We start from the raw sequence: 72,089 nt of genomic DNA, 5'->3' as shown, positions 1-72,089 counted from the left end.
GCCCAGAAAAAAACCCCACACACTTATGGTCAATTAATCTAAGACAAAGAGGGGAAGAATACACAGTGGGGAAAAGACAGCCTCTTCAATAAATGGTGCTGGGAAAACTGGACAGCTACATGCAAAAGAATAAAACTGGACTACTTTCTCACACTATATACAAAAATAAGCTCAAATGTATTAAAGATTTAAATGTAAGAACTGAAACCATAAAACTTCCAGAAAAAAACATAGGCAGTACATCCTTGGACATTGGTCTTGGCAATATTTTTTGGATATGTCTCCTCAGGCAAGGAAAACAAAAGCAAAAATAAATAGGACTATGTCAAACTAAAAGGCTTTTGCACAGTGAAGGAAACTATCAACAAAACATAAGGCAGCCTACTGAATGGGCAAGGATATTTGCAAATGATATACCTGATAAGGGACTAATATCCAAAATTTACAGAGAACTCACGCAACTCAACATCAAAAAGACAAACAACTCGATTAAAAAGTGGGCAGAGGACCTGAATAGACATTTTTCCAAAGAAGATATACAGATGGCCAACAGGCACATGAAAAGATGTTCAACAACACTAATCATCAGGGAAATTAAAACCACAATGCGGCATCATCTCACACCTGTCAGAACAGCTACTATCAAAAAAGACAACACACATACACACACACATATATATATACATACATACACATACATATTCACATATATATACATGCAATGTATATTACTGATGAAATATTACTCAGCCATTAAAAAATGAGATCTTGTTATTTGTGACAACATGGATGGATCTAGAGGGTATTATGCTAAGTGAAATAAGTCAGATAGAGAAAGACAAATACCGTATGATCTCACTTTGTGTGGATTTTAAAAACAAAACAAACAAAGAAAACAAAATGGAAACAGACTCATAGATAACAGAGAACAAATGAGTGGCTGCCAGAGAGGAGGGAGGTGGGGGGACAGGTGAATAAGGTGAAGGGAATTAAGAGGTACAAACTTCCAGTTATAAAATAAATAAGCCACAGGGGTGTAATATATAGCATAAGGAATATAAATAAAATATTGTAATAATTTTGTATGGGGACGGATGGTTACTAGGTTTATCATGGTGATCATTTCACAATGTATGCAAATATTAAATCACTACCTAGTACGCCTGAAAATAACATAATATTATACATCAACTATATTTCAATTTTTAAATTTTTAAAATTAACCTTGTGCATGCCTATGTGAAATATCACTGTAGAGAATATTTTTATGTTCTAGTTTTTATCTGAGTCAATTGTTTCAGGAACTGCGCAGGGCTGGTTTGGCTCTGGAACACTATACCCCATTCACGTATTTACAAAAGACCCAACTTACACCCTGTTTCATGGTTCGGCTAAAACCACTAAATACCACAAGTAATAGAAAGAAGAATGGAATAGGAGTAAAGGACTGAATCTTATCGCAGTTATGTGATCTCAGGAAACTCATAGAATTTTTTATCTGAACATTGGATTTCTGAAATGTGAAATGGGAGAATTTTCGCGGCATTCCTCTGTCAATCTGTTGTGGAGAACAAACAAAATAATGTGTATGAAAACATTTTCTAAGTGTTAAGAAAATTTTATTGAGGAATAATTTGTACGCAATGAAGTTCATAGAGCTTAAGTATACAGTTCAATGAGTTTTTTTCAACACATGTACACACCTGTGTAACCTACACTTCAATCAAAATGCAGACATCACTACCACCCCAAAAAGTTACCTCTTCCCAGTCAATATTCCTGGGCCCTGCTTCAGATCCAAACACATCTCTCTTTTTCTTCACTGTAGATAATATATATATATTTTTTTAATTTTTATTTTTATTTTTTTGTCTATTCTGGAACTTCAGATTAACAGAATAATACAATATGTATTCTTGTGTGTCTGGCGTTTTTCCCCAGTATAATGTCTGTGAGATTTATCCACATTGTTATACATCAGTAGCTTATAACTATTTATTATTGAATAATATGCCATTATTTATCCATTCTCCATTTTGAGTGCAATTGGATGCGCTTTGGCAAATATATATACCCTGTAACCATCACAACAAGACAGAACACTTCCATTACCTCCAAAAGCTCCCTTGTGCCCCTTTTACCACCAAACCTTTCTCACACCATGACCCCAGGCACTACTGTTCTGCTTTTTATCACTATAATTGTGCCCTTTCTAGAACTTCATATAAATGCACTTACACACTGTGTAGACTTGAGTGTCTGCTTTTACTTACCATGCTGTTTCTGAATTTATCCACATTGTTGCATGTTATCAGTAGTCTTCTAATGAATGAATGTATCACAATTTGTTTATCCCTTAACTAACTGATGGACACTTTGGATGTATCTAGTTTGGGGCTATTATTAATAAAGCTGCTGAGAAAATCCGTGTACAAGTAAATCTTTGTACAGATGTATGTTCTCGTTTCTGTTGGATAATTACGTAAAAGTGGGATTGCTGAGGCATTTAGTAACTTTATAAGAAGCTACCAAACTGTTTTTCCGAAGTGGCTGTATCAGTTTTGCTTTCCCATCAGCAATGTATGAAAGGTCCCATAGCTCAAGGACCTTGTCACCACTTCATATTGCTAGTCTCTTTAATTTTGGCCATTCCAGTGGATGTGTAATGGTATCTCAATGTGGCTTTAATTTGCATTTCTCCAATGACTAAATAGTGTTGAGCATCTATTCATGAGCTTATTTGCCAATCATATATTTTCTCTGGTGAAGTGTCTGTTTAAATCTTTTACACTTAAAAAATAATGAATCATTTTTCTTCTTACAACTTAATTGTAAGGGTTCTTGTTTTGGATAAAAGTCCTTTATCAGATACATGTTTTGCAAATATTTTTACCTAGTCTGTGACTTGCCTTTTTATTTTCTTGAAATTGTCTTTCAAGAGCAAACTTTTAAATTTTGATGAAGTTTAATTCATCAGTACTTTTGGTTTGTTACTTTTTGTGTCCTACCTATGCTACCCAATGTAACAAAATTTTTCTCCTATAGTTTCTTCTAAAGTTTAAAAAATGTTAGCTCTATGTTTAGATTTAGAATATTGTGAGTTATTTTTTAATGTATGGTGGAACATGAGTCAATGTGTATTTTTTCCCACATAGCTATCTAATCGTTCCACTGCTATTTGTTAAAAAGTTTACCTTTTCTCCCATAGAATTGGTGGCTTTAACAAAAATCAATCGATTTTATATGTGTGGGTCTATTTCTGGACTTTCTTGTCTGTCTTTATTCCAATATGATACTGTCTTGATTACTGTCGCTTCTAATATATCTGGAAATTGGGTAACGCAAGCTGGTGCAAATCTTCTCCTGTTTCAAAATCGTCTTGACTACTCTAAGGTCTTTGAGTTTCCATATAAATTTAAGAATCAGCTCGATAATGTGTCTAATTTATAGAATAACTTGAGGACAACTGACATCTTAACAATATTCAGTCTTTTCATTCATAAGCATATAGTTTTGTTTTGTTTTGGTTTTTTGCGGTACGCGGGCCTCTCGCTGCTGTGGCCTCTCCCGCCGCGGAGCACAGGCTCCAGACGCGCAGACCCAGCGGCCACGGCTCATGGGCCCAGCCGCTCCGTGGCATGCGGGATATCCCCGGACCGGGCCACGAACCCGTGTCCCCTGCATCGGCAGGCGGACTCAACCACTGGGCCACCAGGGAAGCCCCAAAGCATATAGTTTTTAGTGTAAAGCTCTTGCATACATCTTGGTAAACTTTAAGTATTTCATGTTTTTTGACACTATTGTAAACAGTATTATCTTTATCCCAATTTCCAATTATTAGTTGCTAGTATATAGAAACACAATTGATATGTTGTGTATTGTCCTTGTATGTGCAATCTTGCTAAACTCTAGTTAGCTCTATTCACTTTTTTGTAGGTTCATTTTTGTAGTTCTGTTCACTTTTCGTAGATTTACTTTTTTGTACATATTAAGAGTATGTCAACTGTAAATATTGTTTTATCTCTTCCTTTCCAATTCACTTCCTCCTTTCCCTTCCTTTTATTCTTTTTCTACTTGACTTCATTTCCAAAGAGCTTTGGTATAACGTTGAGTAGAAGTGAGGAAAGCAAACATCCTTGTCTTCTTTCTAATTTTAGGGAGGGAGCCTATAATTGTTCACTGATAAATATGATGTTAGCTGTTGGCTTCTCCTAGATTCCATTCATTAGTCTATTTCCAGTTTGCTGTGTGTTTTTTATCATGAATGAGTTTTGAATGTTCTCAAATCCTTTTCCTGCATCTATTGAGTCGATCATGTGGTTTTTCTTTTTGTCTACTGATGTGATGAATTATTGATACATTGCTTGATTTTTAAAGATTAAATGAATATTTCATTCCTGGGACAAACTCCACTTTGCCAGGATGTTTATTCTCTCTATATGTTGCTGGATTTAATTTGCTAATATTTTGTTAAGGGTTTTTTGCATTTACGTTCTTGAGGAGTACTGGTCTGTAGCTTTCTAGTACCGGTTTTCTCCACTCTCCGAAAGTAGAGCATTCTACGAAACCTTCTGTAAGCCGAAATGGCATAAAGCAAAGAAGCAATGACCTTAGGATACATCTTGCTAATGGATGCACAAAATAAATCGAGATAAAGCACGGATGCTCACAGACACAGTTCAAAGCGGTGGAGGCTTGAGGCTGAGATGCGGAGACGCTGAGTGTTGCTCCTGGGGAAGGAGCTTGGCCGGGCCACTCTTGCTGCTGCTCTGGGGTGCACACTGCCTCTCTAATGGCTCACTACAAAACAAGTGTTGAAAGCTGTTTGCCTTTTTCCATAACAGCAAAAATCCTCTTCGGATTTCTTTCGGTTAGCAGAAACAGGTACTAATATAGGTCTTTCATAAAAGTCAAGTGGCACAAAGCGAACTTTCAAAAAACAGAGGACACCTGTAATAACTTTGTCTGGTTTGGGTATGAGAATGATGCTGAACTCATAAAACGAGTTAGGGAACACCTTTTCTCTTTTGCTTTATAATAGCATTTTTGTAGGATTGGTATTATTTCTTCCTTAAATATTTGATAGAATTCACCAGGGAAACCATTTGGGTCTGGAGTTTCTGGACAAGTTTTAAGTTACAGATTTAAAATATTAAATAGATATGTGAATTTCCAGTCCATCACTTTCTTCTTGAATGGGCTTTGTTAGTTTGAGTTTTTCAAGGAATTTTTCATTTCATTGAAGTTGTTGAGTATATTGGCATAAAGATGTTCATAATATTCCCTGGTTATTCTTTTAGCGTCTGTAGAATCTGTAGTGACATCCTTTTCTCATTGCTGATACTGGTAATTGGTGTGTTCTCTCCTTTTACTGACCAGGTTGGCTAGAGGTTTATCAGTTTTATTGATTTCTTCAAATGAACCTGGTCTTGGTTTCATTGATTTTCTCTAATTCTTTTTTGTATCATTAGTTTATCCTTTTATTTTTATTATTTCCTTCCTTCTGCTTACTTCAGGCTTAACTTGCTCTTCTTTTTGTAGTTTTGAAGATAGAAGATACGATTATTAATATAAGACCTTTTAAATTCTCGAATGTGATCATTCAACGTGATAAATCTTTCCCTAAGCACTGTTTTAGCTGCATCTCACAAATTTTAGCATGTGTGTTTTCATTTTCATTCAGTTCAAAGTATTTTCTAATTCTCTTTTTAATTTCTTTTTTGACCATGTGTTATTTAGAAGAGTGTTAATTTGCAACTATATGGGGATTTTCCTGATATATTTATGTTATTATTTTTGTTGTGGCCAAAGAACATAATTTCAAATACTTTAAATTTATTGAGACTAATTTTATGGACCAGTATATGGTCTATTTTGGTGAAAGTTTCATGTGGACTTCAAGAAAATGTGTATTGTGCTTTTGCTGGGTGGAATGTTCTATCAATATCAATTAGTTCATACTGCTTGATAGTATACTTTTCATTTCAGACATTATATTTTGCATCTCTAGAAGTTCTATTTGGATTTTTTTTACATATTCCATTTTCTTCTTCAATATGTTAACGTTTCTCTTTACATCTTTTAGCATATATATAATTGTTCAAGGTCCTTATCTGCTAATTCCATCATCGCTCTCCTTTTTTGATCTATTTCTATCAATTTATTTTTTCTCCTGGCTGTGGGTTATATTTTCCTGCCTCTTTGGATCCCTGGTAATTTCTTATTGTATGACAAACATTGTGAATTTTATGATGCTGAGTGCTGGATTTTGTTGTACTCCTTTAAAGGATGTTGGGTTTTGTCCTGGAATATGATTAAGTTTATATGCAGGTATGTTTATTCTTTTAGAGGCTTGCTTTTAAGCTTGCTAAAGTGGGTCCAGAGCAAAGCTCTACTATGAAGGATGACCCCTCTAAGAACTCTGCCCGATGTCCTGCGTATTGTAATTTTTCCCCATTCAGGTCAGTGGAACGGGAATTATCCTCAGCCCTGTATGAGCTCTGGTAATTGCTCAACCGACTTCTTCCTGATGATCATTTCTTCAGGCTTGTCGAGTTTTGCTTCACACAAAGGCAGGTCATCAGCCATAGACTGGAGGGGACCCCTCTGCAGCTGTCTGGGGCTTCTCTGCACCACGAATTCTAGCTGCCTCGGCCTCCCCAACCTCTGAGCTCTGATCCATTTAATGAGACTGCAGGACTTCCTTTGTATCCCCTTGCCCTGCATTGCAGCCTGTAAACTGCCTCCAGACAGTCAGCTGGGGCACCACAGGGCTCCCCTAATTTGTTTCTCTTCTTTCAGAGATCCTAGTCCTACACTCCCTGTTGTTCAATGTCTTCTAATTCTTTTTTTTTTAATAAATTTATTTCTCTATTTATTTTTGGCTGCATTGGGTCTTTGTTGCTGCGCGCGAGCTCTCTCTAGTTGGCGGTGAGTGGGGGCCGCTCTTCTGTTGTGGTGCCCGGGCTTCTCATTGCGGTGGCTTCTCCTGTTGCCGAGCACAGGCTCTAGGCATGTGGGCTTCAGTAACTGTGGCACAGGGGCTCAGTAGTTGTGGCGCACGGGCTCAGTAGTTGTGGCTCGCGGGCTCTAGAACGCAGGCTCAGTAGTTGTGACGCATGGGCTTAGTTGCTCCGCAGCATGTGGGATCCTCCCGGACCAGGGCTTGAACCCGTGTCCTCTGCATTGGCAGACGGATTCTCAGCCACTGTGCCACCAGGGAAGCCCCTGTCTTCTAATTCTTTAGGGCAGGAGGGAAGTTCCCAAAGCAGTGGCTTCTAGTCTAAGTCCCGTTTATGTACATTAATTCTCATTATAGCCCTCTGAAATAGACACTATTATTGTTATGCTCATCTTATAGATGTGGAAACTAGACACAGAGGAATGAAAAATCTCTCCCCAATTCGTGAATCTGGTTAACGTAAGAGGTGAGATTTGAACCCAGGAGGTCTAGCTCATGGTTTTAAGCGCTGTGCTATATTGCTTCTCAAGTAAGTATTAGAAGTATAAAATCCCTAAAACACACTTACATATTTGAAGAAAGAGTAGGATGTCACCCTGGTCTCAAGTTTAAGGAGGGTGCATTTAAAGCATGGGCTTTAGGTAGGCCGCATTTCCATGCCTACAGGATGGCCTGGGGCTTGACTCCATTCATGCGGACCTGGTAGAGCTGGGGGCAGACGTCCCATAAATACTAAGAGACACCAGTGCTGGGGTGGGCAGGAGAAGGAAGCATGCTTCAATACAGAAGAGGGCGCCTTGGGCTGACCCTGGCACCGCCGGCATTTCAAAGAGTGATGTGTTCAATTTGCCCAGCAAGGCTGAGAGTCAGCACTTCGCGGCACGGACATGATGGTCTGGAGAGCAAATCAAGGAGGACACTTTGCAATTAGAGAAGCTGCTATGGAGGCAGGAAAGTCGGGGCTGTGCAGAGAGCAGTAACTGCTGACTGCACAAATAGGCCACCATCGCAAGCAGGGGCAGCAGACCGGACGGATGCCTGACTTCCCCTCCTTCACGTGCAAAGAGCTGTCTTCATTCATCATCCTCAGACTCACACCCTCAGGCAGTGAGTGGGGTCTTTGCAGCTCACCAAGTCTGTGCCCCAGACCCTACAAACGTCAGTCTTACACTCTCCAGAAATGTCAAGATTTCAGGGGGTAAATGCTATTTTGCACAGTACAAGCTTTTCACCATTTTTGAAAGTAATAACTAAAGAGGCTCTCAAAAGAGTGATCTGTCTTTTAATCACTGACGTTTTTACTCAATCATTGAAAGACAGCTATCGTAACGCGGCATTGGGCATTTGCTCAGTTGAAAAGCCCTCAGCATTCTGCATATTTTTCCACAGCAGTCTTTATAACACCCTGTCTTGCTTACCCAATACCTTGGCAGCCAGCAGACTGCATTTTATAGCTCTACTCCAAGAGATGTCTTCACGCAAACCTTCGGTTTTTTAGGTGCAAATGCCTCTCTGAGTCAATCTATCTCCCTTTTGCATGACGATGTTTGGGGCTTCTTTCCATCCTCGGGATGAAAAATCTACCTTCCATCTGTGCCAGTTATTAATTTAATGTCTTTCAGCTCCAAACCCCCCATCTTTCTCCTGCTTTGTAACACTGGAGCTGGACCGTACAGGCTAGGTTTCTTGTTGCCAGCTGGCTGGACGTGAGGTTTGGACAATAGGCGTGTGGGTGGGACAATGCAGGGCTGGGAAAGAAGGGCCTTTTTCTTCCCCTTCCCATTGTCTGTTTCTCAGAGCAGCTGCAAGCGAGCGGGCATCCCAGTGGCTACTCACAGGGGCGGCAGGCTGCCCTTGGCGGTGAGCAGTGGGCGTCTCCATCCTGGTCGCCATCACCCATCACCATGCTGCAAGCGGCGTGTTCCCGTGACACAGGTAACTCTCCTCTGGGGTCTGAGGCCAGCGTGCATGTGGGCCCTTTACTCTGAGTTTCTAAGCTTCTTCCCTGTTCACTTTCCCCTCAGTCTCCAGCCAAGTGGCTGCTTCCTGCAGTTACTGGCTCTCTACCCCTTAGAGTTCTCTTGGACCCCTTTCACAGTTGCCAACCCCTTCTACAGTCAAAAGTCTCTTTATTAAATTTCCCCGTTCAAACTTCCGCTGTGATTTCTGTCTCTTGCCTGGACTCTGAGTACGCTAAGTACACTGCGGTGTTTGGTTTTTATTTTTGAAGAAAGGACTCTTTTATTTTGCACAAAAGACTCTCTTTTATTAGAAAGTGTGTGTGTGTTTGCATGTCTTTGCCATTAACACAGGTTTAAAGTGGCAACTTAGCACCGTGGCTAAGAGCACAGGAAATGAAGCCAAACTGGCTTTGCCACCTCCTAGCTGTGTATCTTTGGGCAAATAGTCTCCTTGTGCCTCAGTGTCCTCATCTGTAAAATGGGGATAAATAGGCTTTTACCATATAAAGTACAATGTGCCCAGTTAAATAGGAATTTCAGATAAACAACAAATAATTCCTTAGTATAAGTGTTAGGGGAACCACTGACTAAAACCCCCTGCCCTGGCCAGGTTTGCATGAGTTATCTTACGACAGGAGGTCCTGGTAAGGAACACAGAACTAACAAGCTACCACTAACCGGAAGAATTCAGGAAAGGTCAAAAGGAGAGAGGAGCCTCCAGTCCATATGTCCTACCAACCTCCCAGAATCCTTCTCGCTGGAATCCATCCTGGCTGAGCAATGTGTGGGCCACCAGGAAGGACCCTGAGTCAGAATGATTGGCCAGAGACAACCTGGAAACTCACCCCATCACCGTAAAACCCGAGACTGCAAACCACGTGGCAGAGCAGCTCTCCCGGGTTCCCCTACCCTCCTGCTCTCCGCCCAGGGGGCGGGGGGTCCTTCCCAATAAAGTCTCTAGCTTTGTCAGCACGTGTGTCTCCTCAGACAACTTATCTCTGAGTATTAGACAAGAGCCCACTCTCGGGCCCTGGAAGCGGTCCCCCTTCTTGCAACATAAGTATGTTCCAAACATTGCAGGGGTGTCCATCCTGTCTTTGTACTTGCTAAATCTGGCAACCCTAACACTACGTCATAAATGGTCAGATGAGTGACTATGTGTGAAGGGCTTGAAACAAACTTGGCCCAAAAGATCACAGGAGTTGTCACTCTTTTGCTTGTTTGTTACAGGGTAGCAGGGCCCTTTTCCAGGGATGCTCTGCTGTGAGTTGCAATGTTCCTGCTGTGTTCATTGTTCCGTTTAGCTGCACTGCCCTTGCAGCCTTCAAAGCTGCGCAGCCAGGCAGTCTTTTTGGCGGGAGTGGCCACTGATGAGATGATTATGCATCGGACCCCGGGAAGCTCAATCGTAGTCTGGGCCCTGATCCATGAGGCAGTCTGCAAGAAGCGTGCTGTCCACTAAAGCAGTAGGAGCAGGTTAAGCCCATCAGGATTGAGGCTGGAGAGGATGGAGGAGATGGACCGGCAAGGACAAAAGGGAAGAAGAGCAGATACACAGAGATGAGAAAATGTGTCATGAGAGAGACACTGAGGCAGAGAGAAGGAGGACAGGTGTCTTAAAACTGCTGGAATCCTGGTACTGTTTCCAGTTCCAGCTCTCACGTCATCCCGCAATGAACCCCCTTTGTCCTCTTGAGCCGGCAGAAACGTCTGCTCCTTGCAAACAACATGCACAGTCCCCCCACCCGCCAACCCTCAGACAACCAATCAAGGAAATGACTACCCTAACCTCATGTAACTAATGCCTGTCTTTCAGGCTCTGGTAGGGAGGCTGGGGAGAAAAGCTGAAAAGTGCTATCTCTTTCCCTGAGGACCCTGGCATCTGGAGGATGGAGAATGCGGGGAGAACACGTGTGGAGACAGTACACTACCCAGTAGATGCGGTGTGTGTGAGGTATGGTCTGTGTACCTGCGGTGTGTGTGAGGTATGGTCTGTGTACCTGCGGTGTGTGTGAGGTATGGTCTGTGTACCTGCGGTGTGTGTGAGGTATGGTCTGTGTACCTGCGGTGTGTGTGAGGTATGGTCAACTAGCTCACTTGGTAGGAATTACAAGTTCATCTCCTGGTAAAGTTAATGTTTCCTGAAAAATATAAAGCATTCTCACGCTAGCAGAATATGAGATGGGACAATTTTTTCCTTTTCTTTCCTTTCGCTTCCAGGCATTGAACTACACCTCACATTTGGTGCAAGGTTGTAACCGAGCAGGAACCTATGGGGCCTTCGGGGTCAGACCCCTCCCTGTATCCTCTGCTGTAGCTCCTCTCTGAAGGACCCAGATAATAGTATCTGATGCACATTTCCTGAGTTGTTTTACAGATGTGAAACCCCCCACCACATGGGAGAAGTTAACTACTTGATGACCGTGAGCACATAGACCCCAGGACTCCTGGAGGCTGAGGACTGATCATGGGAACCCCTGGGACACTACCCTGGCACCTCACCAGCAGCCAGTTGGAGAACTGTACACAAGTTGATCACATACTCTGGGACTCCTCTCCCTCACCTGGCCTTTAAAAATCCTTTCCTGAAACCCACGGGGGAGTTCGGGTGTTTGGAGTACTAGGTGTCCTGGACTCCTTGCTTGGCACCTGCAATAAACCCTGCCCTTTCCTTCCCTACAACCCAGGGTCAGTAGAACGGCTTTACTGCCCGTGAGCAAGGGGACCCAAGTTTGGTCCGGTAGCAAGGTAAGTGTTCTGGAGATTGCAATCTTGGGAAGGTAGAAGGAACACAGAAAGCCAGAAGCCTCAAGCAGTAGGAGAAGCAAGGCATCTTAAGGGAATAGGAGTACAAACACGGTATTTTTCAAGTGCATGTACGTATACTCACTTGTAAATTACATACAAGTGGGTATATGTGCACATGCGCACGTGCATGCAAACACACATGTTAAAGACAGGCTGACAGTGAGACGATCTGCTACAGCGATGATGCTTAGAAGACCACCAGGCAATCTACTCCGAGGGATCACAGAATCGCGTTCACCATGATCTCTAAATACTGTGAAGCGCAGAAGGGCATAGTCCTTAACCAGAGGCTCGGGGTCACAGGAAAGAGGATGAAGAAGGGTGGGAAGGGGAGCTGATAGTGTCAAGGCTCCAGGCGGTAAAAATTCAAGAGAGACCAAGGACAGTCCTTGAGAAACTCAGCTGAGACCCTCTGGAGGGGTAGGCGCGGTTACTGTCTATGAGACGTCAACCCCAGGGCGCCCTCTGGCGGACGGCGGCGGCGGTAGCCAGCGTGGACCCGCGCACGTTCAGAGCAGAGGATCGTCCTTTCTCTGGTTTGAAGAACTCACGAGCCCCTTCCCTCCCCCACCTCCAGCTCCTGGTAAATACGCAGGACTACACCCCGGACTCCCAGACCCAGGAGAGTCAGGATTGTTACGAGAACCACAAAGAGATTTCACTCTCCTCCCGGTCAGTCATTCCCACTAGTCAGTTTTTTCTTTCTAGAGATGTGTCCCTACCTTTCTGATCCAGGGGTAAGGATACCCCTTATCCTTGGGAATTAGGACAGGTGAGCCATGGAAGGCTGCTCTATTCATTCACAGACATGTGTGAGCCCAGGAGGCACTGGGCACCGTGTTAGATGTAAAGTACTTGCTACAGTCCAGGCTGTGCTCTAACACTGAGGGGTACTGACCCATCGAGCTGTCACAGCAGCCCCGGGAGACAGGTGATGCTTTACTGGCAGGGCAGCTGAAGCACAGAGGGGCCACACAGCCTGCGAGTGCTCCTAGCAGGACTTGAACCCAGGGTGCCTGGCTTCAGAGTCTACACTGCTAATCACGGCACTGCGCTGCCCTGGATACGAGTGTATGGCAACAGGCCTCACCCACGGAGAATTACACAGTCTGGCGGGTGTACTCCCAGAGCTCATTACCCTTTCAAAGTAGGGGCCCCAAGTCCCAGCTCCCCCTGCCCTGTCTTCGCTTCAGCACAGAGGATGAAAGTTTTTGGAAATCAAGGTCGGTGCCACTGAAAATAAACCCGTGTTTCCCCTTCAGCCCTCACCTTAGAACGGGCCAGTCCCTGCCCTAAAATGCTAATTAGACCGTCTTCTCCAGTGATGGGCTAACAAACCTTCAAGAGACAATTGCTTCAGGCTGATTCATTCAATCCAAGAAAATTGTGTGCAAATTAAATCATACTTTCCTGGTGAATTACACCATAATGACAAGGAGGGAATTTATAACTTTCTTAAAAAGGAGTCTCAGAAGACCAACATATTTGGTCAAAAAGTAAGAGATTCGCCAGGAGAACTCAATGCACAAGGCCCGCAGGTAACATGCACCGGATTTCAGTATTAGCTATTTCTGATGTGGCAGTTAAATCCATAACAGCCTTGGTCCTCTGTGACCTGAGTCTGATCATCAGTTCCCCGCAGGGGATTAGTGACCCAAAATGAGAACAAATCAACTGAAGGAGAGAAATATAAACCATAAAATTGGGCTGTTGACAGAGATCCTGCTTCCCATGGTTCAGCTGCCAGACTGGAGGTGATGGAAACTGGCCCCGCGGGTGGACGCAATGCTGAGGCCCACGCTGGCCCGGCAGTAACACACACTCAAGTACCAGGGCGCCAAGCATCCCTAAGGTACCTGGTGACCCCCATGCCGGTAGACAGCTGGGGACCTGCCTCCCCTTATAGGCTGAGCAGAGCAGGTTGGGGCCAGCTAGACTCAGGCGGCCGGATACCAGGACTGGTCTCCAGTGTAGGCGGGGATTTAGTCCCTCATACGATGCAACTTATGTCTCCCTCACCCTGGTGAACAGGACTTGCTATCCCATCACAGGAGACTAAGCGAAGAGACTAATGTCTCTTGGGCTTTTCCTCCTTGATAGATATATAGATATAGGTATATGTATAGATACAGGTATAGATATAGGTATAGGTATCCATATACTTAGATAATTTTGTATATTCCTGGGTGAGAGAACTCACTTGGCCTTGTGTTTAAGTGCCGGGCTTTGGAGTCAGACAGATGTGAGCTTACATCCTTGTTAGTTACTGAACCTGGGACGTGTCAGTCTCTCTGAGCTTTTTTGCTTATCAGTAAAGTTGGGATCATGATGCCAGTCCACAGCATTGTGAGGATTCACTGGAATAATGTATATTATTCTGCAGCTATTAACTGTTAGGAAATTCACATTTAGGTGTGACTTGTGAGGTCTGTGTTTGCCAAGAAAGGTGAAAGCGTGTCGTGACAACCCAAGCAAACCCGGACTAGTAAAATTCCTGAGCTGGAAGAGATTTGGGAGCTCACCTGAGCTGGGGACTGGGCTGAAAGGAGGAAGAGGTGAAAACGGTGAGGAACTAGGGAATTCCGAAGACACTTTTCATCTGCACTGATTCATTCCCTCCAAAACCTTTCCTGAGTCTCTCCTATGTACAAGGGGCCACGGCAGATAGTCTCCTTGACCCAAACATTGTTAGAGCCTGGGGCAGCGGGGGAGATGAGGCACGAGCCCACCTCGTGATCAGCCCCGAGAGCAGCTCTAAGGACGAGCGCGTGTCTGCCTGGAGGGTCGTTCATGAAGGGGCGACCTCGCTACGTCACCTTCCCTAGGAGGTTGCCCAGTCCAGCTGCCTGTCTTTCCTGTCCTTAAACATCCTCAAGGCAAGGAATTCCACTGCTGCCCTTGTCACCAATTCTGCGTTTTAAAACCATGACAGGAATAAGGACCTACTGTATAGCACAGGGAACTCTACTCAACACTCTGTAATGACCTATATGGGAACAGAATCTAAAAAAGAGTGGATAGATGTACAGCAGAAACGAATACAACATTGTAAATCAACTATACTCCAATAAAAATTAATTTAAAAATAAAATAAAATAAAACCAAACCACGATAGACAATTCTTTTTGATGTCTCCGGAAACATCTTGTTCTGTAGTTTCAATCTGGCCCCTCTGGTCTGTCCTCAGAGAGGATGGAGGGCATCTGGGCACCATCTTCTGCATCACAACCCTTTAGGGGGTTGGAGACAGTTAAGAAGTTCCTCCAGAGCTCCAGACACAATTGCCCATCATGGACCGACAGAGGTAACAGGACACAGACACGTTCCTTCATTTTCACGCAAACAAGTTTCTGCCAAATTTAGTGACACGGAAGACAGTGCAATTGCCTTTGGCCAAGGACAAGCGGTTGGATGTAGGCAGGGGCAAGGTGGCTAGTGATTTTCTCCCAAAGACAATAAATAGACTAGGATGCACCCTGGGACCACGTCATCGCTATTAAAACCCACAGAAGTTCATTCTGCAACTGCAGTTTTAGGGGGCAAGGGAAGTCTGCTCCCCACCCAGATGGCCACCTCCTTAGGGAGAGGCAAGTGGCAAAATGAGGAATAAAGAGAGAAATCAGTGTTATATTTTAATTTGATCCTAAATAATTTGAGGTGGTACTAGCAGTTTTTTTTTTTTTAATCCATTTACTACCTCCTAAATCCTTCCTTCAGAAAGACCATTTCACAGACACACAATATTCCATCTTATGTATGTACTGAAATATATTTTTCATTCTCCTATTTTGACCAGGTATGTTGTTTCTAATTACAGGCAGACCTCAGAGAAACTGTGGGCCTGGTTCCAGACCATAGCAATAAAGTGAACATCTCAATAAAGTGAGTCACGTGAACTTTCTGTCTTCTCAGTGCATGTGATAGTTGTATTTATCCAACACAGTAGTCTATTAACTGTGCGATAGCATTATGTCTAGAAAAACCCATATATATACTTTAATTAAAAAATACCATATTGCTAAAAAAGGCTAACCATTATGTAAGCCTTCAGTGAGTTGTAGCCTTTTTGCAACAGTAACATCAAAGATCACCATAACAAATATAATAACAATGAAAAAGTCTAAAATATTGTGAGAATTACCAAAATGTGACACAGAGACACGAAGTGAGCCAAATGCGGTTGGAAAAATGCGCCGACAGACTTGCTCGACACAGGGTGGCCGCAAACCTTCAATTTGTAAAAACACATCTGCGAGGTGCGGTAAAATGAGGTGTGCTAGGCCTTTATTTAGGCTCGAACACGATCACCACTATGGATTCTATTCGGCTGGCTTCCCAACAATTTCTAGAAGAAAAGAAAGCCTTGGGACCTTTTGGTTGCTCACAAGGGCAGTATTTCCCAACCGTTCAACCAGCATGGTGCTCAGGTCAGGGAGACATTAGATCCACTGTGCTCCGTGCTGGGCACATTAAATCGGAAACAGTATCTGCTCCAGACGCCACCCTGCCCAAGCCACATGGACAAGCATCTAGAAGAGTTCAGAGAGCAGCTAAGACCCGGAGCAGAAAGACCCCGAGCTCACCTCCTCTCACGAGCACACCAACAATGCGACTATCTACAGAACCACCAGAACCACCATCCATGAAAAAGACCCGAAGGGTTCAGGAAAATCCAATCACTGTCAGATGAGTATCGGCTGAAAGACGTGAGAGACTTAACCCTGAAGAAGAAGACCGAAGCTATGAGATCACAGATTTCAAATATAAGGAAGAGCGTTTGGGGGAAGAAGAATTAGAATTGCTCTGATGCCTGAAAGCTATAGGAGGCAGATTTCAAAAGATGTGGCCCTAGAACAGTTAAAAGTGAGAGAGCGAGCGCGCTGGCGGCCCCTCGTGGATTTGGAGTTTGCCTTCTCCCCGCGGAGGACCATGAGAACAGAAGAGCTGGGTGAAATCAGAAAAGGCCTGAGAGCGAGGCAGCTGGTCCTCCTGTGCCCTTGCACGCTGGCATTCTTCACGATGCCTCCCCACCGCCTGTCACTTCCCACCGCCAGTCACTTCCTACGCTCGCCTTGGGGGAGCTCGTTTGCTTCCGTGGCTCAGACAGCGACTAATCCAAACATGACCTCCAAACCTCTATCCCTGGTCCTGATCTTCCCCTCGAGCCCCATTAGCACCCAGAGAAGAGTCTTTTAAACTGCAATGGATCAAGGTCAGACTTCATTATCTTCCTGTCTGCATCAGTCAGGACTCTCGTTTGCAAGTGTCAGAAACCCAATAGTAACTACCTACGGCAAAGAGGGCAATTTATTGGCTCGTGTTAATCAAACCGGAGGACAGGCAGGGATGAAACTAGTTTCAGGGATGCCTGGCACCAGAGGCTGGAAGGCCACCGGAACTTTCTTCCTTCCGTCTCTCACGTCTACTTCTCTCCATATGTTAGGTTTTTTTTTTTTTCCTCCTACTGAAGATGAGCTTTTCCCAAATATTAGAGACATAACCATTAGCATCTCTAGGTTTGGAACTTGACAGATTCAGCATCAGAAAAAAAAAAAAAAAAAGGCCCTTACCCTTAGTGACAAGTCAAAATTCAGAATTATCACGGAAGGTGTCAGATTAGGTCACATGCCCATAGGTTAGTCAAACACTCTGGACAGTGGAGAAAATAAGACAATATGATTGAACTAGCTTGTATCTGGTATCCACCCTGAGAACAATCATTATAGCCAAGGAGATGCCTTTTGTATTAAAATATTTTTATTATTTTTAAATTAAAAAAGTAGCTCTTGTTAAGGGTCACTTATTCAACTTGGGTCAGGAGAGAACAGGTGCGCCCAGGTGTGTCTGCTGTTCCCAGGAGACGGGAACAGCACCAGGTAAATAAAACGTGAATGTCCACCACGCTCTCCAGCGATGCTCTGTGTTCCGTCTTCTTAATCTCCACTAACGACATCTCTACTTATCCAGTCTTGCCGACTGTGCCTGAACTTCCTAAAACCTTTGGTCAGTTCCCCAGACAAAATCCAAACTTCTTTGTTTAGAACACAAAGCCCATCCCAACCTGGCCCAAGCCATCCCTCTGGCCGTACCTCCGCTGACTCAGCTGCTCCACTCTCTGCTTCCCAAACAAGCACACATGGCTGCCACGCCTGCTCACTATTCCTCGGACACACAGCCCCCCTCCAGCCCCGCATGTTCACCCACGCTCATTTCTGCCTGGATTGGACTATCTTTTTTCACTCTGTCACCTGTATTTTCCTTCAAGATCGAGGTAGAAAGTGGCCTTACCCTTAGGTTAAACCTACCCTGCTCTCCAGGTGCGTCTGACCCCTTTGTATTTCCCAGGACATGTGAATTCATCTCTCTGATCAACACTGATCACAAGGAATTATCATTTATTTGTTGACCTGTGTGTCTCTTTGTGAGGCCAAGAGCTCCTGGAAGGCAAGGACCATCCATTGTTCATCTCTGAAGTCAGTTCTAGCACTGGGCCTGGTACGGGAAAGGCTATCCCCAGGCACACAGTGGACGGTCATCAATGTTCTGTGGTTTTTTTTTTTTTTTTTTTTTAATTTATTTATTTATTTATGGCTGTGTTGGGTCTCCGTTTCTGTGCGCGGGCTTTCTCTAGTTGTAGCGAGCGGGCGTCACTCTTCATCGCGGTGCGCGGGCCTCTCATTGTCGCGGCCTCTCTTGTCGCGGAGCACAGGCTCCAGATGCGCAGGCTCAGTAGTTGTGGCTCACGGGCCCAGTTGCTCCGCGGCATGTGGGATCCTCCCAGACCAGGGCTCGAACCCGTTTCCCCTGCATTGGCAGGCAGACTCTCAACCACTGCGCCACCAGGGAAGCCCCTCTGTGGTTTCTTTAAGAAATGTTTTTATTGAAGTACAGTTGACTTACAATGTTGTGTTAATTACTACTGCACAGCCAAGTGATTCAGTGATATATACATATGCATTCTTTCTTTATATATTCTTTTCCATTATGGTTTATCATAGGATATTGAATATAGTTCTTTGTGCTCTACGGTAGGACGCTGTTGTGATGTTTAACGACTAAAGCGACAATGAACAGTTTCTACTTTCGAGAATTCATTTGGTAGTTTTAATAGCTGAAACTTCACATTACCAAAACTCCTTAGTTCCTTTTTTTTTCTCTAGGAAATGAGAGTGAATTAAAGGCTAACGAGTGGGTGAATCTGGTTTCATTACTTCCATCCAAAATACTTTATTCAAGTTCGCCGAATGCTACTGTAACAACCATGCCCCACATCGCCATACACTTGTGAAGCTTCTTCACTGTCATATTAGTCCGAACGGTAAACAGACTTTCATCTTCCCTGGGCTCCAAAGTGCACCCTGCGCTACTGACAAGTGAATGGACAATGTACCTGTGGAGCTGGCTACATGCTAAACAAGGCAAATGCCTGTTTTTCAGTCCTGAGTCTTTTCCCTAGATTAGCAGGTTTCAGCCGCAAAGATTCCAGACAGTCGTGCTGTGTAAATCGTTATTACAATTAAGAGCATTTAGTTTTGAGTGATCTAAGTTTGCATACGCATTAGAATTTATTCAGAATGACCCCCCATGTCATTCCCCTGCAATTTGCTTTCTCACATAGAAGACGAAGGCATGAAGTCAGCCAGCCAGCTCCTGCGAAGCCATTGTACTCCCTCTGCTCTAGGTGGGGACTTAGCACCCAGAGTTGTGCCAGTTACCTTATGCTTCACAGCCCCAGACATTTGGGGGAATTCCTTGAAATCTAGATTCCCTATGAGGATGCTCCCTGCCTGTGGATGTCATCTAACCTGCATGGCAGCAGGGAACACCCCCGGTTGGTATCATTCCTCTTATTACAATGGACCAGACTCTCAAAGGTCACCTGGCAAGAGCGTCCACTTTCTCTCAAACACCTCTGGCTAGGGACTTCCCTGGTGGTCCAGTGGGTAAGATTTTGCACTCCCAGTGCAGGGGGCCTGGGTTTGATCCCTGGTCAGGGAACTAGATTCTGCATGCCGCAACGAAGATCCCATGTGCCGCGACTAAGACCCGGTTCAGCAAAAATAAATAAAAATAAAATAAAAGAGCTACAAGGACATATTGTACAGCACTGGTAATATAGCCAATATTTAAAAAAACCCAAAAAACAAAAAACCTCTGGCTCCACTGAAATACCCTCAACCTCTGCTACTTCATCCTTTAGTATACTTTGCTTATTATTTAGTGTTCTGTCTACCCTCCTTTTTATGGTCCAAGTCTGATGCTAAACTGGGAGAACTGGGAACATAAATTGCTTTGCAGGAGTGACCTTGTTTTTATTTTTGGCGGCTCTGAGAGACTGAGAGCTGTGGATCACAGAAGACAAGAGCTAGAATGGGCCTTAGACCACCCCCTCATGTTACAGATGTGGAGCTGAGGCCCAGGGGGAGGAAGTGACTTGCCAAGGTTGGGGAAGAGCCAAGATGAGATTCAAGTTAACGCAGGTCACTGTAAAGCCAACGCATATACATGCTCATATGAAGACAATGAGCTAGATTCTGCCAGAAGAAACGAGAAGAGAAATTACAACTGGCCCTGAGGACCTGACAGTCGCTGACGGCGGGTTCCTAACGCAGGCCACGGTAATCTAGGAAGAGCCAAAGCATTAGGCGCTATTGTCACTGTTGATGATGAAAATGTACGAAGACTTCTCAACAGAGAGTCCTCAGGCTGGAAGGAACTCTTATCAACAACCTGCTCCGCCCCCAGCCCACCAGGCTGTCTGGAAGCCGGGGGATGGAATCTCGGTCACAGATGGATTCTTATTCGTGCCGCTTGGCCTGTCCGTGCCTGGTTTTCCTCTCCTGCATCTTGTGCTCTTATGCTCCTTGAGAGACGAAGGCCTGTGCTGAGATCTGACACTAGCTCTCCACTGTCACTTTTCCCAGGCCTCTGGGCCTTCACCCTGGCCTGATAGATGCCCTCCTCTGGGAAGAGCTCAGCCAGGGATAAAACTGTATCTAAGTGTGGAGCAGCCAGTGTGCATCAGACACTGTACCAAGCGCTTTCATAGCCCAGTCTCGGGTGATTCTCACAGCAGCGTTAAAAGACAAGGGACAGCAGCTCAGAGAAGCTGGGCGACTTCTCCCAGCCCACGTGGCTAGAAAGTGGCTAAGCTGCGTCTGTAACAGGCAGTGGTCTGACTCTGAAACTTATGTTTTTCATTACATCACATTGCTTTGCAAACAGAAAACGCTAAACCCAGGACACACATAGTTTTTAAATGTTGATCTTGTAATACATATAGTTTTTAAATGGAGGATATCAGAGCCCAGAGCAGGCAACTATAGCCACATTACAACGAAGTTACAGTAAAAGACGGATCGCTGGCCCCATGATCACCAAGCCTGTGGCTGGGATCTCTGCCAGCTCTGAGACTGACACATGACCTCGGGAGTCAGCGTTTCCTGTCCTCGCAGCAGTGACAAATGACTACCTGACCCCACCTCAGTTTCACAGGAACGGTATGAAATTTTACCTTTAAAAAATCTGCAGTGTACCAAGTTCAATTCCTCGGACTTTGAGAAAGTGTTTCAGAAATGTGTGTTGATATGTCACAGACTCCAATTTTAAGCTACGTTTATGGCCCAACTTCTGGACACACATTTGGTAAAGAGCACAGATATGCAGTGTTCCGAGGTGGTGACTTTACAGTTGTAAGAAGGTGAGTCTCTTATCTGTGCCAAGGAGGGTGGTGAAACCCTGGGGCTCCATAACTTAATGACGACACAGGGCATCCCCGGACGCAGCCTCATGGGGAGATGAGGTAGAGAGTAGGCAAGAGAGAAGTTACAGGATTCGAGATTGTGAGTTTACTTTATTTGATGCCTGAAGAGGGAAGGTTTGAAGGGTATCTTTGTATTTATGGACTCAGAAAGTATCCCCAAATTATTTGCTGGATGACATAAAATTTCACATGAGAAAAGGAAAGAAAATAGGATTCAATGATAGTACGTAAAGAGGTTATCTGGGAAGCGCTTTCCGACAGGCCAGATTCTAAAACATTTGAAGAGGTTACTGTTGGAAAGGGGCCTGCTTTTCCCAGCAATTATTACAAAAGGGATGAATACAGACCCAGATGGACTTGACCAGGGACGGCGCCACCTCGTGGCAGAGGAGACCAGGTACCTTCTGGAGGGGCCTTCCACCCTGTTCTCTGAGGCTTAGTTCCTGACTTTGCGGCTTGGGCTCTGGGGTGAGATGCTGCCCTCTAGTGCCCTGCTGCTCCACCCTCAACAGCATCTCACTGCCCAGATGCCGGTCTAATTAGGAACCCCCAGCATCGTGGTGTCGATCCTCCACCCAGACAGAATCACCCTACATAGCAAAGCCATTCAGAAAACATTAAGTTGTTTGTTGAATTAAAATATCCTTCTGAGAAAACTATGAGAGGAGCCAGTCCAGTGTTGGGATGTGAGGATGTCGAGTTCCCTTACACGTCCTGAGTGTGGACCGCACAGGGGTGCAGCGGGGAACACGCAGGACACCCGGTCTGGGTATCTTTATTGGGCAGACACAGTCCGAGGGGTGCAAGGTACGGGGAGGGGTGGCAGGTCTAAACTTCATGCTGAGTTTCTAGCCCCGCCTCGTGGGTGCAGGGCTTGGACGTTTGGGAGTTCCAGACAGGATGGAGAATTTCTTGGTGGGCAAGTTGAAGAAGGCATTTCAACTAGCAAAATGGAGCGACACAGACAGTCTTTAAATCTCCCTTATGCCTGACTCTGAGTTCCTTGAAGGAAGGCAGGGTTTTCACCACTGTATCCTACCTGACACAGTGCCTGGTACCTAGTCCAGATAGATACTCGGCTAGTGCTTTGTTGACTGAATGAATATATTCACTTACAATTTCCCTGGGAGAAGAAAACTAGTCCAAATAAATAGTTAATTAATAGGTTGAGAGAGAAAAAGAGACCAGCCCCTGACACTTAGAACCTCGCCTGGCAACTGCACTGCCATGTTATTCTCCCGTTGCTCATAAACTCACGGAATGCCAACCTTGGGCAAGGTTACAAGGAGACTATGACCAAAGGAGACACAGCAAGGCCACCTCGTAATTTTGTCTAAGCACAGACAAAAATAAGGTCAGCGTGCCACCCACAGAACACCAAACACCCATCCCTCAGCCACACGAGGGCTGCTGCTGCTTTACAAATTGCAGCTTGTCCACAGGCTTGTCTCTCCCTCCTGCAGATAAGACCTAATCGTAGACCTGCCTGTCTGCTTCCTGGCAGCCTCCCATCTAGGGCAAAGCCCCGTTTCCTTAGATGCCCCCCCAATCCTCAATAAGCTCTTTCTAAGCGCCTCTTCCTGGGACACTCCACCGCTCCTGGTCTGGACTCTCACTCACTACAGCCCTACTTGTTTAGCTCCAGGGCTGCTTCTGCGAGTGTCTGGCCGAAGGGCATTGACCAAGTAAATGTTAAGGAGAAACAAAAGGAACCCCCAGTGCAGCGTGGATCCTGTAAGGATCCCAGGACTGTGAGAGTTGTGTTCGTTACAGAACACTTCCTGAAAGAGGAGGGGTCTTATATATTAACACCCGATAATACTTCCCTAGGCGTTATCGTAAGCACTTCACAGACGTCATTTCATCATGCAAGGTAGCACTATTATTATCCCTATTGACACATGAGGAGGTGAAGCACAGAGAGGTTAAGTAACCTCCCCAGGGTCAGATAGCTGGCAAGTGGTGGCGCTAGGGTTCAACTAGGTCCTCTGACTCCAGAGCCCAAGCCTCAGATAAACAGGACTCTGAAGGCAGAAGGAGGTATGTAGCGTGTGTTCTGGGAGGGCGGGAGGGGGCAGACAGGCAGGCATGAGCAAAGGCCCGGGGGCAGGAAGTAACAACTCTGCCTAACATGCATCTGGACAGTTAGTAAGTTGAGTAAAAATCTTCGCAAGCCCCGCTGCTGTCCCCAGGTAACCCCAGCGCTGGCCGGGCTCCCTGAAGGCCGGCTCCCAGGGCCAGGGCCAGTGCAGGCATTAGGGCAACACTTTCTGGTTCTTTAAGTGGCTTTGATCCTGTCACCTTCACTTTAATGATAAAAAGTGCTCCATGGGCCTCTACCCACACCTCGTCCCTCATCTCCCGGAACCTGGTAGGGTAGCTGGGTGTGGTCAGAATCCAGAATCCACCTAACGCCCACCCCTCTTTTGGGTCTCCACATCCAGATGTCACTCCTTAGGGAAGCCTCCTCTGACGCCCGCGATAGGTTAGATCTCTTTGTCACAGGCTCCCTAGTGGCCTCAGCTTCCCTTTTGGTGGCTCTTGTGACAGTTCAGGATGTGTCCTCCTGCTGGACGGTAAGTCCCGCGAGGGCAGGGCTGTGTTGGGCTCGCTCACTGCCGGGCGCACCCCGGGAACTCAGAGTCGTGAACTCAAGGGGGAACAGACTGAGTGGCGGGAGATTCGGGGAGAACCAGGTCAATCCCTTTCCCTTCCCATCCCAACGCTTGCCTCCTGGGCTTCAGTCAGGTCAGGTGTTGCCTAGAGAAATCCACCCACAGGCTTTTCTTCTAACAAGAGTCCGGTCAGTCCTTCACAAACTTCACCTTCTGAGAAGTGACCTTCCCCCTCTGGTGAGTTATCCAAGGTGACACGGAGCCAAAGAGCAAAGCCAGAAAGAAAACTCAGATCGGCACTCTCAAGATGGGGCTTGATATGTATACGTATAGCTGATTCCCTTTGTTACGCAGCAGAAACTAACACACCATTGTGAAGCCATTATACTGCAGTAAAGAGGTTAAAAAATAAAAGGCGGGGCTTGATTTTTTTTTTTGGCTGCATGGCTTGCAGGAGTTTAGTTCCCAGACCAGGGATCAAACCCGTGCCCCTTGCAGTAGAAGCGTGGAGTCTTAACCACTGGACCGCCAGGGAAGTTCCTTGATCTTTCTCTTAAAGGAATAAAGAGGAGGAACTGGGCCGGAATACTGATTCTCTCAGAATGCCATCGAGTGTGGACTTAGAATGCCTGCAGCTTCCACGTGTGCCCCAAGGAGATACTAAAGTGTAAGGAGCCTCTCAGGACAAGGTATTTCTTAAACAGGAACAGGAAAACACAAGCAGCACCATCTGGATTTATGGCTAAGATTGCAGAGATGATCTGGATTCAATTCTGGACTGTGACTCTCCTGAGCTGGCTTAAATAGTGAGATGAGGGCCGGAATCAGCCTGCTGTGCAGCGTCTCCATAGAAGGTACAGCAAAGCTAAAAGGCTGCAGGGAACACAAGTGTCTTTGGCAAGGCCCTATGCTCCGTTCTCACAAGAAACCAGTGCTAATTTCTTAGATCCACAGCCACACAGGGAGAAAGTTCAAATAAAAGCCAAGTTCATAGCCTGCAGGGCTGAGGAACAAAAGCCAGGAAATTAGAGTTGAGAAAACGCATTACATAATCTTACAGCAGGAGGCCGAGCTGAGTCACAGCAAGGAAGGAGCCGGCAGGTGTCAGGAATAAGCAAGACACCTTCTGACCTGGGATGGATGGAGCCCAGGGCAGCAGAGGAGGGGGGGGGGGCGGGGGAAGAGAGGGACCAAACCAGCTCCCCAGCTAGCTCCCAGCCTGGAGTCTGGGAAAACATGAGAAGAAAACTACTCCTGCGGAATAGTGAAGGTTAATGATGAGCTATGAACACCTTTCCGAGACGTTTGGGCTCACCTCTCCCTTATACATCACTCTCACTGACCAGGCAGCCCCCGAGAACCAGGTACCTCATATTTCTTTAAAACGTTCCTTTCTTCCATCAGCGGTGCCCAAGCATCATGATCCAATTATTCACAGGGAGTGAGGCAGGGCGGCTTGTTTCACCAAACCTCTTCCTGCATTTAGTGCAAAGGGGTAAAATGAAGCAAAATCACTTTGCTAAAGCTTCTGATCAAAAATTATGTTTGACAAGGTTTTTGTTTTTCTTTTCCTTGCTATCTTTTCATTACCTTTCCTTTTTCTCTTTACAAGTACAGAATGTATACTTTCATCTAGAAGTGGACTGTTTTACGCAAAATAAAATGTTTGTTGAACAATAAATAAAACCTCCTTCCCTGGGGCCAGAGGGCAGTCTGGGACAGAAGCACGAGCAGGACTGCTCACTATTAAGACTGTTTTTAGCACTGCTCCTGGTGACCCGGGAGGTGACCTCAAATACCTGGATGGCTTAGGCACAATTCTGTAAAGGTGTCACTTTTCTACATCATCAAAGCTCAGGTGAATTTTCATCATAATGAATCTCAATAATAGTCCGGCATTTAGACAGACTGGGACACGGTTTTAGCGAACGGAAATCTTGACTCTTTCCATGGGTAGATAAGCCTTAGCCATTCTGCTTTCCATTTCTCGCAGCTCTACAATTAAGGTATCTTTGATACCTTCCTTTTTGGCCAACAGAAGCTTAAATGATTAAGTGAAATGTCTAACGTACTTCAAAAGGACATACCGGGAGTGGCTGGAGGTTGGTGGACTCAGGTAGCTTGCTCTTCGGGTGACGGCCGACACCCTCCAGAATGCTCCTCTGTGCCAGAAGCCACTGAGAGCAAAGGCGCCAGGCCTTGGTCTATTTCAGAATTTTCAGTTGCACGGAGTAAATGCTGTTCCCCACGGGTTATATGCTTAGCTAGTGCTCGTGATGATTCAAACTGAGAGCAAGGGTCTTCCCCCACCTGCAAGTTGGTTACATAAGAGTTACAGGAAACCACCACCTCTGGAGTCCATTAAGTTTGAGCTGAAAACTTAAATAACGCAAGGTGGAGATGAGACACAGGAATCATGGCACACACAGACCTCCAGGACCTGCTACGGAAAGCTTTAATCACTCCACGTAGAAACAATACATTCATACATCCAACATGGCTCCCAAGTCTTGACCACCCTCACTGGAACAGTCTGTTGTATTTTGTATTTGGCATTAATACAAAACCTTCCTGTTCGTTACCGCCAAGATTTAGGAGACTGTTTCTTATAAACACAGTTTTTTCTCACCCTGAGGCTGATATTACCAAAGTGGAAAAGAAGAGTTACGATCAGCTGGAGTGTATTTAATGCAGAATTTTAAAAATCATTTATTCATGACTCTGGAATGTTTCTCTCCCCACTCCCACCCCCAACACTATGTGAGGACAAGAGAAAAGATGGCAAACGGCGGTGTCTGGTCTGATTACACTGATGATACGATTCTCAACTCGATCTACTGATGAAAACAAAGAGAACACTAACATTGATGAACTCAACACTATCACGTTTAAAAAGATCACGATCAGCCCTTTCTTATAAAAGGGGAGTTGGAGTAGGGTCTCAGACATGAATAACAGCACAGTTGTTACTCACAGTGTCTATCGCAGGGCACTCTGCCTACCAGAGATGAGCCAGCTAGCGAAGTGCAGAGTTCACACCGGTTGCCTTGCAAGTTTCAACCTTGGGCTCTTAGTCTCCTGTAGATCAGATCGGCACGTGTCCAAAGGAGTAACAACCCCCAAAGCTACAACAGTTATCCCATTCAAGTGATACAAGAGGCAATCATGTTAAGTTGGAAAAAAAAAAAAAAGGTAGCCGTGTTGAAGTGCAGACCATTTTGACATCATTTTGTATGCAAATAACAAGTAAGCAGAAGAAAGAGCTTTTCAGAATCTGACTCCCTGATGTCTCTAAGGTCCTCTTTTGGGAGCGAGTCCGGAGCAGCGGTGTGCCACCTCCCACAAGGCAGCCTGGTGACTTTCCCGCCTTTATTTCCCTGATGACCTCGGCGTGTTTCTAAGATGTGTCCTTTCCAAACACTAACAGCGCTTCATCGAAACCGGCTGTTGGTCTGCACATCAGAATTGGGAAGCGTTGGTTGTCACTTGACTGCAAAGCATTGGACATGCAACTTCCTGAGCACTAGGTACTCCCTGTGCACGACTTACTTTCGGCTGCACGATCACGTGTACTCTGGGCTACGATGAGGATCTGCGGGTATGTGGCAGCTGAAGAATTACACACCTAATCATGCTCCCTACTCCTTATTTGTATTATTTCTAGCTGCCTTCCCAGTTCAAGTGAGGGAACGAGCGTCCCAGGCATAGACATTTACTGGATTTTTCTTGAGAAGTTAAATTACGTTCACTACCTTTCAGCCCAAACGGAGTGAAGATGATGGAGAGGGAATTTCGTATTAAACTGAGTTAGAAAAAGGTTTCTCAGAAAAGATACCAGCGTTCTTTTTTTTTTTTTCAGGTAGAATCATAGAAAATCAAGGTTGGAAAAACACTTAACAGTCGTATGGCCAATTCCCCCACCTGACACCCAAACTCCTGTGTAACATCTCTGCCTCGTTGCTGTCCAGCCTCTGCTAGAATAGCTTGAGGGGTTGTTCCAACATCACTCAGCCCTCCTTAAAACAGAAGAGCCAAACAGATGCAGCAGGTAAGCAAACTTGCACTGGGCGCGATTATGCATTACACCTAACTTTTCAAGAGAGTTAACAGATTGTCAACTGCTGCTCAAGAATAACCCAGCTTTGTTCCAAGCATCCCAGGCTTTCTGCAGACGATTCAAAATGGGGAGACACGATTTAGAAGTGTGGATTTTATAAATCATTGCTGAATAGCTGTGGGGGGGGGGCGGCAGATAAAAAAAATCTCTTAGAAGTAATCATTGTAGGGACCCCACAACAAAGGGAAAGTATGTGTTTTAAATAATAAATAAAAGTTTCATTCTGAAGACGCAATAAAAGCCTTGTGCAGTAAGTCTTGGTACAAGAATTCAGGAGCGCTGGGGGATGACGCGCGGGCTGATTACAGTCAGTTCAGCAGAAGAGGAGGAGAAGGGCTAGGCCGAGTGTGCAGCCTGCCGCCCGAAGGCACCGGGAGCAGGGCGCCCTGTCCTGATCCTCCCCTTCTGGCTTGTCTGGCAGCACTGCCAACGATTCTCTTGTTTCTATTTCCCTCAAGGTACTCAGGCTGCTTCAAGGTTTTGAATTCCACCCCTCTTCGGAAGACTAACAAGGCAACACGTAGATCGGTGCACCATCATCTCAGAATTCGTTTACAAAGGCTCAGTTCCTCTGAAGGGACACCTTTATGCCTATATTTTTATTTTTTGAACATACATATGAATCAGTCTATTTGAGCTGAAAACATTTACCCTGAAGACACGGATGTAAACGTTAAAGATGGAGGGACTCAGCTGATTGCGTTCTGAGCGCTGTCTTTCACCCCAGGTGTTAAAACAGCAATGGTATCGATCTGTAACAAAGATGAGTAATGGACAAAAACAAACAACAAACCAACCCTAAAGTCAGTATGTCTTTTTATAGGGCGGCCCCTTTCTTTCATATCTGTTTCAAAACGATCAAATAATTAACATTGAGCCGCTAGGTGACCGGCAAGCAGATCTCCCTGCGAAAAATAAAACTTCTTCGACCATGGAAGCTTGGAAATGAAATCAATGAAAGTCTATCAAGTACTCGGGGTAGATCTGGTTGGCGTCGAACACCACGAAGACCCTGGGATTCCAGGTGTCATCCACACAGCTGTCATACAAATTCACGTAGCTCCCGTCTTTGGAAGGAGGGCGCACGTATTTGGAGTCTCCGTTTATGTAATCTCCAATCAGCACTCGGGCAAGAAACATAGATTTGTACGTTCTAAACAGATGTTGCTGTTGCAGGGTTACGCCGTGAATCTGGAATGTGTTTCCGTGCTTTACGTCATCTTTGCAGAAGCGGCTGGCATAAGCAGCATCTCGAGCAAAATAGGTTCCTTAAACAAAAAGGAGCCCGAAGAGCCAAGATTACTCCAAGGAGTGTATGAAACACAAGCAAAAAAAACACTGTGATTGTTAGGGGGAGAGACACACAGAATTGTGTAACAGGAATAGACATGGAATTTCCTCGCCGGTAGGTTTTAAAGAAAAGAACAGAAATCCGTCTGTTATGGACAGCTGTGATGCAGGCTGCCACTGGGATAGATCTGTTAGTACAGACCAGAGTCCCCACCACCACCACCATCCCCGTCCCCACCAAAACGTAGCAACCAGACTTGTGTTTTCAGAAAGAGCCTCATAAAGAAATCCAGTACGTAAGATGGATACAAATGGCTTCTGTGATTACAAGTGACAGGACCTGCCTCGTCACTGCTCCGACCTCCCTCCCACTCCTGTTTCCTTCCATCCTTTCCCCATCCACCACCCACCCATCTAAGCAGCCACTGGAGAGCACAGTGAAGCCAAGGGTCTGCAGAGATGATTTCAAACCCCAAGACACCACATTTCTGTGCTACCGGGTAACTGCTCAATAATATTTCTGGAGCTGAGAGAACCCCATATCCAGGAAAAGATTTCTGGAGAGTGTGATCCTATTCACACCTGAACATTCCAAAAGGACAAGCTCACTTGTCCGCTGCCTAAAGAGGAAACCTCCACGAAGAATCCGACTCTTCCAAAGTGGCAGGCCTAGGAGGCTGACATCATGAAGGGACTACTTACCCTAAAACATTTCGGAAATGAACTGCAAAGTCTCCTATTACCCAAATCCGACGGGACTTAATATAACACCTTTCTGATCCTCTTACAGTTAAATAAATGGGATGGCCTTTAAAGTCGTTATTTTAAAAATTAATTTACTCTTAAAAATGTAGCATCTCATGGGCTTCCCTGGTGGCGCAGTGGTTCAGAGTCCGCCTGCCGATGCAGGGGACACGGAATCGTGCCCCGGTCTGGGAGGATCCCACATGCCGCGGAGTGGCTGGGCCCGTGAGCCATGGCCGCTGAGCCTGTGCGTCCGGAGCCTGTGCTCCGCAATGGGAGAGGCCGCAGCAGTGAGAGGCCCGCGTACCACAAAAAAAAAAAAAAAAAGAAAAAAATGTAGCACCTCCTGATCCTGAGTGGTAGCCAGTTCTCTTGCTGGAGGAAAGGTACAAAATAAGGACCAAGCAAAGAAATGTCCACCCCTTACCTTTTCCCCTCCCCTCTCTCCTTAATTTGCTTGAGTAGTGAGCACAAACTGGAGAACTTAGACTTTCACAACATTAGAAAAAAGGCGAGGATTTCCCCCATGCTCATTAATATTCCTACCTATCATTTTTTTAAAAACAAAACAAAAAAAATAGACCTACGTACAATGTACACATTAATTGATTTATTTTATAGTGCTCTGTGTACTTGACATAAAACAGTTCACTGTATGGGTTTATCCATGGAAAGGACTTATGCATGGAAAGTAAACGTCATAATGCAAAAATCAGCTAATCTGGACATGATGCCCCATCTGAATGACTGGGACTTGGAGGGTTATCTAATCTGGTAGAGGTGTAAAAAGTCTTCCTTCCATCTTGCACACGCAGGAAGTGGCTTTTCGGTGTCTCAGAAACTCTGAGGGTGTGCCAGGAACCCAGTACAGTAACTTTTAACTTAGTGACTCTCAAGCCCCTGAGATACAAACAGTCAATCCTCTCTCAGGAGAGGAGATTCTCTTCTAGCGCTCCAACTGGGTTCTGATAGTTACCTTTTCCAAAGAGAGCACCGTGTATACCATTGATTCTCCAATCAAAGTTATGAATGCAAATTGCTTCCACAAATTCACTGCTGGTGCCATGAAACAGCATCTGTTCATTAATCTGGGGCACGCCTCTTTTTTTCTTGAGCTGAGCCTTTTTCCTAAAAACACAATACACAGACACAAAACACACAGATATCTACCATAAGTGGCATTATTAATTTTTCAAGGAGCAAACCTCAACAGAAAGGGTAAAACAGAACACAGTTCTTTAACATACATCATAAGTGGACAAATAGCTCTGGAAAAAAAAAATAATCTCAAATGATCTTGGACACATAAATCATCTCATCAAAAATTATTAGTTAATATTGACACTGAATGTTGAAAATTATACCAAAAACTATAGATATCCCAGACAATGCCCCATCATAGTAAAGTGACTGATCGCCTAAACCAGCCAAGCTTTACAGATGCCTAAAAATGACACTACAAACAGTAAATAATACATAGTTCACAGAGTCTTTAAACAGTGAATTCCTTGAGCACGCACCATGCCTTAATCTTTTTATCCCCACAGTAGGACATGTTGGTTAAACTGAACGGAACTTTGCATCTTAGGGCTGGAAGGGACATGAAGCCATCCAGTTCAAACCTCTTGCCAATGGACAATCCTCTTCCAACACATAAAATGCTATTCAATGTAGGACTTATTGTAATAGTAAAAAAACAAACAAACTGAAAACAGCCTAAAATTCTTTCACAGCAAAATGAATAATTATATATTTATACATGAAAGTTAAAATAATGAACTAGATCTATAAGTATTAACATAGATACCTCTTGAAAAATAATGTTTAATGTAAAAAGAATGACGCAAAAAGAGACTTCTATCTCAAAATAATAATGCATATTGTAGAGGTATACAAACATAGGTATAACAAATATAAAAACATGGATAAGAAGGTATCACAGCAACTTGAGGGCGAAAGAAGGAGGAGAGGATGGGGATGGGGGAAACACTCCACCTTGATCTCTAATGCTGTGTATCTTAAAAAAAAAAAAAAAAACCCAGACACAAAGATGAAGAAAATGTCACAAATATTAAAATGTCAAATCTGATTGGTAGGTACATGGGTGTCTGTAAACTGTTGGCTGCATTTTCATTTAAACATATTTCATTCAAAAGATGTCTTAAAGATGAAAAAGAACCCTCCCCCGTTAGCTCTGCAATGAGAGCTGCCCCGCCCCCGGCGCTCCCCGCCCTGCACAGCGGCCAATCTACTGGCCATCAGCTGTAATCGTGAGAAAGTCACCCCCCGACGGTGAACCAGAACCTGCCTCCCTGGTCCTTCTACTGTCGTCTCAGTTATTCCCTTCTGAACACAGAACAACCAAACACTTAACACAAAACAACTCCAAGTATCCAGGAATAACTCTGGACACTGATAGGTTTCCTTCCCCAGGCAAACAGACGCCACTGTCTCAACTATTCCTCCCATGGCATAGCTTCTAGGCCTTTCTCCACCCTGGACAGCCTTTAGTGGGCAGGAATCTGCTGGACACCTTCTAGTCCGAAAACGCTGGGAAGAAACAGAAACAGGGCCTAGATGTCGTGGGACGGCGCCCAGCTGAGCTCGCTCTGCACCAGGCATCATGCTACCGATGGAAGCTTGCAGTCAGTTAAAACTGCTGGCGCTTTCCCAAAGCAGGCTTCTCTCCGCTCGCCAGATTTGTGCAACTGATTTCTAAATCTCACGCAATAGGTTTATTTCAATTAAGCTTTATCTTGATATAGTAATTTTAAAAGTACAGAATTTATAAAGAGCAGGCAGCTTAGGGACTGTTCGGGGTTGGGGGAAGGACGCTTGCCCTTAAATGATGAGAGAATGGAAATGTCCTTCTCAGAGCCCTCTGGCAGCATGTATCAAAATTCAAATGCATACGCTTTCATCTACTGGAGACAGTCTTCTCAGACCATTAAGCATGACGTTAGGAGGATGTGCATTAAACAAACATTTATTTCAGAAAAAGCCAGCATGTTTTCACAAAGAACAAATTATGCCAACTTTCTTTTTAGACCTTTATGTACTGTCTGCCTTGTTTTTTTTACAATGCACATTTGTTGCTTTTCTAACTAAGAAAAAAATCTTTTTAAGAAAAGATAATCACATTTGTTTAGACTCACTGTTTCAATCTTCCAAGGTCTTTCTGACTCCTGATTAATTCACCCTACAAGTAAGCTTCCCCTTCTAGTTTTGAACCTTCCACAAGCGTGATAAGCAAGTCTCCTACATTTTCATCCACATTCCTGACAGAGATGTGGAAGGGCTCAAGAGGAAAGCATGCATGCCATTCAAGTTACTCTTTGATAAGACTTTTAACCAGATGTTACTTTTTCCCTTTGTATGGTCACCCGGCACCCAGCTCTCCATCTCGCCTCCATCGTAAGGACCTTTCTCAACCACTCGTAGAAATCAAGTTACACTGTCTAAGGGGCTTATCCACCTACCACTATGGCAGTCCTCTTGGTTAGTGGAGCATCAGTGAATTCATTCGGGTTTTTTCTAAGTAAACATGTCTTTAACATACGTCCTTCAAATATTAAGCTTCACGGTCTGTAATGACTAGAATCCACGCTATAATCAGGATATTCACTCAGCACTACTTTTCAGGTGCAGATTAGAATGAACTTTGGTTTGAAAATTCACTCGAGTCTCTCTTAGATAAGATAAATGAAGCGGTGGTTAGTGAAAGAGCCGGAAGTGTGGGCACTGAAACTCTGCTCAGTCACTGGATAGGTACAGCGTCTATGGGATGGGGTGATCACAGCTCTGCACCCCCCATGGTGTGCACGGTTTACTTTAGTGCCCATCGCCAAGGCACCCAGGACATGCGGAGACTCACACTATGACCTTGATCTAGAAAGGCTAACATTGGGTTCTAGGGCCTCTTGGGCTCCAGTTAAACCTTCAGGGAAAGTCACAGATTGAAACCAAACTAGGTTCTCCACCACCCTGCCCACCTTTGCCCAACCCCACACTCATCTCTGAACTTACTGAAAATGCTGTTGCACCCACTTCTCAAAGATGTCTTAAAAGTACCCTCCCCCCCCAGGGACTAGGGCGCCAACCGGGCCAGGCTGGGTGTGCCCCACATTCCAAATGCAGCAGGAAGAGCTTCGCGCTCTGGACTGAAATAGGTTCGTCCAGTTTAGACCAGCGGTTCTCCCTCCTGGCTGAACACCAGAATCACTTGTAGACCTTTTTAAAGATAAAACTGTCAGAACGCAGAGGCTCTGATTCAGTGGCTCTGGGATGGGTGACAGATGCCCATACAGGTTAAAGAGCTTCCCCAGGTGATTTTGACAGGCAGCCAGGATGGAGAACCTCGCACCTAAATCAGCATTCTTAACAAAGCAGCAGCCTTCCCTGCTCTTATTTCCTGCTGCCTTATCCTTCCCAACCCTGGACCAATCCAACCGTCTCCCATCACTGCTTTAGAATTGGGAGGCTGGAATCAATCAAACAACATCGCCATGGTTCCCACCCCATATCCGCACGTTCCCACGTCAGCTCAGCCCTCGACACTGATGGAGACCCCATGGTTCCCAGGTTAGCTCTTTCTCCCCTCCGTGTTCCACAGTGGCTGTTTCCTCTCTCTGCTTTTCCTCTCTCTCCCTCACATCCCCCTCCCTAGCACCTCATTCTCTGCAGGAGACCTCACTGCTTCCTTCTCCAAGGAAACAAAGTATCAGGGAGAACTCCCTGACCTACCTCATCTCTGATCCCCTCCCTATCCTCATCTGTATATCTAACTGGACCACTCTGTCTCTCTCCTTCTGACCCGCGTTCTCTGAATCCCACCCCATTACCCCTCCCTCTCTCTGCTGTCTGGGCCTCTCACTGCTGCGGCCTCTCCCATTGCGGAGCACAGGCTCCGGATGCACAGGCTCAGCGGCCGTGGCTCACGGGCCCAGCTGCTCCGCGGCATGCGGGATCTTCCTGGACCGGGGCATGAACCCACGTCCCCTGCATCGGCAGGCGGACTCCCAACCACTGCGCCACCAGGGAAGCCCTCTGCTGTCTTTTAAACTCTCCCTCTGCATAGGTCCTTTCCTATAATAATGTAAATATCCTCAGGTCTCTCCCATCTTTAAATTCGAAAAACAAAACCAAGCACGCGTCCCACGCCCACATCACCATCTTCTCACGTCTCTCACTCTTCACTGCCGAGCGCCTTGAAACAGTTGTCAACGTTTGCTGTACACACAGTATAGCATCTACCAACGGTGCTCTCGCCTAGGGTACCAAGGACATTTTATTGCAAAATCCAAAGGACATTTTCAACATTCATCTTTCTTGGCATCTCTGCCGTATGTGACCCTGAGGATGACACATACTTGTGTCACCCACGTTCTTCCTTTGGCTCCTGTGACTCCACATTCTATGGGTTTTCTTCCACTTTATGTGGTTACTTCTCAGTCTCCTCCCTGAGCTTTCTCGTCCTCTGTTCATCCCTTTCAGAGTTTGGTCCTTACCCCCTTCTTTTCCTAATCGACATAAAATACCTGGTCATCTTATCAATTCCTTTGGCTTCTATGACCCCACACTTTCCAGTAACTCCAAAACCTTTATCTCTGTCTACACTGCTCTCTTGAGCTCCCAACCCATGTATCAACTGCTAACCCCGCCCCGTCCTCCCCAGACCAAAACCCGTTCCTACCCATTTCCCTCAGTCAATGAGAACAAATAAGTCTGAATCCCTGGAGCTATCTTTCCCATCTCCCCCACCTCCCCTAATGTGCGTGTCCCCATCACGCACATTAAATCGAGTACCAGGCAATATCATTCTACATCTTTAATATCTCAGAACAGTCTTCACTGCAGTGGTACCGAGAGCACCTTGCCTCAGGCCATCCAGTGTGTCACATTTATAACGACTGAAACAATTTCCTAAGTTGGTTGGTCACCCTTCTGTGATCCTTTTAAACCAGTCTCTCAGCCTCAGCGCCGCTGACTGTTTTGGGCTGCGGAGCTCTTTGTTGTGTGGCCTGGCTTGTGCCTCGCAGGATGTGTAGCATCCCTGCCCTCCACCCCGCAGATGCAGTGGTGGCCCCGCCTCCTACCCCACGACAGTCAAAAACAGCTCCAGGCATTGCCAAACGCCCCTGGTGGGCAAAATCACCCGAGAACCACTGCTTTAAACGCCTTCTCCACAGCGCAGCCTGATAAATCATTTCTCTAAAATGCACATCAGCTCCATCACTCTCGTGCTTAAAGTCCTGCAATGGCTTTCCACTACCCCAGGGGAAAAACCCAAACCCCTTAGTTTGTTTACAAGGCCCCGCGTGGCCTGGCCTGTGCCAACCCTCTGACCCAGACGCCAGGTCAGTCCAACTCATAAGGCTGATGGAGAAAATCACACGACCACCCAGTGGGTCTCCCACAAACCCCTGCATGCTCTACCTCCTGAGTCCTTTTCTAGCATCTTCTCTCGCCACCCATCCTATCTTCTGTCCTATTTGAAATCCTCTCAATGTTCTACATTCCCCCTTGTCATCGATCTCTGGCCCGTGCTGCTCCCGATGCCTGGGGTGCCCTCCCCTCTCCTCCCGCATCCAGCCTAGATGACACTGGCTTAGGAAGTGCTCCGTGACACCCCACACACAACCTACTTCTGTCCAAGCTCTGGTCCTGTGCACTCTTACATCCCGAGTGCCTAGAACGGTGCCTGGCACAAAACTGGTTCTGGAACATGTTTCTGGAAGAAGGGAGGAAGGAAGGAAGGCCTGGACAACATGCAAACTGACATCTATCTGCTGGACTCATGTGGGCTTCCCACCTGTACAGTGAGTCACAGGTTACGTGACAATGGGGTGGATGAGTTTATTTTCGTCCTTCAGGCACAGATCAGAATGACAGGCTGTCCTTAAAATGCGACTCAGTATTTTCTGCTGTCATGGCAGGTGGCAGGCTCATTTCCCATCACAGATTTCTATAGGCCGACCTCACATAACATCATGAATGGCATCTACAGAGTAAAAACATCTCCACTGAGATTCTTAGTATATGATGTGTTGGCGATTCGCTGGAAATTTCTACCACTAGGAATTAATTGAGGTCTCAAATTACGAGGAAGACTGACAGGAATTCCACCTCAGAGGCCCGATTAAGAAGAAGGAATTAAGTCTTCATCAGAACATTTTAGGAAAACTTACTTTACTCACTGAGAGAATAAGATCAAAGAAGACGGAGGCTTCCATCCTCCATTATCCCCTGAATAAAACCTAAACTCAGGGCTTCCCTGGTGGCACAGTGGTTGAGAATCTGCCTGCCAATGCAGGGGACATGGGTTCGAGCCCTGGTCTGGGAAGATCCCACATGCCACGGAGCAACTAAGCCCGTGCACCACAGCTACTGAGCCTGCGCGTCTGGAGCCTGTGCTCTGCAACAAGAGAAGGCCGCGACAGTGAGAGAGGCCCGTGCACCGCGATGAAGAGTGGCCCCCGCTCGCCATAACTAGAGAAAGCCCTCGCACAGAAACGAAGACCCAACACAGCCCAAAATAAATTTAAAAAAACCAAGAAACAAAAAAACCTAAACTCAGTTAAACTCAGTATTGTCAGAAATAAAAGTGGGCTGGGCCCAAAGACTCAAAATTACAAAGAATACAAGCTGAAAACCCTTATTTTATAATATAAACTATTATGAGAATAAAACCTGGAGTTTACTCAGGCTGTAGGAACTGACCTACCAGAAGCATCAAAGAATTCCGCATATTATCACCAAACAAAAGTCAGCCTGATTTTCAAGTATATGAGAATGAAATGAGTTAAGGCCTGGGATTTGCTTTAAAATACTTCAGCAACAACAATAACATAGCAAAAGAGGAGATAGATTATGATGGTAAATCGAGATAAATGTTAAATCAGGATGATGGATACACAGGGTTCATGACATTAGACTCTATTATTTGAAATTTCCCTGACTAAAGGTTAAATGCTTGTATTAAAAAATATTAGAAATCAAACCTTGAACACAGATTTAATAAAAGTATTTCAGAAAATCACTTATTTTAAGTAATGCTTATTACTGTTATTACATTATATTATAATGTTATTCAAAAAACTACAGCACGATGTGTTCATGTGGACAATACCTGTTAAGTTTCTTGTAATGGGCTTTATTTTTAGGTTAAGTGCACACCAAGCAACCCAATGGGTCATTTCCAACCTAAATTGAGTAATGAATGGAGATTTCAAATCTAGAACATAAACTCTGGGCTAAGCAGGGAATTTGAAGGTACGTTTTACAATGTCCTTCAAAACTAAAAACAAGCAAATGACTTACAGGCTGGGAAGTCTGAGCCAACAAAGTCATAGTAACAGAACTAAACAGCTCCCCAGACCCCCTGGTAATGCTGATTCAGCCACGATGCCCAGCTCGAAACTCTGAAAGCAGTGCAGAAGAGGCTGTCGGACAGTGTTGCACGGGACGCTGGTGCTGGCTTACAGAGCAGCTCTCCCTGAGGATGAGGAAGAGAGCTGAAAAACCAGGTCAGAACACGCACAGTGCGTCTACACAGCTCACGTGGTGGTGCCACTGCCAATGAATATGATTAAACATTTGTGCTTCACTGTCCCTGAGACTGTAAAAGTCTAGAGGCCAAGGAGGGGGTTCAGAGTAGAAACTGTCTCACCTGCAAAAGAACTCCCACAAGTCTAGGTTTTGAATTCTCTGAATTCTTTTAATTCTGTTGCGATCCACTGTTTTCCCAAAGAGACTAGCAACTTCATTGTATTCATGTGTTTGATTGTGCAAAGGAATGAGCTGGAAAGAGAAGTTTGCACAGTTTTACTGGGGTCCTTTCCAATCTCTCCCACCTGCAGCTGGTCAGCGCTGCTCTCACCTGGTAGGGCAGGTCGGTATTCACATTCTCCCAGTGGAGTGGCATGGGGATGGCCTCATTTTCACAGATATAACTTTAAACAGAAAAGACAAAACAAAATATTAGAAGCTGATTAGAATCACTGTCAATGACTTAGACGTTTTCTCCCGAGCTGAACTGCCACGCTGCGCTATTGTGACAAATGCAATTAAGTGTAGTCCTTGGTTTCTTTATTTTAAAATATTTATTGAATATCCGCTTGTGTGCAGCTTTTTAGGGGCTGAATTAAGAAATCTGATGGGAAACGTCTAATCCTACTTAACATTAAAATTTCAAAAACAGTCGTTTAATTCGGTCTTGTTTTTCTTATTTTTTCAGAATTTCTTTTAAATGGAGGAAGATTTTAGGGGAAGAAAAGGAATTTCCAAGAAGAAAATCAAAAATTCTTGATTAAAAAAACAAACCTCTTTAACAGATGTATACTGCCTATTAAATACCATCCAAAACCCTCGGCCGCGCGCTCAACATCCTTCAAGATCTAACGCAAACCTAAACCTTTCTCTCTTTATTGTCCACTATCCCCCGGCACGGTCCGCATGAACTCACTCGGCGCAGAAGCCAGTAAAGTAATCCACCATGTGTAAGCCACTGGACGTGAACACAGAAAAAGACAATGATCTTGGCGAGCTGGATGGCAAAAGGCTGTGACTGATAATATTGATAGGAATCCTTTCTGGTGACTGCAGGCTATGGAAGACATTCATAAATTTCAAGTCTATCTTTAGCGTATGTTTTAACTCATTTTAACTTTGGGAAGATCACACAATCGTATGATTTAAAGATGAATAGGTATAAAAAAGTGAACGGTGGATGGTTTCCCTCCCACTCCAGTCCTTGGTCTCCTCACCTCTTGCTCTTCTCACTTCTCACCTCTCGCCTCCATTCCAAGTAATCACTGCTTTTAGTCTCTTGGGTATTCTTCCAGAACTTCTCTAGGTTAACACAAGCCTTTTTTTTGGCACACACGAATGGTAGCATAATCATGTGTCTTTTGCAGCTGCTTTTTTTTCCCACTGACTATGTTCTTAGAGATCCTTGCGTATCAGTAGGTGAGAGAGCAGCCTAGCACAGAGCCTGGCACACGGCAGACACTGTTGCGTGGATGCTCTCTTACCCACTGATATGCAAGGATACCACCCCTACTGATTACAAGTCCCCTACTGATGACATTTAGCCTTTTTCAACTCTTTGCTACTGTTAAGGATGCTGCAAAGAACAAGTCTGTCCCTTTGTCACTGTACATGGCCACGAGTCAATTTTCAGGATAACATCTTTGAAATGGCATTTCTGAGTCAAAGCATATATTTATTCCTGATTTTGACAGAAGCTGTCAAGGTGCCCTCCTCGAAGGCTATACTCATTGGCATTTCCCCCAGAAATGGAGAGAACACCTATTTGCCAACAACCTCTCCAAAGGAGTGTGCTGTCAAACATGAGAATTTTTGTCAATCTGATGGTAAGAAATAATCTGGTATAATTTGTATTTCTCTTAGTACGAGTGAGGTTGCATGAACCGTTCAAATTCTTCAAAGAATTCTTCTGTTCTCATCCTTCTAAGGGGTTGCTGGTCTTCTACTTAGAGATTCCAAAAAGTACTTCAAATACTATACAGGTGAACGCTTTGACTGGGATACCGAGTAACAATACGTTTCCCAGGTCTTCTTTGTTTTCTTTGTATTTTTACTTTGCCTGATGTATCTTTTAGCCATGGAAAATATTTTTGTTTGTTTGTTTAATGTTTGTAGCCTTAGTTAATTATAAATTCCTTGTCAATAGGAAATGTACTATTCACCTTGCATGTCAAAAAATGCCCAGCGTATTCCTGTAATAAATAAACATTTGTATATCAACACCTCCTCATCTTCATCACTCTGCTGTATCCTACCTAACTGTTCTTCACTTTTATTATCTTGCTTTTTGTCCTCTGTTGTCGCTAATTCTCTCCCTCTCCTATCTTTGTTCTATGGCTTGTATAGTCTGTGAGAGAACAAAGTGCTTGACCCCATTAAGTGCTTCTCCCCACCAAAGGGTACCAGATATAATAACACACAGTTACAGTAACAATTTTCCATTATTATGTCTCATTTTTCTCCCAGATTCCATACCCTTTGAAGATAAGTAATTCCTTTATTAAAACCCTAACACTTAAGAATGAGGATGTGATGTAGCTGGTAAGGAAGTAAGATTCTCTCCCTTCCCCAGAAGTACTAGAGCATTCATTGTATAAGTACTTGAGTAACTTTTAAATCATGACCCTAAAATGTAAGCCAAAAGTCTCAAGAAGCTAACTGACAGAAACTTTAAAAATTTCTATCTTTAATCCTTTCAAAATATCTCCTTGAAAGGAACAAATGGGCGTCTCCTACAATTCACATGCTAGCATTGTTTGTTTCATTTTAAATTCTTTGAACAACGGGAATTTCAATACTTGATTGAGGAATCGTTCCAGAAAACAGGAGACATGCCCTTCAACTCCATTCATATGAGTAACAAATATTTATTCTCTTCTGGCATTTATACTCTCTTTTCAGGCTACAGACGGCAGGAGACAGAAAAAGGAAAACTCGCCACCCAGATCCAGGGGGCAGGAGGCTGTGCCCTTGTCCCATGCACCCCCATCTTCCCAGGTCCCCTTTAATCACTACAGATTTGAAATTACTTCTAGGAGTTGCCCAATGGGGTTCAGTGCAGGTGAAGACACAGTGGGTAATTACCTAGGATTTATGGCCCAAATAACTGGATGGTCCTGTGAGAGTCTTTCCAAGCTAATTAAAACTTACCTCAGTAGGTTATGTTAAGGATTTATAGCAGAGAGCATAAAGCATTTTGTAACTACCATGCAAAGTGCTCTAAAGAATTGAAAAATACAAATATATAAGGGGAAATGAAAAGGACAACAGGAAAGGAAATGCCAGCAGAAAATAACAACACTGCTCTTGCATCAATGAATGTGAAATTCAGTAGAGAAAAGATCGATATTAAGATTATTAAAAATAACCTACCGAAACATTTTCAGTTTATTTGTTCCTCTGTTAAATATTAAGGAAGACAAGAGAGAGAAAAAGCCCACTCTTGCTTTCCACCCCGTTCTCTCCACAATACCTGAAAGCACTGATAGAAAAAGGGGCTCTTTTTATTAAGCGCTGTTTTCCAGTGGTGAGATTCATCTGCTTCATTTCTGTGCAAAAAGACAAAGATGTTAGATAAGTCACAGAAACACACTGTGCTATAAATTGTCATGAAAATTTCTAGCCACACTACATGATGGTCAGGGAATCAGGGAGCTTTGGGAGTAGCTACTAAGCACAGTAGATGAGGGATACTTGACCAACATCTGTTTATCATGGCATAAAAAGCAGCTTCATTGCTTGACCTAAGCTCACACAGGAGGAAGCTAACCTCATACATGGCTCAGTATGTAAGGTCTATCCCTTTCTGTACCATACTTGGGTTAAACTGACTTGAAAATAGGAGAGTTCTCAACTTAGGAAAATTAAGAGTACTAGAAAGAGAAAGAAATTACAGTACTGAATCTTCTGGTTGGCTTCTTAAGTGAAAAGTGTTACTTTGATTTCTCCAAAAATTTTGGAAATGATAAAAAAGATACATTACCATGATAAAACATGTACAATTCACAGAGTTTCAAAAATTTGTACATTTCTTGCCTTCTCTTTAAATTGTACACCTAAACCAAAAAAACAGAAAACCTAGCTAGACTCAACACAGACTTATATGAAAGATTCTAGTGATGAAAGACTAATGAACTAACTAAAGTATCATTTTCTTCTTACCTCTGTTCCTCAGCTGTGGCAATATTTACTAGGTCCCCCTCTTCATTCCCACAAAGTTAGGTGCTAAGTCTTAGTGTGAGATTCTCGCCAGTCTACCTTGTCTAACTGGCATCATTCCACTCCAAGATAAAGGGGTTCACCCATCCAGGCCAATGCTGTGTGAAGTGCGTTTGTCCTTTCCGTATTCTCCTAGGCTCTGCACACACTGGCGTCTGACCACCGCGCAGGGAAAAAGAAAGGTCATCCCAACACATGCGGTGAAGCCTGTGCTGCGTTCTTCTCATACTACCTCGTTTTGAGTTTGCTTTTCACCATTTTTATAGAGAAGCCGAGCTGGCTTGTGGCAGAACCATGGGGGCTAACTTCACAAGTGGTACACGGGGAATGCTAATACCTGTGCCTCTGAAACTGTGTCATCACACAGAGGCGCGGGAGCTGGCGCTATCATATGTGACTCCAATTCTTTGATAAAGACTTAAATAAACTGCACCGTCTGAGAGAAAACTTCCAAAAAATACAGCTTACTAGAAAATATTCTTTCAGAAAATGCAGCTTGCTGGGCTACCTACCAAAAGCTCTGAACTCCGTGCTCTACGTGAAGCTTGATGTCTGCACATCGCGATGGCTCAGTATGGCTTCAACACTGACAGGTGTACTCAAGACTGAAGTGTCTGCTGACACCTTCCGTCTAAGACAAATGTCGGGCCCCCTTAAAGGCAGCCTATTTGCCTAACGTCATAAAATATGTTATGCTTAGTCAGGAGTAAGAATCTAATGGCTTTAACTCTTGATTTAAAAAAAAAACTCACTCTGGGGGCACAACAGTCATTAGAGACCTGATTCCATCAGTGTCTTAGTGGACAAATCTCCTGCAGAATGACTGGGCCTTGGACCCTCCAAAGGAATCTCCTAGGGTTTCAACACCCCCCCTCACCACAGTATAGCACTGACTCTGTCATAAGGACTCTACTCACAGAAAATAGGGAAGAACACCTAGAGGCCTGAGCTGTGTGGCAGCCCAAAGGCGCTTTTGTTAAGAAAGTCTCCCCCTCCAGGTTCTGTTTGCCTCTAAGCAGTAAACAGCTGAGGCTGGCAGCTTGAAACTGCAGGGTGAGTCCAACAGGTTTCTCATGGGGTCCCTAAAAACATGCCCATGTATCATGGATGAAATATAAAGCGGGGCTGATTTCCAGATTAGCTGGTTAATCTGTGAAAGAGCCAACAAAATCAGAAAGTGGCAGGAGGCAATGTCCATTGAAGAGTAGTTTTCTAGGAAAGACACCAAGAGATGGGTCATTCAGCTGAACTGTGGTCTTAAAACTCAATCCAGCTACCTGTGACTCTGCGTGTAACCTCTCTGATTGATCCTTAAAATCTGACTGATCCTACCTATTTCGAAAAGCTGAGAGGATGATGAATAAAACAATGGCTTAGAGGTGTTTTGTGTTCCTTAGAAGAGAAGCATTACAGGAAAATACATGACAGTCTCCATATATGTTAGTATCTATAAGCATATAAATAACCTTTATAAAAGGCAGTGTCGCTCAAAAAGATTTTAAATGTTGAATTTTTTACAAAAAGGATTTACTCTGTTGTTTGCAAGTATGTCAACTAATCCTGATTTTCAGAACTGCAGATTTCACCATACCAACATACTAAGAACACACAACTATTAGGGAAAAAGACATACCTGCAAAGTCTATCTTGTAGCTGAATTTGGAAGTAGTAAAAGAAATGGAGCCACAAGGGTTTGTTTTGAAGCTTTTTTCGATATCTTCACTGCTAACTGAACACTGAATGTTGGTATCCGGCTTTAAGACAAACCAGAAAGTTCATTTACCAGCTGTTCACAGGAATGGCTTGGCCACAAAGGCAGTAATGGGGGACGGAGACAGAGTGGAGGGACAGAGGAAACTTACTAATCACCTGTTCTAGTTCCCAACACACGGGGAGAATCACAGCTAAGACAGCATATGGAAAATAGCTTAAGGATTTCCAGCAAAGAAACTTCGGTAACTGGTTATAAAGGACTTTTTCCAAAGTATTACAGTGTTTCCAAATTATTGCCAAAATTACACATCTTAAGTGGCTCAAATCAAATCTTCCTTAAGTAGCCTTGTAAGCAAAAAAAAAAAAAAAAAAATCCACAAGCTCTTGAATATGGGTTCAGGTCTCAGCTTAACCGTTAACGAGCTGTGTGACTCAAGACCAATTACAGTAACTTTTCTGAGTTGCACTGTCTTTGGCTGTAAGACAGAGTGCTAGCATCTGCTTTCGGGTTGCTGTGAGGCTGGAGGAGAAGACATCTCTACACCCTCTAACCTAACATCAGGAGCACAGAGGCGTTTAAGACCGGCTTGGTCGCTTCCCCTTCCCTTTGTCCACCAAAGCAGGCCTGGCCTTGCTCCCATGTGCCGAGACCACGTACCCCTCAGTCACGCTTGCACTCTGGACACACAGAAAACACACACCGTTTCTTCTAAGTAAACACTGTGAAAACCTGGGGAAAGGAAAAGGACCAGAAGAATTTCTGATTTTTCTTTTCGTTCCACCCTCTGACTTCCCTGAGGTTTGATTTCTTTCGGGTGCCGCCCGGACTCCCTTTTCACACCAGCGCGACGGTGCTCGGTGAGTCTAAACCCCGCCTGCCCCGCCCGAGGGGCGCTACCTGAAACATGTGCCACTTCCCGCACTCTGCCAGGTAAAACCAGCCCCACTGCGTGTCCGACGTGTCCATCTCGTCTGTCTCGCTGTTTGCAGTCCTGGATAAGAATTCTTCCGTTCTGTGAAACATCTCCTGAAGTGCCGGGAAGAGGGAGAGGAAGAAATCGTTCTCTTAATAACCAGTGTGCTTTTCACATATCATTTTTCTTCTCACAAAGAGCTGTATCCCAACAGTGATGTTGACAAATAGCATTCCATCTCTCATACTGGCTCTGAAGATAAACATTTTAAAATGTTAACTTATCACATCTGCACATCTTTCTTGGACATGGGCCTTAACATTCCAGTTTTTTAGCAGCAACTGCTAGAGAAATGATTTGGGTCTTTTGGGTTAATTGCTTATAGGAAAAATTCCATAGTGGACTGTTTAGAAAGAAAAAGGAAAGATTCAGTTTGGGATTATGAAATAAACCACAAATTTAATTTTTTGTTTAAACTGTCCACGATCTGATTAAAAAATCTGGTCTTTATTTTAAAAAATGTTGAATATCCTCACACTTAACAAATAAGACAAACAATCAGACACTTAGGTGGATATATCAATGTCCACGCAACACTTAAGTAAGCGGTATCAACACCTATAAGCACTCCAGATGCTCAGTTTAATGCCAAGAAATTTCTGTCTTATCAAATGTTCACGTATTTGGTCAAAAGGATCCACTATCACAACTAGTTAAGACCAAATACAACTGATTTTTGTTTTAAATATTCATATTTCGGGAATTCCCAGGCGGCCCAGGGGTTAGGACTCAGCGCTTTCACTGCCGGGGCCTGGGTTCAATCCCTTGTTGGGGAACTAAGATCCTGCAAGCTGCTCAGCGTGGCCAAATAAATAAAGTATTCATATTTCATTTAGTGGCACAGAAAGAGTTTATAACATATAGTGTTGAGTACAAAGAATGTTACGATAAATAGAAATAGTATGATCCGATTTTAATAAAAAATACATCTATATTTACCCACATGAAATACAGATGTGGGTATACGCATATGTACATACACACAGAAAAAGTCTGGATGGATACATCAACACTTATCATAGTTTTTCCTGAATATTAGGATCATAATAATAGTAACCCTTATAGGGCTCTTACTATGTGCCAGGTGCTGTCCTCAGTACTGCACAAACAATAAGTCATCTGGGCCTCACAACAACCCTTTAAGATATGTACTATTAATACCTCAAATTTATAAATGAGGAGGTCACACAACGTGGAAGCCAGGATTCAAAGCCAGGCAGTCTGGATCCAGGGTCTGTCCACGTAAGCACCATAGAATACTACCTTATACTTCCTTATCAGTGACTTTATAATCTTGCCTATATTATGTACACATTATCTTTGAAAAGTTTTAAACATTCTTGGGTGGAGACTGTGATGAAGAAAAGGCCATCAGAAAAGGGACGAAGAAGTTAGTCAAAGATTCAACTTTATCTGGAATGTGGCTTTCTGTCCTCATTCTTTAAGGGTTTTTAAATTATTAATTTAAATTTGCACAGCTGATACATGAAAATCTCTCCTTGCAAAACACCAGAACCTTTAAGATAAAGCTAGACTCTTTCTGACTATCACCTCCATTCCTGGCGCCTCTCACCTTCCTTCGCCAGGGTTAATCAGTACTGTTTGCTTACTGTGCGACTGTCAGGCTTTGCTCTCTCTCTGCGTGCGTGTGCGTGTGTGCGTGCGTGTGTGTGCACGCGCGTTCCATCATATACACACACATAAACTTATATGGTTTCTGCTGATTTGTTAAAAATGTGATTTCCTATATCTTTGTTGTTTTTTTTTTAACAAAGAATATGTACTATACTTGGGTAATTTGGAAAATATTTGCTTTACATTTCATTGTTTAAAGTGTACAGAAGTGGTGTAACGTGGGATAAGCTTCCATGGCCTTGTTAAGGCCACAGCTTCCTCCTCACGGAACCTAGATGAAAGGCTCCTTCCTCCCGGGGCTGCTGGGAGAGGTGATGCTCGGTACCGCAGTGAAGTACCAGGCACAGCACCTGAGCTCAGGGAATGGGACTTGTTATTTTCTCATTCACGTTTGGAAACTCTCTCCAAGGGATGCTCTGTGATTATGTTCGGGATTTTTCCTTCATGTTTTAAAGTGGATTGGCCACTAAGAAATGAAAACCAGAACACCCTAGGAGCAAGAGATGCAGATTTGGGGCCCACTATTTGCCTTATCTATTTTAACCCAATAAAAAAGGCAGTGATGTAAAATTTAAGATCAGTTGTGTAGGTTAACTGTTCACAACACCTGCTCTTCCTTCTATTACTTACTGTTCACATAATTTGCTCATTTTACTGAGAGACAAAGAAAGCGAGAGTGACTTAAATTTATTTTTCTTCTGAAAATAACCAGAAAAATTTGGAAGGATGAGATTCAAGGAAATAGTTAAGATAAATATGTGGCTTATGAGTTCCATGTAGGAGAAAAGGGAATGGGAAATAGGAGCCCCCTTTACACAGCATACATGCAACACGTGTGCTTTGCTACGTCACACTGTTCCCAAGACCACACCCTGAGCCAGGTTACAAGTGGACGTGTTTCACAGAAGTCCTTGCAGAGCATCCTGTCATAAGCAGCTCTCGCAGGGGGAGGTGGGTAGGACAGACTCATCTCATATTCATCCCTATGCGGAGAGGGCAGCACCACAGACAGCCACCACTGCCCTGAAGTGCTTCAAATTTTATAAAGTTCCTTGTCAGTTTACACTAATTTTTTCCTCTACAACCCAAAGCACAGGAGAAGTCATTCTCTAATTAACTTTAGGGGAAAAAAACGAAGCAGAGAAGATACAATTATGTGTCTAGGATCATGGAGCTGGCAGTTCAAAGAAGATTCTAGAAACACCCGAGGCCTCCGGACTGTCAGCTCTTCCCTAAGTTGTCAGTCCCCTGCCTCGTTTTCCTACATGGACAGTTGTTCCTTCTTTCCTCTGGGGCCAAAGCTGAATGTGACTGCTTTGCTTCACAGATGCTATGGTTTTCTTTCCAAAGACTCAGCCTCAGTTCATAAGACTGACTCATGGTTTTCTACAAGTTCATCCTCCAAAGGAATGGCTATTCTGTATAATTAGGCTCAAAGAGTTAAGTTAAGCTTCAACGCGTAACTTTAAAATACTGTAACCAGCGTAGTAATGGATCTAGGATAGAATACACTTACAGGCAACAAAAGGAGTGTGCGCCAGGTGTCCACCAGGGAAAAGGCAGTGAATGAATGTTAGTGGAATGAATTAGATCAGCCACGACACCATAATCTGCCATGCTTTTCCGGTTTTTAATTGGCAGACGATGATAATTCCTGCACTTCAGGCTAAGAAGGACAAAAAAGCTAGTATAAATTGGAAAAGCATTTTGTAAATTTTCCAGTGCAATGGGTATGCTGGTGGAACCTGTCTACAATGCTAGCTATTCCAACCGCAATATTTATGGAGCCTGGGAGCAATCAATCTGGATCATCAAATTGAAAGGCCGGGTGGAAGATGGGCTTAAAATCAAAATCCTGCTCTGTGGGAGAAAAATAATGCCACCTTCCAGATTGGTTAAAACCTTTCTGATGAGTTTATTAAAATACACAGAATATAATTTATTTTGTTAGGATAAACGTAACACCTTGAGGAAATCATAGTTGTAATGCAAACTTCCTTGTCTCTTATAGGAAGAAGGTCCAAAACTGGATACTGAAAGCTTACAAACAGGGTGGAACTTTTGGAATGACAGAGTAAGGAGTGCAGTGGGCCCCTCCCCAGCAAAACTGCATTTTAACTGGTGGGCATTATTTAAAAGAACAACAACATTTAACGTCTCTGGAAACTGTCTTAAGATCATCTAGCAAATAGAGAAATATTTATTCAAGAAAATCTACTAGATCTCCAGAACAGGCATTTGGGGCGAGATGTGGTCCACCACTCCCCACCCCACCGGCTCAGTGTTGCAGATGAGAAGACAGGGGCTCCCTTTCCTCCAGCTCCCTTTCCCTCCTGACCCTGGAAGGGTCAGGCTGCCCACAAGTGCAGAAGGTCTACTCTGGGCAGGCAACACAGAGGACCGATCTCCTTTCCTCTACCCGGTCCCCACTCATTTGGTGGAAGCTCCAGTCCAAGCCCAGCCAGCTGTGAATACTGGGCCCTGATTGCTCCCACCCAGGTACAGGGTGGTTTCTAGGGTAGTGGTTTCATGGCAGGAGGGCTAAGTCAGGTAGACCAGGGGCTGCCACCACCCCTCCCGCCCAGGGTGTCACTCTGGGAAGAGTGGGGTCCCAACTCCAGCTCCAGTGACACAGGGGTTCTACTGCAGGAGGAAAAGCAGATCCTAAGGACAAAGAGATCCATGACTCTGCCTGAGGGGACTGATTCTACGTGTAACCGAGTATAGAGAACCTCACGTCTAAGAGCATTATCGAAAAAAATGGAAATCTTTGATGAAAAACAATTAAGGAGAGGCCCGGAGCTCTGATACAAGCAGAATGGCACAGTAGGCAGAAATTTAATATAGAGAACCAGGGACAGCCAAGAAAGCCCTCCTGGGATTATAGTCAACGGTGGGAGTCGGGAAGGCTGTGCACAAGCTCTAGGCTGTGTCTACCCAGGAGCGGTCAGAACAGGTCACGGGGCAGACATGACAGCATTCCCAAGGCTGCACACAGATCCCTCAACACAGGGGGCAGCCTCACTGGCACAAGGGGGTTAAACATAACCTCTGACCAAACACTGAGTGAACTATCCTTTCTCCACTGAGTCTTACTTCTATAGAAAATCAGTTGTCTGTTTGTTTGTGGGCCTATTTCTGGACCCTCTATTCTGTTCTAATAAACATTTTCTCTATCTTGATACCAATACTACACTGTAGTGTTAGCACTCCAAATTTATTCTTCTTTTTCAGAACTGCTTTGGTTAGATCTTTTCAATTTTGATTGGGATTGCATAGTGACCTATCTGGAAGAACTGGCATCTCAACAATATGGAGTATTCCAACCCATGAATGAGGTACATCTCTTGACTTATTTAGGTCTTATTTAACTGTTTCAATGTTTTATAGTTTTCAGTGTACAGTCCTGCATATCACTTATGCAAGATTCACGACTAAGTATTTCATATTTTTGATACTATTGCAAATGGAATTGCATTTTAAATTTCAATTTCTGATTGAATGTTGCTAGTTCATAGTGATACACTGATTTTTGGATATGGTTCCTGTATCCAGCAACCTTACTAAACTCACTTATTAGTTCTAGGAGATTTTTGGACATTCCATCAGATTTTCTATAGGCATTAGATAGCTAGCTAGCTAGCTTTACTTCTTTCTTCTAGCATATAGATGCCTGTTATTTTTTTTTCATGCCTTACTGCACTGGTTGTAATCACCAGTACAATGCTGAATAAAGAACAGGCATTATTTCCTTGTTCCTGATCTTAGTGGGGAAGCATTTGGACTTTTTTTTTTTTTTTTTTTTTTGCGTACGCGGGCCTCTCACTGTTGTGGCCTCTCCCGTTGCAGAGCACAGGCTCCGGACGCGCAGGCTAAGCGGCCATGGCTCACGGGCCCAGCCGCTCCGCGGCATGTGGGATCCTCCCGGACCGGGGCACAAACCTGTGTCCCCTGCATCTGCAGGCGGACTCTCAACCACTGCGCCACCAGGGAAGCCCAAGCATTTGGACTTTGACTACTAAGTTTGATATTAGATACAGGTATTTTGCAGATGCCCCTTGTATCAGAGGTCCCCAAGATCACTCTCTAGTTCACAGGAACTCAGAAATTGTTCTACCCATGGTTACAGTTTATTACAGTAAAAGTATACAAAGTGAAATAAACACAGGGGAAAAAGTTGGTGGGATGAAGTCCAGAGGAAACCATGTACAAGCTTCCAAGCGGCCCCTCCCAGTGGTGTCACACAGGACACACTTAATTCTCCCAGTAACCATGTGTGACAACTGCAAAGTGTTGCCTATCAGGGGTGTTCACCTGAGCCTAGGTGTCCAGGGTTTTTATTGGGAGTTGGTCATGTAAGCCTATAGCGCCTGTGTGAATGTCCTCAGCTGCTGAAGTTCCAGATCTCCAGAGGGAAGGAACTCACCATAAACCACACTGCTAGTATAAACTTTCTGGACAGACTGGTGGAGCATGGCTGAAGTTCTCAGGCATGCAGATACACTCATGAGACAAACCATTCCAGGAGTTCAGTTCTCTGGAGCTAGGCAAAGGACAGTCATGGAAACAGGCCTTTCTTGAGAATGTGCAAGGTTTGAGCAACCCAGGCCTGCTGAGTTAACCTTTTCTGCACACCCCGTATCAGGCTGAACAAGTTCTCTTCTTGTCCAAGGTTGCTGAGGGTCTGTTATCAGGAATAGATACTGGATTTTGTCAAATGTTTTTTCTGCATGTATTGAAATAATCACAGTTTTTCATTTTAGTTTGCTTATATAATGAGTTACACTGATGCTGTTCAAATATTAAACAAACCTTGTATTTGGGGGATTAACATCATTTGATAATGATGCATTAACCTTCTTATATACTGTTAGGTTTGATTTGCAAAAATTTTGCAAAGTTTTGCATCTATATTCATTAGGGATATTGGTCTGTAGTTGTCTTATAATGTCTTTGACTGGTTTTGGAATTAGGGTAATGCCAGTTTCATAGAGTGAGTTGTGAAGTATTACCTTCGTTTCTATATTCTGAAAGTTTGTGCAGAATGGTATTATTTCTTCCTTAAATGTTTGTTAGAATTCACCAGTGAAACCACTGGGCCTAGAGTTTTCTTTGTGGGTAGGCTTTTTCTTTAAATTTAAATTCTTTGGTAGATATTGGGCCATTCATGTGATTTATTTCTTCTTGAGGGAGCTCTGGTAGTTTGTGTCTTAGAAAATATGTCCATTTCATCTCAGCTGTCACACTGATTGACATTAAGTTGTTCATAACATTCCATTATTATCCTTTAACGTTTGTAGACTATGTAGTGATATTCTCTCTCTCATTCTCAATATCGGTAATTTGTATCCCCTCTTTCCTTTCGGTTTCATTTTCTCTGTTGTTTTCACTTTAGTGCTTTGCACTCTAAACTTTATTTCTTTGCTCCTGCTTGAGCTTAACTTGCTCTTCTCTCATTTCTTAAGGAGGAAGCTGTGGTCATTGATTTGTGACATTTTTTTGATATAAGCATCAGTACAGCTATACATTTCCTTCTAAGAACTGTTGTAGCAGCACACCACAAATTTGATATGCTTTCATATGTTCTATTTTCCCTTTTTATTTCTTTCATCAATGGGTTATTTTAGAGCGTGCTATTTATTTACCAATACTCGAGGATTTTACAGATCTTTCTTTTATTGAATTCTAATTTAATTCCATTTTAATCAGATAGTGTACTTTATAAGACCTGAATTCTTTTAAATGTATTGGGACTCCTTTTATAGCCCAGAATACGGTCTATCTTGTTAAATGTTCTCTGTGTAGTTGAAAAAAATGTATACTCAGCTGTTGCTGGTGTACTGGTCTATAAATATTAATTAGGTCAAGTTGGTTGATGATGTTCAAGTCTTCTACATCCTTGCTTATTTCTACCTACTAATTCTATCAATTATTCAGAGAGGGGTATTAAAATCTCCAACTATAATGGGATTTGCCTATTTCTCCTTACAGCTCTATTAGTTTTGTTTCATGTATCTTGACACTCTATTATTAGGTATATAAATGTTTAGGATTGTTACTGATTAACGGACCTCTTTATCATTAGGAAATGACATTCTTTATCACTAATATTATCTCTAAAAACCTACTTTAATATTAACATACCACTCAAGCTTTCTCTCTAGTGTTAGCACTGTATATCTCTTTCTATTTATTCTACTTTTTAAAAAATAATTTATTTATTTTATTTTTTATTTATTTATTTTTGGCTGTGGTGGGTCTTCATTGTCCCACGCAGGGTTCCTCTAGTTGTGGGGAGCAGAGGCTACTCTTCATTGCGGTGCACGGGCTTCTCATTGCAGTGGCTTCTCTTGTTGTGGAGCACGGGCTCGAGGTACACGGGCTTCAGTAGTTGAGGCACGCGGGCTCAGTAGTTGTGGCTCGTGGGCTGTAGAGTGCAGGCTCAGTAGTTGTGGCGCACGGGCTTAGTTCCTCCATGGCATGTGGCATCTTCCCGGACCAGTGCTCGAACCCGTGTCCCCTGCATTGGCAGGCGGATTCTTAACCACTGTGCCACCAGGGAAGTCCCCCTACTTGTGTCTTTGCTTTCAATGTCTGTTTCTTGTAGACAACTTACAGTTGGGTCCTGCTTTCTAATCCAATCTGACAATCTGCCTTCTAATTGGGGTGTTTAGAGCATTTATTTTGGTATGATTATTGATATGGTTAGGTTTAAGTTTATCATCTTGCTTTGTCCCATCTGTTCTTTGCTCCCCTTATCATATACCTTCTTTTCAGGATTCCACTTTATCTCCTTTGGTGGCTTATAACTCTTTGTGTGTCTACACACACTGTTTATTTCTTCACTTTCCATGCATGCCAAAACCCACTCTAATTTAGCTTTTCTAGCTTCTGGGCTAATATCTCCCACCACCGTCTCTCTCTCTCTCTCTCTCTCTCTCACACACACACACACACACACACACAGAAGGAAGCACGTGCTAGGATCTCCAATGAGCTTCAAGTTACCAAATCCCATGCACTTTTATCAGACCTTGTCTTATTTGACCTGTAACATTTCACAGTTTACCCACTGTCCTGTATTACTTTTTTCTTGGTTTCCATGAAATCACTCTCTCCAGGTCATCTTAGATTTCTGGCCACAAACTCTCAATCCTCTGCAACTTTACTTCGGTTCAGCCTATAACTTGTAGGTTACTGGGGCTCAGTCTTAGCCTTTTTTTGTCTTTCTCAGCATCTTTAAAACATGGTCCTCAAGAATTAGGAAGTAGTTCAAAAGCATTTTTCACACAAAAAAAAGTAATGAAAGAAATTTGATCACATACAGTTTGCAAAGCTGAAATATAAGATGAATTACAATTTTCACAAAAATCCTTTTATTTTCATAGCATCTCAATATGTTCAGTCTGTGTTACTGAGTTCATATCAGCTAGTGTTCAGCAAATACAATGGTGTAAAACCAAATAAATTTTCACATAATCTTCTAACAGAGCCCCAAGTCAATTTGCTTTGTTGAAAAGGATAGAGAAAGGACCAAGACTAAAGGGTCATCACCCAGCTAAAACCGGTAAAAATCTGAATATTGCTGAGAAGCCGTCAATCCAAATTTAATGCCCAATTTAACTGTTGTAACAAAAAAAAATAAACTACTGACAAAATTTCTTTATTAAATGACTCTGTTGGAAGTCACATCTTATCAACGGCACATGACATAGAAAGCAATTATTACCACTTGAGTGTTTCAACATGTTTAGTTTTAAAACTGAACAAACTACCTGAGCAAAAATACAAATGCGGGCTTCCCTGGTGGCACAGTGGTTGAGAGTCCGCCTGCCGATGCAGGGGACGCGGGTTCGTGACCCGGTCCGGGAAGATCCCACATGCCGCGGAGCGGCTGGGCCCGTGAGCCACGGTCGCTGGGCCTGCGCGTCCGGAGCCTGTGCTCCGCAACGGGAGAGGCCACAACAGTGAGAGGCCCGCGTACCGCAAAAAAAAAAAAAAAAAAAAAAAAAAATACAAATGCGTTCTTGCAGTACAGGTAGTATGTAACGGGGTAGAAATACTCGACAACTTCTTGTTCTGCTTGTGGGTGGACGCTCACGGTACAAGGGAAGTCAGTTTTCATTCAGGCGATGGTATTTCTGTGCGGTGTGACATGGGCTGAAAAAGGTGCAGTCCACTCAAGACTGACAGAGCATGAGCTATACGAATAGCAAGGAAAGGCGCGGCTGGGTTCCTAAAAGGTGCTTTAAACGTCTGGGCCAGTCAGAAGGCACCAATGTGCCTCCTGATTGTAACCGAGTGTGGAAGGAAACAGTGAAAACTGAATACCAGCAAATCTTGGCAACTCAGAGCATGTGCTCTCAGATGCTGCGGAAAGCAACGGCAGTGTGTGCAAGATTACTCTTCCCACCTGTTTACTAGCTGTCAAGGACAGCAGTGCTGACAAGAGTTTCTGAAAGGAGGGATGAGATAAAAACGTTTCTTCATGATGCTAATAATACCAATGGTCATTCTTGATTTCCTAAGGCCTACTGAAGTAGACGCTGAAATACAGTCAGCAACATAAATAACTGGAACCTACTATTTCAAGGCCAAAATACCCCAAATTTTAATGCTGAGAGTAAGATACCAGATTTCTCAAAGTCAGCAAACTGTGCTGCAAATGGCTCGATTGCTAGGCTGCGATTTCTTCCCAGAATCTGATGGTTTTCTTTACTCAGCAGAGAGTGAGACTGACTTTACTATTGTGGCTGTATAAAGAACACAGCCAACGTCACAAGAAAACACGAACAGATATTTTCCGGAGACTGAAGTAGTCCCAGAATCCATTCACTCCCTGCTTCCAAACATTCCTGCTGGGTGAAACATCCACCCCTACAGTTATTTAATATTGTAAGTGCATCAAGCTGGCAACTGCCACAGCTCTAGGAACAGTCTTCAGGGACTAGGTATAGTCCCAGAATTCCCACAATTTCTCAGTCTGTGTTTTATCTTGGTATTCCAAAACATCTAACAGGGCCAGCAAACACTAGTTGCAAATCTTGACAATCTATAATTACAGCACGGGATTTCCTATTTTAATAGAAATATAGGGTAAAAAATTCAAGTGTCTGGGTCTAACCCACATCTCAAGCTACCTATCAAGTTAGATACTTTGTAAGAGGCTGCAAAAATGTCATCTTTTTAACAATAAAAACATTATTCATTTTTAAAATACACAATATAAAATTAAAATAAACAATAAAATATTGTTTAAAATCGGTGATCTGCATGGGTGCCGAAAATTTGAGAAACACTGTCCTAGGGATCTCACTTACTCCCAAGATTTTAAGCACCTTCTGTCTATACAGGCTGAGGCCATAAACAGCCATTTCTAGCCCGGCCTTCTCCTCTGAGCTCCACTCACTTATCCAACTGCCCCTTTGACTTTTTACTTGAATGCCTCACAGGCACGTTAAACCTATCACAGGCCCCAAACCAAACTCCTGGTCCCCTCCACATCTTCCCCTTTCCCAGTCTCCCCATCTCAGTGGAAGTGGTCCTTCTTCCCGGCTGCCTGGGCCAGGAACCCAGCCTCCATCACTCGAAATGCAGCCTGGGTTGATCCACTCCTGTCTCTCTCCCGCTTAGTCCAAGACCCCTTCACCCTCACCCCGGACTACACTATAGGTTCCTAAGTGTCTTCGAACAGACCTTCTGATGCTCTCTGTGTAAGTTTTGTTATTTTGTTTGTTTGTTTGTTTTTACATCTTGATTGGAGTATAATTGCTGTACAATGGTGTGTTTCTGCTTTATAACAAAGTGAATCAGTTATACATATATATATGTTCCCATATCTCCTCCCTCCTGCATCTCCCTCCCTCTCTGTGTTAAGTTTTTAATCACTGCTGGAACAAATTACCACCAACTTAGTGGCTTAAAGGAACACAATTTCTTATCTTACAGTTCTGCTGAAGTCTGACGTGGGACTCACCACTCACCGGACTAAAATCAACTAGTGATTCCTGTCTGGAGGCTGTCGGTGGGGGGGCTGGGCGGGGGCAGGAATCTATTTCCTTGGCTTTTCCTGCTTCTAGAAGCTTATCACATTCCTTGGGAAGCTTCTAGAAGCTTATCACATTCCTTGCTTCGTGGTCCCCTTCATCTCCAAAGCCAGCAACCTTGTATATCTTTGTTTTTTTAAATTCATTTTTATTGGATTAGAGTTGCTTTACAATGTTCTGTTAGTTTCTACTGTACAGCAAAGTGAATCAGCTGTACGTATACATATATCCCCTCTTTTTTGGATTTCCTTCCCATTTAGGTCACCACAGAGCACCGAGTCGAGTTCCCTGTGCTCTACAGTAGGTTCTCGTTGGTTATCTATTTTATACATGGCATCAATAGTGTGTATGTGTCAACCCAACCTCCCAATCCCCCGCCCCCCGGCTGCCCTTGGTATTTTTGATTATCCTCACATCCTCACATTGACTCCCTTCTGTCTGCATCTCCTATGGATACTTTTAAGGACCCAGCCTGGATAATCCAAGATGATCTCCCTGTCAGTAGTCGGCTGATCAGCAATCTTAACTCCCCTTTGCTCTGGGACCGAACACTTTCCCAGTTCCCGGTGACGCGGACACGGTTATCGGTGGCAGGCCATCATCTGCCTCGTATACTCTCTAATAAATAACTCATGCTCCACACAGCAGCCAGAATGATCTTTTTCAAAACGCAAGTACGTTCACGTCACTTCCTGTGTAAAACACTTCGATGGCCCCCACTCCTCCAAGGATAAATTTCAAATCCTGAACATGTGCCACAAAGCCACACATGGCTTGTTCCGACCTACCCGCTGGCCCTAACTCCTGGTTCGCCGCATTCCAGCCACGGCGGCTTCTCTCACAAGCTCCTTTCTGCCCCGGGGCCTTTGCTCAGGCTGTCTCGGCTGTCTGAACAGCCCTCCTCCCCTCCCACCCAGCCTTTCCGTGGCTAACTCTTGCTCAGTCCTTCAGATCTCTGTAGAAGTAACTTTCACTGGGTGGCCTGACCTGATCTCCAAGTCCAGCACTAGCTCCTCCTATTACACGTCACCGTACTTTTTCTTTCAGAGCTTCTACTACAACTGGAGCTCAATGGTACTGTGTAATTATGGGCTTAACGTCGCCACCCTGCACAGACTGCAAATCAGTGTGGGCTGGGCCTGTTCTGTTCTGCTCACCACTGTAAACCCTGGGATTTAGAGCTGACTGGCTTACAGTAGGTGCTAAATAAATACATGAGTATTGTATTGCCCTCAGACATTATTTCCAAAGCAGGTCTAACTCTTAGAGGGGGAGCTGCATGAGCCAAAGACCTCGGCAGCCTGCTTGAGCATCAGACCAGGTGGGTCACAATGGGCAAACTGCCTCACCCCATCCCTCAGGCCTCGACCACAAACACGTGCCTCCAGCCTGCTTCCCAAACTCTTTTTCTCCCCTGATACCAAAAACTATTAGACTCATTCCTTAGCCTGTGCAGCATCTGCCGTGCCAACCCTGGGAAGAGGCCACAGTACTTCTCTCCTGCTCATGGGCTACGTCACTAGCAAAGGTCCAGGTGCACAGAAGCTGGTGTCACAGAAACGTCAAGGTTTCCTGCAGTTCGAGAACGCTTCCTTTAGCTCTGAGTCCCTGTGACTCTCCCACAGGGTCTTTTCTACTCACTTTAAATCCTAGATCCTAAGTTGGACTGGGAAGAGTACCTGTTCTGGAGCCAGAAAGTTCTGGGTTTAGAACCTGGCTGTCCTCATTCAGAAAGTGCACCCAACTTTGAGCCTTAGTCTCATCACTAAAAAAGAGAACAATCATTTATAAATCCCCACCTCAGAGGTACTGGATGACCCCATACTCAATTTAGACTGCCCCCAGCCACCAAACACTGGCACGTCACACTCCTCTGTCAGCTCAGCTCAACCCATTGCTAGAACAATTACAAAGAATGCCACGAAGATGAAACTGTCAGTTATGAACCCGTGAGCGTACACTGACCCTAAGAACACACCTTCGTAGACACTACATTCTCTAGAACTTTCACTGCCAGGAACACATCCTACCTCTGTCCCCCTCCAGCCCGAAGGTACGTCTATAGCATACGCTGCCTCCTCAGCCAGGATGTCCCACAGATGCCAGCTGCTGTCCTTGCAGCGTCCCACCCTCCTCTCGCGATGTCCTCACCGAGACGACCACAGGACATGCGCTTTGTCCACGTCACTCCTCCATCCAAGCTGTAGCGGCCATTCTGTCTCTCACTTCCGTGGCCTTTGGCCATGCTGCTTCCTCTGCCCTTCCCACAAGACCACTCCTGGGACTTGGGACACCTAGCTCAAGTGTAACTTACTTCAACAAACCTTCCCAGGCCCCCAGATGCCCTCTGGTAACACTGTCCCCACTCAAACTGTATCTCCAGGCCCTGGAGGGCAGGCTCTGACTTGGTCCAGGTTTGCCCTGCCCCTTCCTAGTGCCTGGAATGGTGTTTTCCAGACAATAGATGTTTATTCAGTGTTTGTTGACTGACTGCGCGAAATAATGACTCAGTGACTGAGGGAGCTGGATTTAGACATACTGACTTTGAACTCCCGGAGGGACAACCAGTAGAGCTGTCCATCACCCAGTTCAGAAAGGGGGTCAGGACTAAAGACGTCCATTTGGCAGGTAGAGTCACTAAAGAGATATCTGAAGCCTTGGGCCTCAGCAAAAAAGGATGTGCCGAGAGAAGACAAAGGCTAAGGTGGCACATTTCAGGGCAGAAGAAGGCAGTGCAGCCCACCCAAGGCTATGGCTCAAGGACGGATCATAGGAAGGAGACGAGACCCAAAGGCTAAGGTGGCGCATTTCGGGGCAGAAGAAGGCAGTGCAGCCCACCCAAGGCTATGGCTCAAGGACGGATCATAGGAAGGAGAAGAGACCCAAAGGAGCACAGTCCCAGGAAATCAAAGAGAGTTCTGGGAAACATCTCCAGTGGCATTACTGCTGCAAAATGACAGAAGAGAGCGAGGTGTGCAGGTGGGCGCTGTGTGTGGTGATTCGGAAACTCTCAGTGACCCCCTAGCAAGTCAGCTGCTGGGGCAGAGGCGGGGCTGGGGGGGCTGAGGTCTGAGTACGAAGGCCAAGAAGTATAAGACTATTCTCTCAAGAGGCTGGACAGAGGAAGGAGAGAATCACAGTGCCAAGCGAGCGTGGAAGCAGCTGTGAATATAAAATAACAGAGAAAAGGGAGGCTCAGCAGGTAAAGCGCTGGACCGATTTACAAACGTTATCACTGCCCCAACCGAGCGGCAGGGTGGTGCCAGAGAGGACACGGGTGCTAAACGACTCTGTGGCTCACCCACCTGCGAGATCTTGGGGAAGTCACTTCCTTCTCCCTTAGCTAACTCATTAGATTGTTCTAATCATATGAATTAATAAGCGAAAAGGAATTTTGAAGAGTTTATCACTCTTTACAAAGTAAGGTCCTATCACTGCAACAGATGATTTGTTATCGTAACAGATGTTTGTCATTTTTCATTTTCTGTCGTCAGAGAGAAGTTGAAACTCCCTCCTATGTAATGCTGATACTGACTCCGTTTCCTGCAAAGAGGGGGAAGACAGCGGCAAAGATACAGAAAAAAGCAGGGCAAAGTCAGGGTACACAGAGCCAAGGCAGTGACGGCATCCACTCCAACTCCTTCCTACAGATCTGCCATTTTCCTACACTGGGGGACATCAGTCCAGGGCCATGCCCTCCCCCCAGGTGGGTGGAGAACTGCCAGGATCTCACACCAAAACTGAGTGCCTGAGCCCTGTCAACCTGCTTCTGCCTCGGCAGGGACCTCAAGGGGCCTGGTCGGTGACAGGCTTGAACAGAATCATCACTGGCCTCATGACTGTCTTGAAAAATAAAATAAAACGGTGTACTGAGATAAAGTTTATTTATAGCTCCTTGGTTATCTTGTTTTGGGTTCCCCCGCCCAAGAAAATGTTCCAAGTTCAATGGTGATTTTCCATACTCAAACCATGTCCTGGAGACTTTCCACGTAGAAGGGGCGACTGCTTCTGAGCATTATCATGGCCAGAGTCAGTGTAGTATTTCCTCAAAACACTTGCGAGCGGAATACAGTATCACACTGAAGGCGTATTTGCAAGAGGAGATAAATTTGCAGATCACAGGTGGCATATCAAAGTCATGGAAGCTACTAAAAAAATACAGGGAGAAACTAGCAGAAGTCTTCAGTTAAAGCAGCTCTCTATGGCCTTCCTCCACAAAGCAGAATTTATTGTATCATTCAATGGGAAGAAATGGTAAACAGTAATTTAAATTGGTGGGTAATACAAAAGTCATCTGTATTTATCTTTAGGATGCACTGTGGGTTTTGTTTTCATCTTTCCAATTGTGTTTGGCTTCGAGAAACATTAAAATTAATTTTCATCCCACAAGCACAGCTGGACAGACTATTCAGATGCCTCTTCTAGTGAAAGAAACTAACAAATTACAAGAGGAAATCCATATGCAGAATGTTCACTGTACTTTTACAAAATGAAACTGTCCTTATTGACAACATTCATATGCTCAGAGGAAGAAAAACAGGACCGGTAAGAAAACACAGGAGCATTAAGATCTATCAGAGCAGCGTGATAAGGGTCAAAAGAAGAATGTGGGCTTGTAGGTGGAAGGTTCACCACTATTAACAAAAGTCAGTCTGCTCTACTGAAATCAAGCAAAATCATTAGGGAGATTTCGGAGAAAACCAAGCCTTCCTTCCAAAGAAGTGAGATAATGCTGTAACAAAGCAAATATATGAGATACTCATTAATGCCTTTATAATCCTCACAAACACATGAGTGACCCAGTAGCCAGTTCTGTTGTATATGTGATGGAGGAGGGAGAATGAACAACGGGAGCAAAGGACTCTTTCTAGTACTGATGCAACCACTTTGTTAATTCAGTGGATATTTACTGAGTGCCTACTATGTGTCAGGCTCTGTTCCCTAGTCTGAGGATACCGCAGTAAACAAAACAGACAAAAGTCTCTGCCCATATGGAGCTTCTAACATGGTGAAGGATTTAAGACATGTGACTTTGGGCAAGACATGTACTTGGATGACTAAAGGGTATCTTATGGAGAAGCCAGGAAGGAGAAGGACTGCCAATAAAAACTGAATACAACACAAACACACATATAATAATAGAAAATGAAACTTACTGATGACAGATAGTGACACTGAATATATAAGGAGAGAGCACATTCTCACAATTTGAAATTATCTTTGCTAAAATCGAACCCCAGCAATTACTTTCCTCTGATGTGGCCTTAAAGGACTGTATGTTTGAACCAAAAAAAAAAAAGGGGGGGGGGTCTTAGATAATGATCATCGCTATTCGATGGCCTGGGATGTAACCATGATACGCAACCAAAAAAATCCAGACCAACAGACTAGTTTCTACTGGGTAAAAACGTAAAAACAGAAGCAAATTTACAGACAAACTCTCTATCTGGAAATATATGCCAGGAATGGGAAAAAAAAGAAGTAATGATTACAGCAAAGGAGTTACTGCAAATATGGAAACAGGGTTATTAAACTAAATTTAGGAAGTTATCTCAGCACGTGGGGTAGTTGCACATATTTAGGTCAACAATTTGCTGATACGTGATTCTGCCATTTTTCCAGTCAACTCAAAGGCGTAAATAGTGTCTATTTGCCGTGTAACTAGGCGATTTCAATTCTAACAGATTAATGGAATACTCTTGGCAAGCGGATTCCACTCTTTGAGGGCGGCATATTAAATAAATAAATGTACAAAAGCAAGGTAAACAAAAACGCATGCAGACGCAATGCAAATACCGGAGGGAGACACAAGACTTGCAGTGGAAACGCTCCAGGTCATCAGTTTCTGTCCACTGGAAAAAAAAAAATCTAAGAACCTCACCATCTAGAGGCTTAGAACACACGCTCGACCACCCCAGTTTTCCATGGCTGTCCACCAGGAAGGGAAAAGGAGCCCCGGCGGTTCCCCTTAGGCCCATTTCAGGACCCAGAGGGCGAGTCCCCTCGCTTTGGACGGGGATGGGGGTGGGGCTGGCAGGTACACCTGAGCCTAAGTCAGTCACAGGTCCGAAGCCCAGGAACTCCAGCCAGAGAGCAAAACGCCAAGTTTACAAAGACGGTGGAGGGACGGGGCCGGAGAAACCACAGCGAGTCCAATCAGTGGGACGGGACAGCCGCACGGCGCTGGGGACCCACCGAACCGTCTCCACTGCTCGCAAGGCGACTGCCCGAGCCCCCGGGGCCGGGGCCTTCGCGTCCCCGGAACTCACGAGCCGGTCTGCGCGGCCTGGGGGGGAGGGCGTAGTTCCCGGGAAACCCTCCCGCCCTCTCCCATCAACCCCGCCCATCGGTCCGCCCCGTCCCGCCCGGCTACTCACCGGATTCGCTTCCCACATAACGGTGGCGAAATCGAGCGGAGAGAGCCTGGCGGAAGGGGCTGGCCACAGGGTCGGGGTGCTGGGTTTTTCCCGAGGGCTCAGGGAGCGAAAGAACGGAGAGACAACCTCCACGCAAGCCTCCCCGTCATAAACCGGCGTCTTCGGACCCCCTCGAACCTCCCGACTTCCGGCCGAAGCCGGCCAACCAGCGCCAGCCCCGCCCCGCCCCGCCCCCGGAAGCTCACCCCCGCCAGTGCCTCTCCCTTCCGGCCTCGGCGCGGAGTGGGCGGGGCCTGCGAGGGTCTGGGTTGTAATGCGGTTGTTAAAGGGCTACCAGCCCAGCCACCTTCCAGGGCTGCATCCCTCCAGCAAAGTCCCCTCCAAGTGATCCTCAAGCTTCGATATTTATTGATGACCTCCGATATTTATTGATCACCGTATAGGGAGTGTAGTGGCCAAGAGGCAGACAGGCCTGGGAATTAATAGCCTGTGGGACAAGCTTCCGACTCGGTTTCCTCGTGCTCAGAGGTGATAATAATAGTATCTAAGCGTGTAGTGTGCTCATTGAAGGCACCTAGCATGGTGTTTGGTATACAGGAAGTGCTCAATGAGTGACGGTTATTTGCCAGATACTGACACTGTGCTAGGCTCTGCAATGAGCAAGTGACCCATATGCAGTCCTCATGGAGCTTAGAGTCTAGAGAAAAAAGTAAGAAGTAATTTAGATAAAATTAAAAGGTGCAGGATGGTCTACAGGTAGTATGGCAAGTACAGGGTTCTTTGAGAGGGTGCCTACCTAGGACAGGGTGTCTGCCACCCCCCAATCCAAGCCCCCCACCAAGAGGTTTAAGCCAAAACTTCAAGGATGCCCTCCTATTGAAGTTACCTGAGCTACAAGAGGGGAAGAATCTTCCAGGCAAAGAAGCACCATCTACCCATAGGAAATGAAAAAGGAACAGTTTAAGCTCCTTCTGAATTTTTCTATGCCTCCACACATTAAAATTTTTTTACTTGATCAAAGAATACCTACAGACTTTTTCACCTACTATGATATAGCTATCCTTCATTCCAATATGTAGAGTAATTCTATTTCAAAGTAGTGGGGAAAGAAAGGATTATTCGAGAAGTGATACTGGGGCAACTGGTTTAGCATTTGGCAAAAATTAAAGAGGGGAAAAAAAAAAGATAAAGTGAAGATCCCTATCCCAATCCATTTACCAGAATAAATTAGAGAGTGCAAATTGTTTTTCTTTAAAGATTTATTTATTTATTTTTGGCTGTGTTGGGTCTTAGTTGCTCACACACTATTCTTTTTTTTTTTTTGCAGTACGCGGGGCCTCTCACTGTTGTGGCCTCTTCCGTTGTGGAGCACAGGCTCCGGACGCGCAGGCTCAGCAGCCGTGGCTCATGGGCCCAGCCGCTCCGCGGCATGTGGGATCTTCCCGGACCGGGGCACAAACCCGTGTCGCCTGCCTCGGCAGGCGGACTCTCAACCACTGCGCCACCAGGGAAGCCCAACACACACTATTCTTGAGTCTAGTTTGGCATTATGTATCAAAATTTGAAATTTCCATAATCTTTTATTAAACAATTCCATTTCTAGGAACTAATTTCAAGGAGGTAAATAGACAAATGTACACAATAATCTGTACAAGAATGTTTATTGCTGTATTTTTTGGAATAGTAAAAAATTGAAAACTACTTAACTATCACAGTGGATTATTTCAAGTGTATATGTGTGTAACATGCGTACAAGCTATGAAATGCTATGTGTATCTTACATCCTACCACGCTGAAAATGTCTTATTAGTTTTAATAGCTTGTCAGCCAATCTCTGCAATTTCTATGTTAACAATCACATCACCTACAAATAATGCAGTTTTCACTCTTAGTATTGCATTGGCCAAAATTTCAGAAAATTTTTGAAGAATGCAGAACAAGGTAATGAGCATTCAGTTTTTAGTTAGGTATGGTAAACGTTTGCCCCTGGTTGGTGCTAGATATTTTTTTTTTTTGGCTGTGTTGGGTCTTTGTTGCTGCGTGGGTTTTCTCTTGTTGCGGTGAGCCGGGTCTACTCTTCATTGCGCGGGCTTCTCATTGCTGTGGCTTCTCTTCTTGAAGAGCACAGGCTCTAGGCATGCGGGCTTCAGTAGTTGTGGCCACTAGGACTCAGTAGTTGTGGCTCGTGGGCTCTAGAGCGCAGGCTCAGTAGTTGTGGCGCACAGGCTTAGTTGCTCTGCAGCATGTGGGATCTTCCCAGACCAGGGCTTGAACCCGTGTTCCCTGCATTGACAGGTGGATTCTTAACCACTGCACCACCAGGGAAGCCCTTAGATATTCTTTAAATACACTATCATCTTTAAAGAAATTCCTTTCTATTCCTAGTTCACTATAAGCTTTTAATTGGGAAAGGATGTTAAATTTATCAACTGTCTCTTGAGCTCTATCACTATATTCCTTTTTTATTCTGACTCATTAATATAATGAACTATACTAGTAGGTTTTCTAATGTTCAACCCATCCTTACCTTCTTGAAATAAACTCTGCTTAGTCACATATTCATTATTCTTTGAAAAAACTGCTGCATTCAATTTGTTAATCTTTTTTTAGGAATAAAATTTATTTATAAGTCATGAAATTGATCCATTGTTATCGGTGGGTTTTGGTGATTGTCTTTAAGTTTTGCAAAGTGAACAGTAGCAATTTAAATAATTTAGGAACTAGCTCTTCTTCGAAGGTGGAGTGGATTTTTACAAAGCAAGTTTAATTGGAAAGATTAGGATGAAGTCCTTAACTTTTGGGGGCGGTTGGAGCTATACTTCATTTCCTTGAAGCCTTGGGGTTGCCTGGGCTGGTGGTCAGAGAGGGAGATGGAGAGAACACAGCTGATGTGGATATATATCTCAGGTGGATATGTTTTTAAAATATACTGCCATATCCCTAATATGAAGAGAACACATTTCATAAACTGAAAAGAGCTGTGAAAAGTCTGGTAATTATCTTTATTCTTATTATTCTGGATTTATGACCACTGTTAGAGAGCAAGTGTGGGAAGGGACCTTAGATCCTTTAGTCCAGGGGTCACAAACAGAGCTAATGAGCTTTAGCCCACAAAGTATTTTAAAAGTTTTGATAAGTGCCCACCATTTTAAAACTGGGAAATTTCACATTAAATAATGTGTTTCTCCAGCTTCCCTTACACACCATCCTCCTGTGCCAACGACTGGTCATACTGACCCCTTTGGACTGGGAACGGGTTCTTAGCTTTACCTGAGTTACCTGACCTGTATCTCTTTTCCTTGTTTAAATTACCTTCCTGGGCCTCTTAGGTATTTGGGTTCATAACTGATGATAATCCACCTCTTATTTTGCTGAAGAAGTGGAATGGATCTGGGACTTTCTAGAATGTTCTCATAGGAAACAACATTATACACTTTCCCATAACTTTTTCCAGGGAGGGTTCAGACATGGGGCTCAGCCTCTCATGGTCTTCCAAGAGATGACTCTCTGTGACACGGTCTGGGGCTGGGACGGCTTCCCTCTGCATCATCGTTCCAGGCTAAGTGCCACAGCTGTAGAAACTATGCATCCTGACCACGGTCACTAGTTTTCTCAGGAAAGCCAGACAAATAGAAGACATTTTCCTTTATCTTTCATGTGTCCTGTGTGTGTTCTGGGTGATGATAACTTAAACTACGCTAAACCCAGCCCAGGGATCCTGAGGGATGGCAGCCTCCCTCACACCTGGTTGAGTTGATTAGATCTTGGAATGCTAGGAGAGCAGGGAGGAATTGCCCAAGGGGAAAGGAGAGGGGGGGAAATGGAGCAGAGGAGACCTATCTTATGTCTGGAAAGCAAGAAAATAATCAGATGGAGAAAACAGGCAGAGGAAGGAAGAGAATGGCAAGGTCAATTTGCGGGGGGGGGGGGGGGGGGACTCTACCTCCCCTAAGACAACAGAAAGAGAAAAAAGAACCAAGTAACTGGTGAGATGCATTATATAGTATTATCTATTTTTTAAATGTTATTTTCATAATTGTTTTTTATTTTTAACGGCCACATGGACAGCCAGAAATGGAGGGGGCTAGCTAGGAATGTATATGGGGGACAGGCTGTTTTCGACAGAAAGGGGGAAGCAGGAGACGGGAAGAGGCACAGGGAGAGATGAGGGGCCGCGAGAGGGTCCAGGAGTGAGGGAGAAAAAGCTGCATTTGTGCCCCTCGGCCCTGAATATAAAGACCCAGCCTCAGTCTGAAAAAGAGCCAACAGTGAGGCAGCGCCAGAATCAGCCCTGCTGCTGGAGTCTGACAGTTAACAACTCCAGCAGGAATTAAGAGGTGAGATAAGCAGATGAAACATTTGCTGAAGCCGAGATAAGCGTCCCTAGGAAGGAATTTTTTTTTCAAAAAATCAGAATGAATCCTGTAAATCTTCCTAATTAGGAAACAGGACAAGGAATTAAATTCAACTGAAAAAAAAAATGAAGTGTTAAATAATTCACTCATACTGAACGGAAAGGCTCTCTTGCAAATACCACTGATGATTAGTTTTTGCTGCTGGGTGTGGGGGGGCGGTGGGGGGGGGAAGATGTGGACATCAACATGCAGCTCACAGCACAGTCCAAAGCGGCAGCTGAGATGTGTGGCCATCCTAATTAGAGGATGGAGAACTCTGAAAAGGCTCTCGGGCTGTGACATTCCTGGCTGGTGCTTTCCTTCCAGGAATGCCACTCTAGGGTTTTGGTCATCGCATTGTCAAAAAGAACTTAATAGGAATGATCTGGAAAGAGAGAACAGAAACGACTTAGCGTTTGAGAAGCTTCAAGGTGAGAAGCGGGAAGCAGGAAAGCACGTCAATAGGATATCATGTATAAAATTAGAAGAGAGGGAGGCAGATACAAGCCCTGAGTGGTGGAAAGGGCGGCTGGAGGGTGTCCCGCCTGTGCTTGGGTCACTGCAGACATTCCTAAGAATCCCATCCAGGGAGGTCAGGAAACCACAGCAGATTATCTAATATGAGTTGCTCTTCGGTTCTTCATTCAGCAAATATTTAGCAAGCTCCCTCAATGTTCCAGGCACTGTCCCCAGCTTCCTAGGCTGTATCAGTGAACAAAATAGAGGAAAATCCCTACCCTTGTGGAATTTACGTGCTGGGGAAGATGAGGTGGGGCAGGCTTGGGGCTTGGGTGTGGGGAGATGGACACAGATAACGTGATGTAATAAACAAGCACGTTGTATAGTATGCTGTAAGGTGATAAGAGCTATAGAAAAAACACAGATACGGGTAAGGGATGGTGAGAGTATTCAAGATGGTCCTCATTGAGAAGCTAAGATTTGAGGAAGTAAGGGAGCAAGCTGAGTGATATCTGGGCAGAGGATTCCATGCAGAGGGAACAGCTGGTCAGAGTTCCTAAGACTGAGAGAGAGAGAGAGAGAGAGAGAGAGAGCATGTGTGTGTGTGTGTATGTGTGTGTATGTGTTTGAGGAGAAGGTGTGCAGATGGAACAGGGCCTGGTATAACACGAACTTAGGGCCTGACACTGTTATAAGCTCTTTATGTAATTAACAAATAGAATTCTCACAGCAACCCTGTGAAGTAGGTACTCTCTTTAACCCCTTCTACCCGAAAAGAAACTGAGGCACAGAGATATGATTGAACCTGTCCAAACACAAGAATCTGAACCTCGGTTCCTGGCCTCAGAACCTGTGTTCCTGATCGCTACTCTGCGTGGTTTCTAGCCATCCCCTTCTACAACCAGCCCCGTCACCCAATCGCAATTGGAATTCAAGTACTCCGCTAGGACAAATTTATGTTCTTTTTAAAAAAGCAGTGTTGTTCCCTGCTTTATCACCTACAACCCTCTCCCTGGCCCTTTGCTCGCTTCTCTACCAACCCTAGAACTGCCTCTCCTGCAAGTTCATCACTGCGGCCCATTGCTTCTGCCCAGAAAATTAAATAATTGTCTATGGATAGAGCTTCTGTTCAGCTTGGGAAGGGGAGTTGGGGAGCAGTGAAGGGGTGCTTCTGTGGATTAAGAACGCCCTACAGATCTTGAGGAGGCAGGGTGGAGCATAAATGGCATTTAAAAACTAGATCTCGCCTTTCCTTCTACTCCATCAGGCGCTGTGTGGGGATGTGTGTTTGTAGCTGTTCACTCAAGACAAAGCACCTTTATACCAAAACCCACTGAATTATGCAATTTAAATGGAGGAATTGTATGGTATGTGAGTTATAGCTCAATAAGCCTGTTAAAACAATCAATTTTTTAAAAAGATAGGATCTTGGCTTTCCCCTCCCTGGTTTCCCCTCCTCCTGACCTCTATCCTCAGGGACCCAGAGCCACACTCAGAAAGATGTTCACGGTTCCTCAGCTCCAAGCATAAAAGTTACAACTCTGTTTTGACTCTGAGGGTTACAGCTTTATGCCAAGGAAGACAAACGACTCTTTCCCATTATAACTTCAGTATCAATTTTCCTTACGAGAAAAAATAATTCTAACATTTTAATGTTAAAACAAACACGTACATATTACGGAGTAGAAGGCAATATTCACATACATGAGGGTTTGGAGCAGTTTCTTGCTCGTGGTTAGCTGCTCCCAGCTGGGGGTGGGGAGGCGTCCTGCCTCTCTGCCACTATGGGATGTGCCGTGTTAATGTCTAGGACAGTCAGGAGATTCAGGGGCTGATCCAAGTTCTGGTTCTGATGAGCTGAATGGTGTTAAGCAAGTCACATCCCTTTTGGGGCCTGTGTTTCTTATCTGCTGAGGTAAGTGGACCAGGTAATCTCCAAGGTGGCTGCCAGGTCTCACAGCCCATGATTTGATGCCATAAGGAGATGCTGGGGTCAGATATGCCAGGCAAGAGATACAGGAAGCAAAAGATACACTCTGTGCCTTTGAGGAACTTTTCATTTACTGGAGGATACTAAAAAGAGAGCCACATGTAAGACTTGACAAAGATATAAGATAAACCATGTAAAGAATGCAAGGGACAGGAAGTAGCTGAGAATCAGGAGCGATCAGATCTCTGGTCCAGTTCACCTTGCTTTGACTCACCTGTGCGCCTAAAGCAACAAGGAGGCTCTTACCCTGCCGAGTTCTGGATCTCATGGGCTGGGTGCCCCTAATACAAAGGCACACCTTATCGATCTTGTGGACGGTCTCAAATCACCCAATAAGAAACTCTCAGAGGAGAAAAGTGATCTTAGCATCATCCAATCCAAACACCTCCATCTCCATGTAGCATTTGGGAGGATGCTTGTCTTGTGCTTATAATAATTTGATAGAATATCCTCAACATTATCCTCGATCCTGAATAACCTGAAACAAGAACAGGAATACACATAATATCCTTCTCTTCAAAGCCCAGTGGGTTAAATAAGAAATGGTTTAAGACGAGTCTTGTCATTGGCATAGACTTGAACAATATCTGCCCGGCAACCACTTCTCAAAAATCAGTGCCCTAAAGAAAAATTAAGTTCTTATACCACTTTGTAGGATATTTGTGCATTTTCCTATCTAGTGCCACCTACTCTCCGGGGCTGTTTCTGCAACATCTCTGCAAGTCTCCGGTCACAAGCCTTTGCATCAAGTCTTAACCTGCCCTGAGTTCTAAAAACATTGAAATGAAAAGGAAATAGACGGGAAAAATCACTATGATCTCTCCCATTCAATCTGTTCATTTTCACTCTTCCTGGGAGCTCTGGCCTCCTGGATTAATACTCACTCTGGAGACTAGACTAGAAATTGATATCTCTGGGTGGGATCTTGGGGAAGGCCTGCCTGGATGATACACGGGTATTAAACATTGGGGCCCAAGAGGTTTCTTCCAATCCAAATATTCTGGGGTCCAGAAAAGTAGGGTGGTCCCTCCTAGATTATTCAAAACTGGGTTGTTACTCCCAGGCTGGAAAAAATGTGCTCATTGAACCACTAGATGGCGCTGGCAGACAGGCAAGAATGGCTCTGATGTTAAAATGTGAGCACAAACTTCCTAATAAACCAGAGAATTCCTTTGTTTCTGGATGACCAAGATCAGCTTTTGTCAGGCACATGTCAGAATAGCTTTCTGGAATAGCGATGATCTAACTGTACTGTTTTACCCTAAATCAGCGAAATGGTCCGGACTGAATGAAAGCCGTATAATATACTTCGGGGTAAATGTATTAGTAAAGAACTATAAATCTCTTAACTAAGTAGTGTCCAAAAACAGAGCTGGTGATAAGGTTTAGATTCTTATTCTGATACGGATGGGTCTTTGCCAGTGAGATGATGCTGACCTGAACTCGGGTAGCCCCAAATGCAATTAGGAATTACAGT

General features: G+C 44.4%; 1 protein-coding gene across 1 annotated transcript; it reads right to left on the bottom strand.

Annotated features, from left to right (window-relative positions):
* Positions 1-26,547: 26,547 nt before the first annotated feature.
* PARP11 (poly(ADP-ribose) polymerase family member 11) lies at positions 26,548-63,964 on the bottom strand. Its single transcript, XM_030834683.2, has 8 exons — positions 63,770-63,964; positions 45,636-45,764; positions 44,658-44,778; positions 42,279-42,354; positions 39,138-39,210; positions 38,928-39,058; positions 31,236-31,387; positions 26,548-29,493 (listed from the first exon to the last, which is right to left on the bottom strand). Exons 1-8 carry the CDS (start codon positions 63,785-63,787, stop codon positions 29,177-29,179), a joined length of 1,017 nt encoding a protein of 338 aa, XP_030690543.2. The 5' UTR covers positions 63,788-63,964; the 3' UTR covers positions 26,548-29,176.
* Positions 63,965-72,089: the final 8,125 nt, after the last annotated feature.

The sequence above is a fragment of the Globicephala melas genome, chromosome 10, assembly GCF_963455315.2.
Source record: "Globicephala melas chromosome 10, mGloMel1.2, whole genome shotgun sequence".
Taxonomy (NCBI): domain Eukaryota; kingdom Metazoa; phylum Chordata; class Mammalia; order Artiodactyla; family Delphinidae; genus Globicephala; species Globicephala melas.
Note: the sequence above shows the minus strand (reverse complement) of the source record. Positions and strands in the feature narration are given on the sequence as shown.

Coding starts and splice junctions, on each gene's coding strand:
- PARP11 (XM_030834683.2), bottom strand. Junction 42,355..44,657: donor CTACAAGATAGACTTTGCAG/GTATGTCTTTTT, acceptor CTTTTTGCACAG/AAATGAAGCAGATGAATCTC. Junction 39,211..42,278: donor TTTTCTATCAGTGCTTTCAG/GTATTGTGGAGA, acceptor TTCTGTTTAAAG/TTATATCTGTGAAAATGAGG.